We start from the raw sequence: 72,089 nt of genomic DNA, 5'->3' as shown, positions 1-72,089 counted from the left end.
TTTTGATAGAATACCAGCCTGGAAAATTGTATGTGAACAAAGCTTTTTTTCAAGGAAGAAAGAAGAGGCAGATAGTAGGAAAAACAAACATAGCTCCACCTCCCTCCCAAACAGGAAGAACAGGAGTGGGATATATAACAGAGTCCCCTTTGGTTCCCATAACAAAGAAGGAAGGGAAAAATGGTGGGGGGAGGCCTATAAGAAAGTGGTATATGGGAAGAGCCACAGTGGTAACGTGTAGAAGTGCCCCAGCAGCTTAGCTCCTGCATGAGAAGGTCAGCCCCCAGATCCAGATGTTATGAGAAGGCCTAGAGAAAGGTCAGAATGGAAAGAAACTGGATTAAGATGAAGTAGGCTGGGAGGAAGGTTGCGGTAGTAAAAGCTTTTTCAAAGGACCAAAAAGAGCCAAAGGGAAGACCCATGCTGAGAAGGGCACAGCAGACACCAGGTGGAGTGGAGTGGTTTGGAATGAGCCCAAAGAAGATTGATAGCAAGCCTAGGGGCAGGCTAGCTGTCAGGAAGCCATGGGAGGCTGCATACAAGGAGACCCAGAAGAGAACCAGCTGTGAGAGGTACTGCCACCTCTGAGCAAGCCTCCTCTCCCAGTGACCTACACACTGAATTAACACCAACGCATGGCAGATGGGTCAAGTAGAGAAGCTGAGAGAGACAAAGAGAGACCTGGTTTGTGAGGGGACCAGAAGGATTATGCCTCACCTGAAAAATGGGGCATCAGTGCACTCTCAGAATCTCCGTCTTGTACTTCGTCTCATTTGTCTTTCCTCTGGGGCCCTCTCCAAATCTTGGTACAGCCTTCGTAGCAGTCCTCTCCGCTTTCTGCTATCTTCTGTGCCTTCCTGCTGTAATAAGCCCAGGCCCAGCTGGGGAGGTGTCAGCCACAGGCTCCATCTAGATTGCTGACTCCTCAGGGTTATAGGTAAGGGCCCAGCACAAACAGAAAGACAAGGTTCATTGGGTAAATCTGATATCTTTTATTAGACCAACTCAAATAGTTGTAAAAATTCTTCTTTGCAAGCTTTTAGGTATAAATACTTTTTGTCAGGCTGAGGAAGGATCTGCAGTTGGTGTGTGCTCTTCCTGGATGGAATGAATAGTAAAGAAGCCAGAGGCTGATATACATGCACGAAAGGCAGTCAGTGAAGATGTAAATGTAAAACTGACTAGCTTTCTTGCATGCACACCAGCCTCTGGCTTCTTTACTATTCTTTTAATCCAGGAAGAGTGCACACCAACTGCAGATGCTTCCTCAGTCTGATGAAGGGTAACTGTCAAGGTGGAGTATATCTACTTGGCCTGCACTTGCAGGGAGGCAGTCAGAAAAGCCAAAGCAGAAATGGAACTTAGACTGGCAACAAAAATTAAAAACAACAAAAAGTCTGGGTATACAGGGAGCAAAAAGAAGGTATGAGGTAGCATAGGACCCCCACAAAACAAACTAGGGCAATTAGTGACAGACAGGGGGAAAAAGCTGAGCTCTTCAATGAGTTTCTTGCCTCTGTATTCCTGAACTCAGATCAGGACAAATCTCCCAATCGGATGATAGACCAGTATAAAGGGGAAACCAGCCCACCAACTGTTAGCACCAACTTAGTGAAGAGACACTTGGAGGGGCTGGATGTGTTTAAGTCAGCAGGCCAGGATGATCTTCATGCAAGGATGCTGAAGGAGCTGGGCAATGTCCTAGCAGAACCACTGGCATCATTGTTTAAGCATGCATGGTGCTCAGGTCAGGTCCCAGAGGACTGGGAAAGGGCCAATGTGGTCTCTATTTTCAAGAAGGGGAGGAAGGAGGATCCAGGTAACTATAAACCAGTTAGCCTCACCTCTATCTTTGGGAAAACCTTTGAAAAATTAGTAAGGATCACATTTGTTGGAGTCCACCAGGGAAAGCAATGCTAAAGGGCAACCAGCACTGATTCATAGCAGGTAGATCCTGCCCAACTAAACTTGTTTCTTTTTATGACCAGGTCACAAAATGCTTAGACACAGGAATCAAGGTGGATGTCATCTACTTGGATTTCAAGAAGGTCTTTGATACGGTATCTGATTATATTCTCATAGATAAATTGAGTGACTGTGACAAAGATGATTACACAGTCAGGTGGGTGGTAAATTGGCTTGGGGTCGCACGCAGAGAGTTGTGGTGGATGTGGGCAGTGGAGTCCCATAAGGCTCGGTCTTTGGACCGGTGCTATTCAATGTCTTCATCAGTGACTTGGATGAGGGTGTGGAGAGCACTCTGTCCAAATTTGCAGATGATACCAAGTTATGGGGTGAAGATAACACACCAGAGGGTAGAGAACAAATCCAAGTGGATCTGGACAGGTTGGAAAAGTGGGCAGAACAGAATAGGATGCAATTCAATGAGGACAAATGCAAGGTGCTGCACCTAGGGAGAAGGAATCACCAGCTCGCTTACAGGCTGGGGGAGGACCTTCTCAGCAGCACAGCAGTGGAAAGGGATCTTGGAGTCACTGTTGACTCCAAGATGAACATGAGTCGTCAATGTGATGACGTAATCAATAAAGCTAACTGCACTTTATCACGCATTAGCAGGTGCTTGACAAACAGGTCCAGGGAGGTGATACTTCCCCTCCATATGGCACTGGTCAGGTGTAGTTGCAGTATTGCATCCAGTTTTGGATGCCACACTTCAAGAGGGATTTGGACAACCTTGAGAGGTTTCAGAGGAGGGCCATTCATATGGTTAGGGGTCTGCACTACAAGGAGAGATTGAGGGCCCTGGATCTCTTCAGCCTCCTTAAGAGAAGGCTGAGACGTGATCTTGTGGTCACCTACAAATTCATTGTGGGGGACAGCAAGGAATAGAAGATGCTTTGTTTACCAGGGCACACCCTGGAGTAACAGGAACAACAGCCACAAGCTGACGGAGAGCAGATTTAGATTAAACATCATGAAGAACTTCTTTACGGTAAGGGTTACCAAAATCTGGAATGGGTTCCAAGGGAGGTGGTGCTCTCCCCTAGCTTGGAGGTCTTTAAGAGGAGGCTAGACATGCACCTGGATGTGGTTGTCTGACCCCAGCACTCTTTCCTGCCCAGAGCAGGGGGTCAGACTTGATGATCTGCTAAAGTCCCTTCTGATCCAAACATCTATGAATCTATACCTGGAAGCTTACAAAGAAGAATTTTTCCAGCTATTTGAGTTGGTCTAATAAAACATATCAGAGTTACCCAAAGAAACTTGTCTGCTTATGTCCTTAGACCAACACGGCTACAACCTATGCCCCAGTGCACACAGGCCTTTAGAAGCCCGCAGCAGGCAGCAGCAAGCTGTGTGGGCAACAGATTGCTGTGCTCTGCTTCTGGCTTCCTTGGAACCATTCGCCAACCCCTGGTGACAGCTCTGCAACGCTGACTTCAGCTTTGGAACTTGGCTTCTGACTTTGGCTTCTTTGATCCTTGTCCCAGCCTCTGGACCCTCCCTAATTAGGCAGGTGACCTAACCTGTTTGTCCATGTCCTGGTCCTTTATACCTGCTCGCCTCCAGGCTAGTTTCATTTCCCTTCCCTTTTGTTCCAGCTCCCTCCAACCTTTCTCTAATTACCCTTCTCTAAGAAGATCACTTGGATTACAACATTTTTCTCCCCTCAATCTTTTCTCCATTTTGAGTTCCCTACACCAGGCACTCTCCCAGGTACTTGCCTTTCTCATAGTCCTAACTTTCCCAGTTGTTTTAACCCTCCTGTCTAGTCAACCCCTACCCCGTTTCTCATTTGCCCTCCTATAATGTCTGTTCCTTTGAAATCCACTCCAATATCTTTCCCTAAGTAGATTCTTATCTGCTGTACTGCCCTCCCCCCCGCCCCGCCTTCTTTTCCCTTCATTTTGATGCCTGCCTATCTGACTCCTAATTCAATGAGCACCATGTGGTCTTTTTTAGTGTCTCTTATTTTCCAATCTCCTACCATTACTTTTGCGATCTTCAAATTACTAACCTCTTTGTCTTCTCTCCTGGCTTCCTTCTGGCTTCCCTCTCCCCTGTTCCTTTTTTCAACACTCTTTTCAGCTATGCTTGGCTGATCCTCTCTGCTTCATATGTGTGGTTAATCTGATCTGATGGCCACCTATAAGTTTATCAGGGGTGACCACCAGGATCTGGGGGAACGTTTGTTCACCAGAGCGCCCCGAGGGATGACTAGGTTGAACGGTCACAAACTCCTGCAAGACCGTTTCAGGCTGGACATAAGGAAGAATTTCTTTACTGTCCGAGCCCCCAAGGTCTGGAACAGCCTGCTATCAGAGGTGGTTCAAGCACCTACATTGAACACCTTCAAGAGTAAATTGGATGCTTATCTTGCTGGGATCCTATGACTCGATGATCTCCCGAGGTCCCTTCCAGCCCTGATGTCTATGAAATCTATGAAATCTGTGCTATAGTCAACAAGCTAGCTCCTAAAACAGGAAACAGGTAGGAAAGCCACATTACTGTTGAGTTGTATTTATTAAGAAATATAGAAAGGGATAATCCTTTAAATCCCACCAAGTAAAGGAACATGATCTACTTATCGCTCTGACCTGTGTTAAATGGAATCCCATATTGCAGAATGGGAAAGTAAAAGGAACAAAGTGAAAAAAGGAAATAAGACTTGTCATTAAAATTCTACTAGTCAATACATTGTCTGGACACATGAGACCATTTCATAAAAAGCACAACAAAGTTTGCATGCTGGATAGGCAAAAGATATCTCTAAGATGCATCTCATGAATTATCTAGAGCATGATTTACAAAGAGAGAAAGCAAAAAGAACGCCATGCTTTTTGATGCAGCAATTTTGTTATATTCACAGAGTATTTTACAAAGAGCGAGGCTGACTTTCAGAGAGCTTCTAAGAGGGAGAACATAATGAAGTAAAATTGAGGGAGAGAAAGCATCAATAACAGGCCTGACCCTGCTTTACAAAAGTCAATGGCAAAACTTCCTTTGAAGTTAAAAGCAAAATTTGTATTGAGCTCAAGAGTTAGTAATAATTGGGATTTGTCTCTGTGGGCCCAGGGCATAAGAATTACCTCTTCTTTGACTTGCAGGTCATATGGAACATTGTAGATCCTATTCTTCCTTCACTTATATGGGCATCACTTGCATTGACTGCAGGGAGAATTATAGCCATGTAAGTGTGAGTGATATCCTTATCTTAGGATATCACAACATGTCTTGAAAACTACCATTTATTACAGTATTTTAGATAAGAGTTTAAATGTGATGCTGTATTATTTGAGGTATTACCACCATAGTATTTTGATAAGGGAATGTTCATTGAAGAAGTAATGTAGATTTTGTTGATAATATGTTTTACAAAAATTAAGTCACCACTGCTAAGCACTTGCCACAGCTATGTCTATGTACTTTTATAGTGGTGTCTATTTTATGGCCTCCATGTTGTCCAGTTCTTTTAACTCTTCAGGTAAATCTCAGTGTATCAGCTGTGATAGCTTGAACTAAAGAATCAAGTATTCATACCAGGAAGCTGCAGCCACTCATATCATCTGCAGATCAGGCACAGAAGGGAATCTGTAGCACACCTTCACCACTGGGAGACATATATATGTGGGATATGTATAAAAGATATATGCATATATAAATAGACATAAATATAGACATTTGGCTGGAAGGGACTCTGGAGGATCATCGAGTCCACCCCCCACCCCAGGAGCAGGAAGTCAGCTGGGATCATAGGATCCCAGCAAGATAAGCATCCAAATGTGTTTTGAAGGCGTTCAAAGTGGGCACTTGGACCGCCTCAGGTGGCAGTCTGTTCCAAACCTTGGGGGTTCAGACAGTGAAGTAGTTCTTTCTTATGTCTAGCCTGAACTGGTCACAGTGGAGTTTGTGACCATTCAACCTTGTCATCCCTTGGGGCGCTCTGGTGAATAGTCGTATCCCCAGATCCTGATGAGCACCCCTGATAAACTTACAGGTGGTCACCAGATCACCCCTGAGCCTGCGCTTTTCCAGGCTGAATAGCCTCATTACTCTCAGCTTGTCATCATAAGGTCTGTTTTCCTGACCTCTGATCATGCGCATGGCTCTCCTCTGCACCCTCTCAAGCTTCTCCACATCCTTTTTGAATTGCGGAGCCCAAAACTGGACGAAGTCCTCCAGCTTCATCCTTACCAAGGCCTAGTACAAGGGGAGAATGACATCCTGGGATCTGCTTGAAAAGCATCTATGGATACAAGCCAGCATTTTGCTCACTTTACTAGCCACAGCACCACACTGAAGGCTCATGTTCATCTTGTGGTCAACATGACCCCCAAGTTTCTTTCATCTGTAGAGCTAACCAGCATAGCACTACCGAGACTATATGCATGGTGCAGGTTTTTCCTCCTAAGGTGGAGAACCTTGCATTTTTCGGTGTTGAACACCATCAGGTTCTTGTCCACCCATTTCATGAGTCTGTCAAGATCCACCTGGATCACCTCCTGTCCTCAGGTGTGGATGCTTTACCCTAGAGTTTGGTGTCGTCGGCCAACTTGGCCAGTCCACTTTTGACACCAATGTCCCCATCATTGGTGTAGATGTTAAACAGTATAGGCCCAAGGACAGAGCCTTGTGGGACTCCACTGGTCACAACATACCAAGACAATTGGCTCCCGTTGACCACTACCCTCTGGGTCCTACCATGGAGCCAGTTCCCAGCCAGCAGATCATGGTGACATCAAGGCCGCAGTTAGCCGGTTTAACCAAGAGGTGATCGTGGGATACCAGATTGAAAGCTTTTTTAAATTTGAGGTATATGACATCAATCTGGTCATAAAAGGAAATCAGGTTGGTCAAGCGAGACCTATCCACAACAAACCCATGCTGGGTATCCCTCAGGATATTGCCTTCAGCTAGTCTGTTAAGGATGGCCTCCTTGATAATCTTTTCCAAGGCCTTCCCCAGGATAGAGGTCAGGCTGATGGGCTTGTAGTTTGCCGGATCTACTTTCTTCCCTTTCTTGAAGATAGGAACCACATTGGCCCTCTTCTAATCTTCAGGCACTTCACCAGAGCGCCATGAACTCTCAAAGATCCATGCCAGGGGCTGAGTTATGATACTTGCCAGCTCCCTGAGTACCCTTGGGTATAAACCTTCAGGGCTGGCTGACTTGAAGGTATCCAGCCTGTCGAGGTGTTCCTTCACGAAGTCAGCTTCGATGGAGGGCAAGGAATCTCCCTTACCTGGGCCTCCCTGGCCCATAGTGGGCAGGGCTGTCCCATGGGGCTGATGGAAAACTGAAGCAAAGTACCCAATTAGCAAGTTTGCTTTTTCCTGGGCATCAGTTGTTAGTTGCCCCATCTGGTTCAGCAGGGGTCCAACGTTGCCCTTGGTTTTCCTCGGCTCCCCACATATTTTAAAAGGACTTTTTATTTTCCTTGATATTTGTAGCTAGCTGGAGTTACATCACAGCCTTGGCTTTCCTGGTTTGCTCTCTGCAACTGCGGACTAAAGCAGAGTATTCTTCCTTGGTGGCGGTTCCAGTCCTCCATCCTTTGTAGGTCTTCCTTTTAAGATGCAGGAGGTCCTCCTGTTCCCTGGAGAGTCAAGGGGCCTGCTGTGCCCTCCTGCTGCCTTTCATCTGAGACAGGATGGACTTTGCTTGTGCATCCAGGATTGCTCCCTTGAGGAGCATCCACGCGTCCTGAACTCCCCTCTCCATTAGGTTGTGGCCGTTTAGGGCCTCACTGACAAGCTTCCCTGGTTGCCAGTATGAGGTTGAGCAGCGTTTTACTTGTTGTCGGCCTGTAGACTTCCTGCGTCACATAGAGGTCATCCACACATGAGAGAAAGCTGTGCGACCACTCAAATTTGGCCAAGCACTCCTCCCATGAGATGTCTGGGTAGTTAAAGTCTCCCATGACAACCATACACCAGGATTGTCTGGCCTCAGCCAGTTCCCTGGTGAACTCCTGGTCAAGGTCTTGACCCTGGGTAGGAGGTCTGTAGTAGACCCCTGCGCCACGTTCCACACGGATTTTAACCCAAAGGGTCTCAAGTCGTCCCTCATGGGTGCCAATGTCAGCTTGCAGGGATGCATACCTTTCCTTGACATAGAGAGCTACTCCCCCGCCCCTTTTGTCCACTCAATTCCTCGTGTACAGGGTATAGCCATCTATACCTGTGGTCCAGTCATGGGTGGAGTCCTACCAGTTCTCCGTTATCCCAATGACATCATAGTTATTTGCATTTAGGAGGAGAACAAGTTCCTCCTGTTTCTTCCCCAGGCTTCTGGCATTTATGGCCTTAGGGGCTCTTGCCTTGTCTACATTTTGTTCCAGGGCTGGGGTTGGGGTAGAATCCCTTACGTGCCTTCGTCTACTGGCTTTCAAGGGCCACTTGTTGGGCCAGCAGCAGCAGTAGCCCCCCATCCCCCAGCAGGCTTAGTTTAAAGCCCAGTGAAGCAGGCCAGCCAGTCTAGCTGAGAAGAGCCTCCTCCCCAATGGAGAGAGGTGGAGGCCATCCCTTCCCAACAGCTTGCTGGGAAAATATCAGAAAATTAGGTGCGCTGGGAATACTAAAATAACATTGTGTAAATGGCAAGTGTTTTAGGGATAATCTCTGTATGCATGCCGCTGAAATGCCTATATTCATTCTGTAGCTAAGGTCTGCATAAGAAATTTCCCTCCCAGATATTTATTGCCCATCTAGGTCCAGTTTGCTCTGTCTATGGGTTTGTCTGACCTCGGGCTATTTTGTAAAGTAGCAGGCACTTGGGCATGGAGAGTAGTCACTCAGTCTAGGTACTTTACAGCCAGTTTCTTTGTTCTGTTTGCCTCTTGCAGAATGCTCCTGTCTGGAGTGCATATGACCATTCAATGTCACCAGGCTTGGCCAAAGTTCAGGAAAAGCATGGGAAATGAAGGGGAAAATTAACAAAGCCATCAACAGCCATGTTTCTCTTTTATACAACGTCTCACTGATCAGACTACTTATTTCTTCTACTGTCTAAGAGGATCCAACAAATATGCCCTATTCCCCAGGCTACTGTTAACTGGAACAGATCAGTTCTTATGGCAGATCTGAGCTTTGGTCCCTGCCTCTTCCTGTCAGTAATACCCCATCTACTCCACCTCCTGCTTCTCATCTGCCATGACTTGATGGTAACTGGTATGTATTCAGAAGGAAGCTGTGTTTGAGATGGGGTAGTCCTTTGTTTGTCACCTCACCACTGGCTCGAGTGGGGGAGAGCTATCCAGGTGTCCCTACCTAGCTGAATAGGCTGCCTGGCTTCCTCTGCTTTGCAGCCTTTCCTAGCTCCTTAGCCTCTCCTGGTATCCAAGCTTGAGTCTCTTCTGAGCTGCCTGCCTCATCCCCTTTCCCCAACAAGTTCCCGAAGTTTGCCTTCCAGAAGTGGTCTGCTCCCCTCTTCTGTCCTTCTGTTGCACTCAGGTAACAGGATTTGGGTTTCCTATTGCATATCCCCTATCATTTTCTTCCTTGATGGGGGAGGGCATTTGCTTTTGCACTTCCTCTTCTTCATATTTCCTGGAAAGGTAATTTACTTCAGATTCTGTTTTCTGGGGCAATGCTCGACATTAAACAATACTGTTGTAAACTCAGGCACCACCTTGTGAATTGGGTATTATTCAATATCATTTGGTGGAGCCACCGAAGTGGAGCATGTTCAGTTATTAGCGTGAATCATGAGCCTATTGGGTCATACCATAGCATTTCTGTCACCTACTTGTGGCACACAGGTAACAGGGTTTAGGTTCCCTGTTACAGTGCTTTTAATTACTGCTGGTATTCTTCCACTGTGAAGAAATAACGAAACCTTTCCTGAAAAAGGATTGGAAACTAGCTGTCTTACTTGTTCAGTGAGTGGCTGAACCACCAAACTAGAGAGCCATTTTCACAGGCCTGTGTGATGCCTCTCTCTCTCTCTTTCTCAGTGACTGTTTAACTATTTTATCAAAAGTAAAATAGTGTCAACAGGAGGCAACAAGGATGACCCACTCTACAGCCTGATGCATGGGCAGATCCAGAATTTTGAACAGGAGGATGCAGATGGTGAGGTGCATCATTAAATATAAAACAACATATATTTTCTCCAGTTAAAAATAAACTAGAAACTTTACTAATATGCTAGGATCCTAGCTGCATTATTCAGTTTAAGATTGAAGCAAAAGCAGATATCACTTCACTAGAATAAGTTGAAAATAATCTGCAGGGCTATAAAATATGAGATTCAGGAGCAGCTAACAGATAGTGGTACTGCAATAAAGTATAGCCTTATTGGTGGACATCAAGGCCAGTAAAAAGAAGAGAGGATCATTAACACCTGTGGAATAAAGAGTTTAGAAGGGATCAGATAGATTATAATGAGCCATTAAATCAATTGGCTCCCTCAGCACTGCCTGTCTAGAACAGGTTCCTGCCACTGCCAGGCAGTTGGTTTTAAATTTTGGGTGGCACAGGAATCACAGGGAGGTGCAAGTGCACCAATGCACCCCCCTGGATCTGCCCCAGGCCCAAAAGCTAGGTCACACTCTTGAAACATGTGGGTTTACATCCATTGAGGCAGAGGAAACTGAACATAGTCCCCCACACTATAAATGAGCCTCAAGCTGTCTAGCTAAAAAGGGACGTGGACCACAATGACCAATGTAGTCCTGACATTTTTTCCAATGGAGACAATTTGACCCTCATTTGACCCTCATGAGCTTTGACCCTCATTTGCAAATACTGTAAAGATGACCAAAACTGAAGTTTGCTCATCCCCCCACAATTGCTAGCTTCAGGTGAAATTGCCCAAGCCTGACACCCTTACTGAGGCTACGGGATAGCGGAGGAAAATGACAGGGAAGCCACATGACTCTCAGGCTACTTCCTTCACCCATGGTTGTGCCTATTTCATAGATTTCATAGACATTAGGGCTGGAAGGGACCTCGGGAGATCATCGAGTCCAGCCTCCTGCCCAAAGGGCAGGAAGTCAGCTGGGGTCATAGGATCCCAGCAAGATAAGCATCCAATTTACTCTTCAAGGTGTTCAATGTAGGTGCTTGAACCACCTCCAATGGCAGACTGTTCCAGACCTTGGGGGCTCGGACAGTAAAGAAATTCTTCCTTATGTCCAGCCTGAAACGGTCTTGCAGGAGTTTGTGACCGTTCGACCTCGTCATCCCTTGGGGCGCTCTGGTGAACAGACGTTCCCCCAGATCCTGGTGGTCACCCCAATAAACTTATAGGTGGCCATCAGATCACCCCTGAGCCTGTGCTTTTCCAGGCTAAAGAGTCCCATGGTTCTCAGCCTGTCATCGTAAGATCTGTTTTCCTGACCTCTGATCATGCGCGTGGCTCTCCTCTGGACTCTCTCAAGCTTCTCCACATCCTTTTTGAATTGTGGAGCCCAAAACTGGATGCAGTACTCCAGCTGCGGCCTCATCAAGGCCGAGTACAAGGGGAGAATGACATCCCGGGATTTGCTCGAGAAGCATCTATGGATGCAAGCTAGCATTTTGGTCGCTTTACTAGCCGCAGCATCGCATTGCAGGCTCATGTTCATCTTGTGGTCAATGATGACCCCCAAGTCTTTTTCTTCTGTAGTGCTAACCAACGTAGCACTGCCGAGCCTGTAAGGGTGCTGCAGGTTTTTCCTCCCAAGGTGGAGAACCTTGCATTTTTCGGTGTTAAACATCATGAGGTTCTCGTCTGCCCATTTGCTGAGCTTGTCCAGGTCAGCCTGGATCACCCGCCTATCTTCTGGCGTGGATGCTTTGCCCCAAAGTTTGGTGTCATCGGCGAACTTGGCCAGTCCACTCCTAACTCCAATGTCCACATCATTAATGAAGATGTTGAACAGTATGGGTCCAAGGACAGAGCCTTGAGGGACCCCACTGGTTACAGGGCACCATGATGAGTGACTGCCATCAATCACAACCCTCTGGGTCCGACCACGAAGCCAATTTCCCAGCCAGCGGATCATGGTGGAGCCAAGGCCACAACTGGGCAGTTTGGCCAAGAGGTGATCATGGGATACCAGATCAAAAGCTTTTTTGAAGTCAAGATATATGACATCAATCTCTTCTCCCTTGTCCAGGTGATAGGTCACCTGGTCATAGAAGGAAATGAGATTGGTCAAACAAGACCTACCCGCAACAAACCCATGCTGGCTGTCCTTTAGAATGTTAGCCTGGGCCAGTCCCTCAAGGATGGCCTCCTTAATAAACTTTTCTAAGATCTTCCCCAGGATAGAAGTCAGGCTAATGGGCCTGTAGTTAGCCGGATCCACTCTCCTCCCTTTCTTGAAGATCGGCACCACATTGGCCTTCTTCCAGTCTTCGGGCACTACACCAGAGCGCCAGGAGTTTTCAAAGATCCGTGCCAGGGGCTGGGCTATGACGCTCGCCAGCTCCTTGAGTACCCTGGTGTGCAGGTTGTCAGGGCCAGCTGACTTGAAGGTATCCAGCTTCTCAAGGTGTTCCTTCACGAGGTCAGCATTGATGGAGGGTAGGGGATCCCCCTCACCCAGATTTCCCTGTCCCATAGCAGGCATGGGCATCCCATGTGACTGATGAAAGACTGACACAAAGTACCTATTTAATAGGTTGGCTTTTTCCTGGGCGTCAGTTGTCAGTTGCCCCATCTGGTTTAGCAAGGGTCCAACATTGCCCTTGCTTTTCCTCTGGCTCCCCACATACCTGAAAAAGGACTTTTTGTTGTCCTTGATGCCTGAAGCTAGTTGGAGTTCAGTTGCAGCCTTGGCTTTCCTGGTTTGGTCCCTGCAGGACCGGACCAGCGCAGAGTAATCCTCCTTGGAGGTGAATCCCGTCCTCCATCCTTTGTAGGCTTTCCTTTTTAGCCACAGTAGGTCCGCTAGGTCTCTGGAGAGCCAGGGGGGCTGCTGTGCCTTCTTGCTGCCTTTCCTCCATGTTGGAATAGATTTAGCTTGTGCACTGAGGATCGCTTCCTTGAGAAGCAACCACTCTTCTTGAACTCCCATCTCCCTGGGGTCATGGTCCCTGAGGGCCTGACCGACTAGCCTCTTGAGCTTGTCAAAGTCGGCTTTTCTGAAGTCAAGGACTTCTGTGTTGCTGACTGACTTGCCAGCTTTGCGGTGGATGGTGAAGGTGATCAGCTCGTGGTCGCTGTCACCCAACTTCCCATCAATCACTAGGTCGCCGATTAGGTCATCCCCTGTAGCCAGTACCAGGTCAAGCAGCGCTTTGCCTCTCGTTGGCCCATAGACTTCTTGGGTCAGGTAGAGGTCATCCACGCACGAGAGAAAGCTTTGCGCCCGCTCAGATTTAGCTGAGTGATCTTCCCACGAGATGTCCGGGTAATTGAAGTCACCCATGACAACCAAGGTCCTGGAGCAAGCGGCCTCAGTCAGTTCCCGGGCGAACTCCTGGTCAAGCTCGGGACTTTGAGTGGGAGGTCTGAGGTAGACTCCCACCATTGTGTCCCCTGTGCTGAATTCCCCACGAATTTTTACCCAGAGGGTCTCTAGCTGTCCATGCCGGTCGCCAACATCAGCTTGCAGGGACATGTAGCTTTCCTTCACATGGAGAGCTACACCCCCGCCCCTTTTGTCAACACGATCCCTCCTGTATAGGGTATAGCCCTCTATCCCCGTGGTCCAGTCATGGGTGGAGTCCCGCCAGGTCTCCGTTATCCCAATGACATCATATTTCTTTGCACTGAGCAGGAGGACGAGCTCATCCTGCTTGTTGCCCAGGCTCCTGGCATTAGTGTACAGGCAGGCAAGTGTGCCCTTGGGGGCTCTTGCCTTGCTCACAGATTGTGCCAGGGCTGGGGCAGGGGTGAGCTCCCTTAAGTGCCCCCTTAAGTGCCTTGGTCCACTGGCTTTGCAAGGGCCGTTCAGCAGGCCAGCAGGGGCAGTAGTCCCCCCATCCCCCAGCAGGCTTAGTTTAAAGCCCGGTGGAGCAGGTCAGCCAGCCTGGCTGAGAAGAGCCTCCTCCCCAGAGGAGAGAGGTGGAGGCCATCTCTTCCCAGCAGCTCGCTGCCTCTCTCTCCAAAGAGCGGGCTGTGGTCATGGAAGCCAAAGCCTTCCCGATAACACCAGCGCCACAGTCTTTGGTTCACTGCGTGGATCCTCCTCTCCCTCCTCAGCCCATAGCCCGAGACTGGGAGGATCGAGGAAAACACCACCTGAGCTCCCAGACCCCTAAAACACCACCTGAGCTCCCAGACTCCTATGTAATTCTTCACTTGGAAAATGATACTGGAGGGAAAGAAATGTTTGCTTTCTTTTACAGGGAGTGAAAGGGTAGCCCCATTTATTCCATGTAGCAAAACAAAAAAAGGTTTGCTTTTAAACAAATAGAGGCTTTGCTTTGAGAGAGGCAGACCCGTGTATTCTGCACTGATGAATCTTGCCACTCAAAATGGTTTCCATATGCACCTACTCCCTTTCTCTGTACAGAAGTTTATCTGCTTTGTGGAGCCATCTCCTGGTTCTAGTAACACATCTGGTTTGCAGCTTGTTGAACTCTTTTTAGCCAAAGAGTCTATTTTCAGTTTTAATATGTTCTGTGCCATACATGACAGCTGCCAAGCTGACAGGCAGGGGATCAGATGTGATGTCAGTTACAGAGGATGGAGCAGGAAGACAATGGGTGCAAGTTTAATACATATCTTCTGGCAAATCTTTGCTTTCTTTTCACTAATCTTCTAACCGCAAACACGAATTTAAGACAAACCCAGAATGTCTCATTAGGCATTCCATTTCAGATAAGGTATATTGCACTTTTTATTTTGCATGGTCTCTGCATCCAAAAATACTTCATTGATCGAAACAATGCAATTAGAGAGAAATGATAACATTGAGGGAGGAAAATTACAAGAGATTGAAGGCAAAGGGTGAAAGTGAAGGAATGAAGAGAGAAGAAATTCAAATAAAAGAGACAAGGTAAAGGAGGAAAGATGGAATGACTTCAGCTTAGGCTTGGATTAGCATGAAGAGCTAGCCAGGCAGAAAGATGCAAAAAATGGCTGTTCCAGATGGTAGGCACTGCAGAGCAAGCTTTTACACCCACTATACTGATTAGATGAAAGGACTCGGTGCTACCAGCGAATGCTGCTAATCCTAAATTATTTTAAAATTCCTGACATAGAAAAACATGGATTTTGGAGAGAGTGGCTTTTATGTCAAAGTTATTTGACCATAGGAGATCAAATAAGGACAAGGCTTGGGAGTTCTCTCTGAAAGGAGACCTGTATATAGAGTTAAAACAATCCTGGGCCTCCTTTAGATTATTTTAAAGTGTGAAAGGTTAGTTATTTATTTATGTTCTCCTTATTTGGTACCTTTAGGGTTTGAATTTCTATCTGTGGTGTTCCTGCAATAGTAATATTCTATCCAGGTGACTGTTTCTACTGTGCCTTACTTCTATAATAAGTATCTGATACTTTGCTGCAAACCATCTTTTGTCTTAAGGTGGAAGCACTACTTCCCAGAGCACCCTATTTAGCATGGGGCTCATAGGGCAGTACCCCAGGTGGGTGAACACCTTTGCTCTCTTGAATCAGACTTGCTCAAGTGTTTGTGATTATCTTGCACTCTAATGGCTGACCTGTTAAGACACTGCTACTGATGACTATATCCAAAGTCTCCTGTTCCAAAAGTGGCAGAGGTAATAGGTCCTTTTTTCCCCATATTAATGACTCACCTGTGTTTGTTTTGGCTGCCAATTTTGGCACCTATTGTTTGTGGGCAAGAACTTGATAGAAGCAAGGCAAAAAGCAGAAGCAGGAGTAGATCTGTGGTGCTGCTGATGAAAGAAAGTTGGGACAAACTACAGGACGTCAGAGCAGTTTATTTTTAAAAGTTATATAAGTGATAAGGTAGTTTTCACATCTAGCTATCAATTTCCAGGACCTTTATCATCTAAGTACCCTAATGCAGACGGCAATTGGCTGGCTCCATCTTGCTTGGATAACTGGCCCCATTACCATACAAGAGGCTGATCATCTGGGACCATCATCAGCATTAGGAGTTATTTGTGCTCTCTGCACAGATTTAATTGCAAAGCTGCCATGGGAGTTTATTTATTAGGCACACTGACACATCGACAGCTTAGGGGTATGAGGATAGCATGAAACTCTTATCCTCCCTTAGATCAGGTATGTCAAAGGTAGGGCCACATGCCAGCTGGTCTAAAACTGAGTCAAATGCTGTTGTGGACTGTGATTTCCAATATATTCATATGTTGATATCCTGCATAACACAGACTGGAAAATTCCATTCATATGTCACTTTTACACTTTGTGACCCTTGTAAAACAAGGATCACACAGCTGTCATAAGCAGGAGCCCTTCTGCATCTCTGTGCCTTTCCACACATACCAAAACCAAACTAGTCATGCATTTGTTTTATCCATAGCATGTTTTGCATTGCAATCATATTTCTGTGTCATGCTATTCCAAGAACCTGGCACAGTGAAGATTCATTTGTGACAATGGTGCCCTCACAGGTTGGATGAGGGGTGTGGGGTCGGACCACAGGCCACATCATGACCATGGAGCAACCCCATGTGCCAAATCAGACCATGGACTGACCCCCCCTACTCACATTGGACCCAACTGTGGACTGACTCCATGTGCCGGCCTGATCTCTGGCTCACAGAGCCACATCATCTGGCCTGCAGGGCTCCCCAGAAGCATAGAAGGGCCTCCATGCCCAAGGCAGTCATGACACATAGGGCAATGATGGCTGCAGCCATGCTAATGGCAGCAGTGTGATCAGTAAGCACTGCAGCAGTGAGTGTTTTTGTGCCCCTTCCCAACAAAGTCAGTGCCTGGGGCTGCTGCCCCAGCTGCACCCCCATCAGTTACAGTACTGGGGCTCCCCATGGGTCTGGAAATTTGGTGGCAGGGGGACAGAGGCAGTGTTAATTGCTGAAGCTCCCAGAGCCAAGGCAATTATTGCTTCCACCACTTTCCCACTGCTAAATTTCTGGACCCATGGGAAGCCCCACAAGCTGGATGAGACAGGACTATGGGCCAGATCCAACCTGTGGGCCACAGCTGAGCACCACTGATCTATGACAAAGTCTGAACCACTATTTGTGGTTGCGATACTATTCCTTGCTTGTGAGTAGGCTCACTGCCGCAGAGCACCCAAGTGCCCTGCACTTGAAAGCAGAAACAGCTCGAGAGAGAGCCCTAGTGGCGGGAAGGGGGAGGCTCAGCTGCCAGTCAGTAGGGCAGCACAGGTGCTGGTTGCTAGGGCAACCAGTGAAACCAGCTGACAGGAAGGGGCAGGGCTTGGCCCTTCTTAAACCCAGGCAAGAGGCCAGGAGGGCAGTTCCCTGCTGGCAGCCAAAGGGGTAGGAACTCTGCTGGAGCAAGAACAGAGAAGAGGCCAGAATGAATGAGCAGTTGTTATGGGTGAATGATGGAGCAATCTTGGAGGTGACTCAAATAATGTTGTGGCTGATTGGCAAAGATTTATGTTATAGCCTAGGGGCTTGAGTTTTCTATTGACTGTTTACTACCAGAGGACCAGGTGAAGCTATTAGGGGTTGGAGGAGGCCTCATAGGGGCTCCATGATAACATGGGGACCCTGGTGCCAGAGAGGGCACAACATTCAGGGGTGTATTGACCCCAGCCCCAGGGCAGTTGCAAGGAGCCCCAGTGCAGGCAGTTGTGAGGAGCCCCAAGGGGGAGACAAGCCAGAGCGTGCCCATGGGGAGCGGAAAGGGAAATTGACCAAACAACGTCCGGTACATCTGCGAGGCTTGGGACATGGTATGGGGTGGTTGGAGCCACGCATAGCCCATAAGGCTGGGGTGCACCAAGTCACCCAAAAGGGTGCTTTTAACACTGACTTGGCACCGTAGGGGGTGCTAGGGGAGATCATGGCCACCCCTAGGACCCTCACATTCTTTCTTCTTCTAATATTTCCCACACAAAAAGCATTTTGTTTCTAAAAATGCAGTCCACATTAGCGTGGCTTGTTTTGGTTGCCACATGCATTTAGAAGATGCTAGTCACTGTAATGTCTGCTCTTAGATCCTGCTGCTAGAAACCCCAGGGCAGATGTTAAAGCATAGCACTTACATTATGGCACAGGGATGTTTACCTCTTTAAATCTTGTTCCTAGTAACTTTAAAGTACTGGTAGTTCCACTTTCTGACTCACCATCAATGTGTGGATACCTTTAAGAGTGTCAGGTATAAGTTGTTTGTTCCATGAAAGGGGGGATAGCACAGCAGATCAGCAGGCTAAGAGGGACTCTCTAAATAAACAAGTTGTATCATTTGATAAGCTCTTTAGTCTTTGGAGAACAGCACATGGTACCAGGAGCAGGCTACAAAGAAAGATAGAAAAATGGAGCTTCTCAGAATTCCAGAGAAGTTAAAGCTGTCTAGTGATGCAGCAGAAAACTGGAAGAAATTTAAACAGAGCTTCACCATATATATGATGGCCAGTGGAACTACAAAGAAGGAAAATCCACTCAAGGTAGCTATTTTTAAAATATAGCAGGCCCAGAAGCTTTGTTTCTTTATAATAGCTAACAAATGGTCAGAAGCAGAGCAGAAAACCTGTGACAGTAATAAAAAAAAAAAAAAGTTTGAGGAATATTGTATATCTAAACAAAATGAAAGCTTTGAATGGTATAATTTCCACATGAGACAGCAGAAAAAAATGTAAGACAATACAGGAGTTTGTCAAAGACTTCAGACTGCTGAGCCAGACATGCAACTTTGGAGAACTAAAAGAGTCCATAATCAGAGACTAAATGTATTAGGTAGGTATAAGGGACACAAGCCTCAGACTGCTAGCAGCTAGAACTTAATTTGGAAAAAGCAGTTAGAATGTGTCAAGTGGCTGAGACAACAAATGCCAGGCTGCAGACGCTGGAGGAAAAAATCAGAACAAGCTGAACTAGATAGGATTACAAGACTGCAAAAAACCTAATGCAACACACAAACAATACAGAAACGAGGACCACACTATGAAGCGGGCAAGTAGAGGCCAAAAAGTATTGCTTGAAGAAACAATGGTCAGCTGCAGATGCTGTGGGGGTTTGCAACCAAGGGTGTTTGTGCACTGCATGTTAGGCACAAGAGTAAATATAGTAAAAGTTCAGTTTGTAACAGTCCCAGGAAAACTAGTGCCAATTATTGGGTTGTGAAAATGTAAAACTCTAGGTTTCATTAAGAGAATGGATGCCATTGAGGGGCTAGAAAGCAAGAACATAGAAGAGTTTTATGATGTTTCAAGATCTAGGGAAACTGTCAGCTGAGTACAAGACAGAATTAAGAGAACCAAATACTCCCACCATAGATGCTCCAAGAAATGCTTCCTTTGTGCTACCTGGGACTGCGCTGGGTGCAACCTGCACCCAGTGCCAGGGAAGACAGATGCTGCCACTGCCTCCCACCACTGGGCTGCTTCAAAACATTTTGAAACTTTCAAAACATTTCAAGTGCCCTTATTTTATTTCAAAGTTGTTTTGATGCTTTTTGTTTCATTTAAATTTTGCTGTTTTGAGCTTGAAATGTGTTGAAACAACTTTGACACAAAACACTTGGTGAAATTTTGCACAGCCTTAATACCTAGCCCCTGCTCTCAGTTCAAGGAAGAACTGTCAGTACTGGATGGCATTTTGTTCAAAGGCTCACAACTTCTTGTTTCAGCACTGCTAAAGAAAGACGTGTTAAATGGAACGTGAGGGGCATTTAGGCATTGAAAAATGCGAAAGGAGAGCAAGGGGTGCTCTATATTGGCCTAATATAAATAATGACATAGAAGATGCTGTAAAGCAGGGTTGGGTAAAATACGGTCCATGGACCACCTCATTGGATCCGGCCACCAATTAATTGTATCTGGCCTCACTGGCGACTACCCCTGCTATGCTCTGCATGGGGCTGAGTTCCACCCCTTCTTTCCTGGGGCAGCATCATCTGTGCTTCCAGCCTCCCCTGCCCAAGTGCACCAGACCCAGCCAGCAGCCACAGCTTCCAGGGAGGGCTGCTGCTGCCCGGGGTACTGCAGCCTCCACTGACTCCTCCTCCTGTCCCTGCTGCAGTGCTTGGGGCAGCAGGTAGAGAAAGGAAGCTGCAGCACTGAGGGAAGCGGGGCTCTGCCTGCAGCTCACTCTGGTCCTGCTTATGCATGGTGTATGGATGGAGGGGAGGGGTGTGAAGGAGCTTGGCTGCTCACAAAGCCCCACTGGGCAGGCATGGAACAGGCAGATGGGGTGTGAGCAGCAGCAGGAGCCAGCACGAACTTGGTGCAGCCCTGTCGAGCAGGTGTGGGACAGAGACCAAGGTGCCAGGCTCGGCTTCCTGTCCCTCCCATCCTCTCTCCTAAGGGTTTCTCTTGCTGCCCACTGGCGGCAGCTGTTTTCCTGCCCTTTGCAGTGCGCTGCAAGCCAAGCAGGCAGTGTTGATCCCTCTTCCTTTCCCCTTCTACCTGCCTGCAGAGGGGCTGGGTTCAGCCACCTCACAAAGAGCAGGCAGGGGGAGAACCGGGCAGGGAGATGAGAAGCCCCCCACATGCACACACCCAGCCCACCCAAACCACAATCACACCCCACACATGTACACCCCATCACTGCCCCCCACACTCCCTCACATACCCATGTATGCACCAAACACTGTCCCACACATCCTGCACCCCACCCATACCCCCCACCATATCCCCCCACATATATTCACACATACACCCCCAATACCCACACCCTACATGCACACCCCCCACTCTCCACCATACCCACACCCACCCCCAGACCTCAACCACACCCCCCACCCTGACCCATTCGCCCCACACTGACACACATCCACACACATACTCACACCCCCTTGTACATGTGCCCACACCCCCCACTCACCCCACCCCACCCCAGTGCCGTACCCCCACACACATCTAACACTGTCCCACACACCCCAGTCACACATCCCACACCCTGCACATTCCCCCCACACACAGCTTCTATACCCCCACACACTCCACCCACATGCCACCCCCCAATCACACATATACCTCAACCCCCACCACATATACCTCCTACCCCATCACACACAATATATAAGCAACTTCCAGACACCTCCAGTGGCAAAGATCAGGGGTTAGGGGGTGGGACTTATAGTCACAAATGATGACCAGGGGGCAGAGCACCTGTTAAGGGGCGGGGCTACCCTTGCAGCCCTTGACACCTCACCAAAACTCTTAAAGTGGTCCCCAGCTGCGATAATTTCCCACCCCTGCTGTAAAGGCAGGGATGTGCCTAAAGTACAGATCAACACAAAGAAAAGAGCCCATGATGGGCATGGAGGAGCCCGTAGCTCCGTGGTATTAAATGGGCATTGTCTTATTCATACATGCAACAAAAAATGATGTATTAGTGGATTATTATTCTCACTATCCTGAAATTGCCCTGCTCAAAAGCACAACAGCAAATCATGTCTTACTCATATCAAACTGATTTTTGCTAGACATGGGATTCCACAACCTGTAAGAACAGACAACAGCCCTCAGTTCAACTGTCTTGCTTTTAAAGTGTGCACACAAATATGGATTCCATCACAACACTTCAAGTCCTAAATACCCACAATCCAACGGACTGGAGGACAACGGAGTACAAATAGTGAGGAAATGGTTGAAAAAAGCTACAGATTCACACACTGATGTTTACCTGTCACTCTTATATTACAGGACAACACCCAGGAAACATGGATTGTCCCCAGTAGAAATGCTGTTTAACAGGAAACTCAAAACCAGGCTGCCAAACTGGTGGATGATACTCATCAGAATGAAAGGCAAAACATGAAACCATTTAAAAAAACTGACAAACTCAAACAAAAATGGTACTATGACAGGGATTCCAGGGAGTTATCACAACTGTACAGCAAAGATACGGTGCTGATTTCAGATGGACAAATGTGCAAACAAAAAGCACTAGTTTCCCATCAAGTAGCTCCCAGATCTTAGAAAGCAGTCACACCAGAAGGACAGGTGTTAAGGAACATGTGGCACTTGCAGCTCGCGAAGGGGAGAAAAGAAGCAGCATCATGAGATTCACCAAAGAAAAAAGTGCTAACAACAAACCAACAAGAAATGACAGAAGAGATTGAAAATGACACAGAAGTAGAGACATCTCGAACCAAACAAGAACTGAAACAATAAAGACTGAAAATGCAGAGAAACTGAGAAGATCACTTAAAGCTAAAAAGCCAACACAAAGAATAGACCTGTTAAAATGTGTTTCAACAATGGGTTAAATGAAACTTTCAGTGTTAGTATTACATGGGATGTGTTACAGGTAAAGGGGGAATATGTGTGAATACCTTTAAGAGTGTTAAGTATAAGGTGTTACATTGTCCAGGGAAAAGGGGAGAGCACAGTAAATCAGCAGGCTAAGAGGGCTCTCTGAATAAAAACAAGCTTTATCCTTCTGTAAGCTCATTGATCTTTTGAGAACAACACAATCATCACAATGCTTAATGTACTGGTTACAAACAATGCAGAAACACCTCTTGGTTCAGTAAAAGCACTCTTACTACTGGAATAAATTATTGTCCAAATAAGTCTATGCATAACAGATTGCGTATAATTGTTTTCATCAAATTTGACCTGACAGTGTCCTCTAAATTCAAAGGATTGGAGACATCTCCAGTCTAACATTTTTACGTTAGGAAAAGAAATAAGTGAAAGAGTCTTGCGTGTTTCTCTCATTTGAATAATCTTCAGCAATCAGAAGAGAGATATGAAGAGGGCCATTATCTCTAAAAATACATTTCTGCTTTTTTATTCTTAGAACATATACAAGAGCTGCACTGTAAACATCCTGCTTCTGATCGGATACTTTGGGAGTCTATATGGGAAGTATTACCACAGCAACCTCCTACTGTGTCTTTGCAGACATCTGTGCAAGTCAGACAGCTACAGTCTCTGTTTTTTTTTTTAAAGCAAGCTAGAAAATTGTACCTACAGCCTGTGCTCTGATTGTACTTGTGCTTGCACACACACACACACACACACACACACACACACACACACACATACCTAGTAATGGATGCACCAGTATGTGGTTAGATATACCCCACGGCTGCTGAGGGTCAGGTAACTCCAATAGCACTCCAGTAGACAAGGCATACATCAGCCTTGTCATGCATCCTGTGGGCCTGCTGCAGGGTCACACATGCAGCAAGGCAGCATGCATGCAGCAGCGGTTGCCTTGAAGCTTAGTCTCCCAAATGCAATACCTGCAATGGTAGGGCGGTAAATGGATCCCTTTCCCACCTTGATTGCTTTCCTGCTAGATCACAGCCAGCGTGGAAAGTTCAGCATCCAAGAGGAGAAAGCTAAGTGGAGGAGGACTTGAGTGCTACTGGTTCAGGGCCTGCCAATGGTGAAAGAAGTGAAAGGAGAGATGCCTTGTTGGACCTGGTGCTGGCCATGGGCGACAACCTGGTGAGGGGGCTGCGGGTGCTGGACCCCCTGGGCGACAGCGATCGTCGCCTGCTGGAATTCATCATCCAGCGCAAGGTGGCAAAGGCCTGCAGCAAGGCAGCAGCCCTAGATTTCAGGAGGGCAAACTTCAATGAGCTGAGGAGAATAGTCAGGGAAGCACTGAGGTCCCGGAGGGGAGGGGAGCCAGGTGTCCAAGAAGAGTGGCCGCTCCTTAAGGAGACGATCCTCCAAGCCCAAAGGGAGGTAATCCCAATACGGATCAAAGGGAGCAGGAGGGTGCAAAAGCCCCCATGGCTCACCAAAAGCATCTGGGAATGTCTTTTAGCTAAAAGGGAGGCGTACACCCAATGGAAGGGGGGGCCATCACTAGGGAGGATTATACTGCGGTTGCTCGGGGATGCGGGGGGCGGTCAGGAAGGCCAAAGCAGAGGTGGAACTGGGACTAGCTACTTGGATCAAGGACAACAAGAAATCCTTTTTTAAATACATAGGGGGCAAAAAGAAGGTACCAGGTAACGTGGGGCCCCTGCAAGACACGCTAGGAAATTTGGTCGTTACACTAGAGGACAAAGCTAACCTGTTTAACAACTTCTTTGCCTCCACTTTCCTGAGCAGGGACCAGATCAGGCCCCAGGGGAGGCACACCTAGGCCAAGGGTCAGTGAGGATCTAGTCAGGGAACTTCTGGAGGGATTGGATGTATTCAAATCAGCTGGTCCGGACGATCTCCACCCCAGAGTGCTGAGGGAATTAGCTGAGGTGATTGCGGGACCCCTGGCCTGGCTTTACAAGCACTCGTGGTGCTCTGGTGTGGTGCCAGGGGACTGGAAGACGGCCAATGTGGTTCCCATCTTCAAAAAAGGGAGGAAGGAGGACCTGGGAATCTGTAGGCCAGTTAGTCTTACCTCAATCCTGGGTAAGCTTTTTGAGAGAATTATCCTGGCACATGTCCACAAGGGGCCAGCAGTGGACATTATGTTTAGGGGCAACCAACATGGGTTCATTAGAGGCAGGTCCTGTCAGACCAACCTGGTGGCCTTCTAAGACCAGGTCTCCAAATCCTTAGATGCAGGGGTAGCAGTGGACATAGTCTTTCTGGACTTTAGGAAGACCTTTGACAACTGTCTCACCCTGTTCTCATTAAAAAACTGGGGGACTGTGGCATCAATACCTACACAGTCAAATGGGTCACTAGTTGGCTGGAGGGCCGCACCCAAAGAGTGGTGGTGGACGGATCATTTTTGACCTGGAGGGATGTGGGCAGTGGGGTCCCCCAGGGCTCATTCCTCAGGCCCGCACTGTTCAACATCTTCATCAGTGACTTGGACAAGGGGGTGAAGAGCACCCTGTTCAAATTTGCTGATGTCACTAAGATGTGGGGGGATGTGGGCATGCTAGAAGGGAGGAATAGGCTGCAATCGGACCTGGACAGGTTACAGGGGTGGGCGGATGAGAACAGGATGGGTTTCAACACTGACAAGTGCAAGGTTATGCACCTCGGGAGGAAGAACCAGCAGCAGACCTACAGGCTGGGGAACTCCCTTCTTGTCAGGGCAGAGGCAAAAAAGGATCTTGGAGTCATCACTGATGCCAAGATGAACATGGGCCGACAGTGTAGGGAAGGAAGGCCAACCACACCTTGTCATGCGTCCAGAGATGCATCTCAAGCAGGTCCAAGGAGGTGATCCTCCCCCTCTATGTGACATAGGTCAGGCTGCAGCTGGAGTACTGCGTCCACTTCTGGGCACCGCACTTCAGGAGGGACATGGATAACATGTCCAGGTCCAGAGGAGGGCCACTCGCATGATCGGGGGCAGCAGGGCAGGCCCTACGAGGAGAGGCTATGGGACCTGAACCTGTTCAGCCTCCACAAGAGAAGGCTATGGGGGGATCTAGTAGCCTGTTACAAACTAGTCATTGGAGACCAACAGGCACTGGGGGAGTCCCTGTTCCCCTGAGCACTCCCAGGAGTGACTAGAAATAACAGTCACAAGCTGGCACAGGGTAAATTCAGATTAGACATCAGGAGGCGCTACTTCACTGTCAGGGCGGCTAGGATCTGGAACCAACTTCCAAGAGAAGTGGTGCTGGCTCCTACCCTGGGGGTCTTTAAGAGGAAGCTAGATGAACATCTTGCTGGGGTCATTTGACCCCAGTACTCTTTCCTGCCATGGCAGGGGTTCGGACTTGATGAACTGCTCAGGTCCCTTCCGACCCTAGAAACTATGAAACTAGGAATGGGAGTGGAATTACAGTAGGGCGTAGAGCAGTGTGAGGAGGACAGAAAGGGCAATGTAACTTGGTGGGAAAATGAGAGGTACAGAAACAGGTAGAGGAGGGAAGAAACAGGCAAGCTCAGAAATGATGAAAAAATGGGAAGGCAGGTAGGGACTTGAAGGGGCACAGTACAGCAGGGGACAACAGCTAGAAGAGCAGGGAAGAAGGCTACAGGGCAAGTGCTGGGGGGGAGGGGAGGCAGAAAAATGGGTGACACTAATGAGGAGTGGGAGCAGAGATGAGCAGGCCAGCCCAGGCTTCCCCTTGAATGTTTTCTCTGTGCCCTGTCCCCAGGACTTAGCAGATGACAGCTGTGTCACTGTTGCCATGAGACCCAAGGGATAAGGCTCCCTGCCATGTGACAGGTACACCTGTGCAATTGGCAAACATGTGGACTCGTGGCAGGAGGTGAAGCTGAGTCTCTTGCCTCTGGTGCTATGTGTCACAAGGCTCAGACACTGTGGACTGGAGGGCAGCCCTGCAACTTGGCAGCCCGAGCAGGCAGATACTGACGCACAGGCTTGCCAAGTTTTGAGTGCCAAGCATGACGCTCACATTTACTCCCCCTGCATGCATATAGCACTATAGGAACTATACCCCCTCAGCAGGCCCTGGGTAGAACCCCTAGGGACAGAAGTTGCACATAAATTGGTTTAAGTAATCAGAAACTGGTTTAAGCCTGTAGCAGAACAGAAGTTCAGTGCACATAAACCACTTTCAAAGTGGCTGAAACTGGTTTAAGATAAATCTGGTTGAATGTAGTATCAGACTTACCTGATTTAGGTCAAACCGGCTTCTGAAACTTCTGTCCCAGACCAGGCTTCCTGGTTCAAGTTAAATAACACATCCCCCAGCATGCTTTCCTGCCCTGAGCTGTGCTGTGCTGTGCTGGGGGCAGCAGGAAGAGGAAACGAAAACACAGCCCATGCTGGCTCCATGCCAGAGAGCTATGCTATAGCACCCTTGGCTTCTGGCCTGAGCCACTGCAGGTATGTGGCTGCATTCCCTGAATCAAATGTGAATGTCTGTTCAGTTGCTTCTCAGTTTAATCTCCGCAGTTCAGACTAACCTGCAAAAACTGAATTTATTCAGCCTTGGGCTTTTTGACTGTCTATACTTAGCTGGGGGGGTATCTGCCAGACATGTAAAGCGTGGTTTGTTCATGTGAAGCTGCCAAATGACAGCCCCTACAGCCGCTGTACTAAGTATATGGTCTCGAATGAGGAACTAGCTTTAGCCTGATTTATGGTTGGAAATCCTTTTTGGGCCATCCGGAAGGGCCAAACCACACTTTGGGCTAGGCAAAACTCTAGCCAGGGTTGTCCAGAACAGCCCCCTGGTACCTAGCTAGATATCCGAGAGTCCCTCAGTGGCACAGAGACATGGTGTCAGGTGACCCAGAAAGTATTTCCACCCACAATCCCAAACCCCAAATCCTGTTTTTTTCAAGGCCATATACCTAGTGCAGTGGCTGGTGGGCTATAATTTGGCAGCCTGCAGGGCCAAACCATGTTTTGGACTGGGCAAGACACTGATCAGATATCCGGTGGCACAGATGCATGGTGTTGGATGGCCAAGAAAGGAGTTCCAGCTATAATCCCAAAGCCAGTTTCTTGTTTGAAGCCATATAGGGATGTACAGTGGCTAAGGGGAGTACAGTGGCTGTACAGTGGCTGAGGGGAGCTGTCAACTTGCAGCCTGGCAGGGCTAAATCAAGTATTGGGCTGGGCAAGCTATGGTCAGGGATGTCCGGGGGAGTTCCCTGGTGCCACAGTCATGGTGTAGGGTGGCCCAGAAAGGATTTCCATCTCAAATCCCAGCCCCAAAACCAGTTCCTTATTCGGGTCCATATACTTAATACAGTGGGAATGGGGGACTGTCACTTATCAGCCTGGCACAAACAACCATCTGTAATCCCAGCCCAAAAGCCAGTTCCTTATTCAGGTCCATATGCTTAGCATAGGGTGCATGGGCAGCTGTTAGTTGGCAGCCGCACTTTGGGCCGGGCACAGTCAAGCCACACTTTGGGCTGTGCAAGACTCTGGTCAGAGACGTCTGGGGGAGTCCCCTGGTGCCACAGAGGCATGTTGTGGGTGGCCCATGAAGGATTTCCAGCCATAATCTCAACCCAAATGCCTTATTTGATCCATTATACTTACTATAGCAGGTATGGGGGGATTCTCAGTTTGCAGCCTGGCACAGCCAACCTGTGCTATATACCAGGAGGAACCGTGCTCAGTGCTCTTTGGGACAGTTCCCTGGTGGCATGGACAGGAAACTTGGGATGGCCCAAGAAGTATTTTGCCCCATAATCCCATCCTAATTTCACCTTCATTTAGGGCTCTGTACTTAATGAAGGGTATTATTTTACATATTAATTAGTAAGTATGCATAGCTAATGAAATTCTCTCGCTTTAGCATACAGTTCATCAATAAGCTTTTATTAGATACAGGTAATAGCTGAAAGGAACCAGGAACAAACCTCAGCCTCCTTTGGGGACCCAGCAAGTTGTGAGAGCCTGATCCCGGCCCTCGCTGTGCTGGGGGCGGGGGGGGGGGCACTTACAGGAGAGGAAGGGGCTGTGGGCAGGGTCTGAGGAGATGGCTGCAGGTGCGGGGACAGAGGTTATAGCATGGGGAGGGCACCTGGGCCCTGCACCTCCTCTAGCCCCCCAGCCCCCACTCCGCCCTACAGCTCCCCCCGCCGGGTGCTGGCCAGGTCCTACACCGCTCGCCCCAACAGTCTGCCGCGCCCTGTTCCCACGCCGACGCCTGCTCCCCGCGGCCGCCACGAACGCAGCCCGGACCCGGGCTCCCAGCCCCGCCACCCGCACCTCCGCGCCGCTCAGGGACCGCAAGCGAACTGGGCTCCCTGCCAGGCCACGCCCCCTGGGCTGGAGGGGCGGGGCGAGGCAGTGGAGGGCGGCCGTTTCCTCTAGCCACGCAGGCGCCCATTGGGGAAGAGGAGCTGAGCTTGCAGCGGCAGATTGGCTGAGGCGGGCGCCTGTTAGGGCTGAGAGCCTTTACATACAGCCGGACACGTGTTCTCGCGCTCTGTTTCATTAATTGGGGGTGGGCGGTGGCTGTTCACGTGGCCGGGACTTAAAAACCAGGTGGGGCCGGCTGTATGGCTAAATTGCGCCGGCGACATGAGCACTGGATGGATAGGATATGTAACTAGGCCTCCAGAATTAGGATTTAGGAAGTGTTTGGCCAAAGAAGGACCTTGGGGGGGACCTTCCAGCCCTGCTTTGCTGTGGTGCAGAAGTTAGGCGGAGGACGCTTTTGCTAATCACCAGATAATGAGTTAGGTTGAACTGCAGTCAGAAAACGTAGGACGCTGCCAGACGCTTGCGCAAGGCGAGTGAAGTAAGATAGCTCTGTTAGACCCTGCTAGCTCTAGGTCCTGATTCCTGAGCTAAGCCTCTTAGATTATGGACCAGGGTGCACAGCACCCTGGGGTGCTGCTCTCAAGGGTGCTGCTAGGTGCCAGACAGCATTAGCACTGTTAGGTGTGCACACATGGTTCATGAGATTAAACCCTGCAGTTTCATGTAGGAATCCAGAGAGTTCAAATTCATCTGAGCTGTCTTGTTGCTTTCTCAGTTTTTTGCAGCAAGAAACATTTGATTTATTTTTGCTTTCCCTAGTCAAAAAGGAGCAACGTTAGCACTTTAAGATGGGTGACTTGAGTAACAAGGGGTGCCTTGCGTCTAGAAAGGTTGAGAACCACTGGTTTAGTTTGGTGCTGTGGAAATATCCTGTTCTAGGGTGTACAAGCGCAACAGAACTGCACAAGCTTAAAATGTGCCAAATTTTAAGGGCTGTTTAAAGGCTGGCTTCTCCCAAATTTCTGGCCTCACCTTCTTTAGGTTAGAGTTCATTGCCTAACCAGGTAACAAGTGAAGTACTGAAAAAAGCATAATCCAGAGCAAGTGCATCATGATATAAGAAGGCTGCGAAGCAACAGTTCTGTTGTATCAAAACCAAAATGTCAATCTAGGTACTAAAATATGCCTGTGCTGGAGCAGGTAGTAGGGAAAACAGATAATGTCATTTATAATCAAGTTATATTCAAGATTTGCTCTCAAATTTCATGATTTGAAATGAGAACTTGATAGCTCTTATCTCCTTACCCCAAAATCTGGGTGCCAATATACACCAGTGGTATAGGGACTGTTTTGCATATACGCTGCTCAAGGGAAAGCTGCATTTTAAGGGAAGGAACCATGGCTTCAGTGTACAGCCTCTAACACAAGACCTTATTTTTAATGAGGAATTTGAAGCCATACCATGAGACAAGTCATTGATAATATATTACACTCTTGAGAAGGTTGATTTTTTTTTTCTTGCATTTGTTTTCAAAATATGAATGGAAATTTTTACCTAAACAAGACGGGCCAACATTCCTGGCTTCCCATGCCTAGCTGTTAAGGATTAAAGAGCAACCAGGAGAAAATCAACATGGGGGGGGGGGAAATGGGCAATGGAGACTGGCATTCTTGATCATGCAAGGAACTGGTATGATAAGAAGACCTAAATGATAAATGCTTTAAAGATAAGGACTGCAACCTTGTATCAGGTGCAGTGGTGAAGGGAAAAGTAGTGTGAAGTCTCATAAGGAGAGAGAGAATAATATGGTCAGGGTTAACTGAATATTGGATTTGACTTTACCTGTCAGGAAGGCCAGATATTAGGAGGCTGTAGTAGGTATTGGGCGATGAAGACCTAGACTGCAGGTAACATGGGTATCAAAGAAAAAATAGCAATATTCTTAGCAATATTCCAGGGGAGAAGGTAGCAGGTTTTGCCATGATCTGATAAAATGGTCTAGAACTTGATTCTAGGGGCCACAGCACACGATTCACAAGAAAAAACTAGAGATTTCAAATGGGAATCTGTAGCATTTAAAAACAACTCCAATCTGTCTGTGGTGATTGATCTTTCTGAATATTTTTACTTAAATCAAAAAATGAGTGAAAACTAAGAGTTGGCATCTCCCATGGGGGACCTTGAGTCTAATGAGGGGTGCTGTGAGTGAAGATTGAAACCACTGGTTTGAAGAAAGGGGAGATGCCAGGATGATGCCTAGATTATAGCCTTGCATTATCAAATGCCAGTGTGGTGAAACACTGATTGGAAACAGAGTTTTGGAATAATTAACCCAAGCCCTTGCCCAATTAGATTGTGTTTGCAAGTATCCTTGCAAAAGCTTCTTGCTTGGTATGTGAGATATTCCCATCTCATTGTGATGGAGATTTCTTAGATGTAGAAGAGCTGGAAGCAATTATTTTGACTGGGAGGATAATGTTGCGCCGTTTCCGAAGTGTTATGGTGTGAATCATAAACCTTAGTAGACTTCAGACTTAAAGCAAATGGTTTGTTCTTCAAAGAAATGCATCAAAGCTAATTTAGCGATGCTGCTTCTTTGGGGAAGCTATGGCAGCTAGCAAGGGCATTTGCTGCAGTCTATCCTGAGACAGGTGAAGAAAAAGCTGAAACGTGTAATGCCATTTTCCTCTTCACATTTCTGCAGAAAAGGTCTATCCAATGACCAGCACAATTAGCAGCAAGAAAGGGGAGAACTACTCCGAGTCCAGAGAGGGAAAAGAACAATTTAGGGATTATTTTAGTAACCTTAGTGTTTTCAGATCAATAGGCCCTGATGAGATTCATCCTAGAGCACTCAAGGAATTAGCTGAATTAATTGTGGACTCATTGATCTGTTATGTTTGTGAGGTTGTTGAGGTCTCAGCTGCAAAATGACAAATACAGTAAAAAAGGGGAAAAGGAAGACCCAGTGAATTGCAAACCAGTCTAATTGTAGTACCTGGTATATAATCTATTTGTAATCATTTAAAAGATAAGTTAATACGTGACAGCCAGCATGGTTTTATCAAGAGCAAGTCAGGTCTAACCAATCTGATTGCCTTCTCTGACAAGGTAAATGAGCCTTGTGTGTGCAGAGTTGGTAGTGGGGAGCAGTGGATATTAGGTGGTACCTCTGTCTTTAGTATGGCTTTTGATACAGCCTCCTGTGCCATTGTCACAAGCAAGCTAAGACACTATCATGTAGGCGCGGCTATGGCAAAGTGGGAGCATTGAATGGATTGGATAATCATAGCTGAAGAGTAGTTGAACAGTAGGAAGAGGCATTGAGTGGAGTTCTTCAAGGATGTGTCCTGGCCCAGTAATGTTCATATACTAATAATTAATGAATGGAGTGCATGCTTAGTACATTTGCAGATGACCCCAAGCAGGACAGGAGTGAGATTCAAAATGACTTGGATAAAGCTGAAAAATAATTTTTTAAAAATAGGCTGGAATTCAGTGAGGGCAAGTGCAAAGTCCTGTAATGAGGAGGGAACAATCAGATGGCCAAATACAGACTAGGGACTGACCTAGTCTAGGGTAAAGTAATGTGGAGAAAGAGCTACAGTCAGAGTGAATTCCCAGCTGACGTGGGTAAACAATGTAATTTTGTATAAAAGCAGTGTTATCCTAGGTTAATAAAAGTGCATCGTGAAGTGATTCCTCCATTCAGTTCTAGGCTAGGCTCACCTACAATAGTTTGGGGTCTGGCACATTCTGCAATGAGAAATTGTTGCAGGGCAAGGAAAATTCCATTTTTGCCCGTATGTTGGATATATGTTGAAAAAAAATACAATAAAAATAATCCTGTTGGCACAAGTTCCCACGCTAAAAATAAAACATGTTGGAGGTGGTTTAATATACCATGATAAAAAATGACTAACATGATAAAACAAGGTCAAAATGTGTGTCTTCAGACACGAATAAACTAGTGAAATGGCGATTTTTGTCACATGGATGTAAGAAAGTGCTATGTGAACAAGCAACCCTGTATGACCAAATTGAAATAACTGCATCTTTCACAAAAATGTAATCACTGCCTGCATCACCCACTGGATGAGGGTTTGAGGTCAAGAGGCACATGGTGCTTCCCTGCGTACTCTGCAGAAGAGGCACTCCCTTGGTACAAAAGGGGGCCTGGGAGTTACTTCCCCACCCATTGACTCCAAGGCCAATCCACCCAGGCATTTCAGGATTGCTTGCTCCCGCTCCAGGATGAAAGTGTAAGTGATACAGGCTAGCATAACACTGCAGCACTTCTGCGGGGCAGCCACAGACAACACGGCCTTTAACAGAACCTCAAGCAGTTGCTGCCTTACATAAGGCGACGGGCCAAGTCCTTCGTGAAGATGCAGATGGTCTCAGGTTTGTAGGCCTGGCCGAGGAGCTGGGGCAGTTTCTGAGCGCCACTTCCCCCCCCCATCCTGCAGCACCAGGCAAGCCTGGAGAAGGCACCTGATATATTTGTCCCTTTGTTTGCCTCTGTAAAAGCTGATAGCACATGTTTAATTTTTAAAGATGTTCTGAGATCATTACATTGCTTTTCTGCAAAGCAGATGTCAGAGCTTTGCAGGTCAGTTTCCTATAGAAAGAAAAAATATCCTCTTTTCTAGACTAAATAATACCCATTCTTCCAGCCTTTCCTCTAATGTCACAGTGCTTTCTAGACTTTTAACCATTTTGGTTTAGTCTCTTTTGTATGGTCCCCAGCTTGCCCACGTCTTTCTGAATGGTGCTCTCAGGTGCTGCTTGGATTCTCTTGGAAATCCATGGAATTTCTGTTGCAGTGCAGCTACTACCAGGTGCGATTCTTGCAAATCTTTATTGGCCAGGCAGCTCAAGGTTCAGGTGAATAAAAAATACTATTTTTTTTGGATCCAAAAAAATTGTTCCTGGTGTTTGCATGCACTTCAAAAAAGCCTCGCCCAGTGCTCCATGTGTCTTGAAAGCAAAGGGTGGCTGATCCCGTGCCCCTGGAGCACACCCCTCCTTTCACGCCATAGCCAGGCCATGCATGTCCACCGTACCAGGGCTGGCTGGCCCTGCTGTGAATTTTGGGGCTCTCCCTTCACCTCCCCACCCCTGGGGCCAGCAATGCACCTTTTTCCAGTTGCCACTTCTCAGAGCTAGAAAGCCTTTCTCAGCATCCCAACTTTTCTCCTGCTCCTCTCATGCCCTGCTTCCCTGGAGCTGCACCAAAGGGTGGCTGACCCCACACCTGACCCCACACCCCTGCAGCACACCACTTCTTCCACACCACAGCTAGGCCGTGCATCCCCACAGTATTTCTCCTGCTCTTTGCATTTATTCATTTTGAGCACACAAAAAAATATTGTACAGAGCAAAAAATTTTAATAGCGTAATTTAACTTAAGAACTATAAATCAATATTTCAATCAATGAAAATGACAAATGAATAAACAAAAAAGACTTAAACAAGCAACCACACTCATCAAATACACCAGTAAACAGTAGTGCCTCTTGAAATTTGACACCCATCTCGTCACTCCTGTCAAAAGACAAATTTAAATCTTTACAATGTGTCATCAGTATTATTCTGCAGGTAGCAAATGTGACAGTAAGAAAGAAGCAAAGTACTTGGGCTTTCTTCTCACCCAACGTAATTTCACAACTTCTATTTTTAGAAGTGTTTCAATTTACATACCTGCATAATCAATCAGTATCCTGATTCATAGCCTTGCTCGTCTGTCTGGGTCATGGCATCTCTTGTGGCAGGGCGAGCAACAGCTGTCAGGGAACATGACACTGAGCAGTTGGCTCAGGGGGTAGGCCATGTTTTTGGCTGGAATACCAAAAAAACCACAATGCCCGGAGTGCCAGCATGCCAGAAAAACAAAACGAGGGTGGGGGAGGGGTACATGGCAGGATGCATACTGCATACTAGTATAGTAAACTATTGTTCTATGTAAAGTAAATAAGGTTTTTAAAATGCTTAAGCTTCATTTAAATTTAAATTAAAATGGAGATCTTACCAGGTTAGTGTGATCCTTGCCTGTGCTTTTCCTTGCTGAGTTTTCCAATGTCTGGCTCATATTTGGATACTTTAGGCTGCACAGAGGCTTCTGAGTGATACGTTCTTGACTGGCTCCAAGAGGGACAGAGGACTGACTTCATGTGTGAAAATACCTGTTCACACAGGTACAGGAAACCCCCGCTTAGCACTCTTAATTGGCTCCGGAAAAGCAGAGCGCTAAGTGAAATGGCACCAGTTCCCCACAGGATTTAATGTAAATAAATATAATTGGTTCTGCACAACTTGCCGGCCCAGACCCTACACAGCAGGGCTCTGGCTGGCATGTGGGAAGCAGTGGATCCACCCGCGAGGGCACTGTTCAGGGCACCCAACACTGGAACTGTCTGCTGCTGCTGGATTGCTGCAGGTTCAGGTCAATTTTCATGCCCTGCGGGTGAGTGTGTGATCAGAACAGGGCATGGGCTGCAGCCCAGGAACTGGGGGGCTGTAGCCCAGGGCAGGGGGGGCTCCACAGACTCGGCCCCGCTGCAACCTAAAGCAGGGGGCAACATGCACATGTCTTGCCACCCCAGGCCCCGTGCTCCCGCTGCCTCTGCAACCCAGGCCCCACGCTCACGCCCCCTGCCCATTCTTGCTGCTGCCACCATTGCTCCCCACCTGCCTGCCAGCTGTGGGCTGCTGCCACCCCACCCTGGGCCCTGCTGGTCCTGGCCCTGGCCCTGGGCACAAGCCCAGGCTCCATGGTCATACAACACCCCCACCTCCTCCACCCTGCTTTCTTTCCGCTGCTGCTTCTCCCCGCTGGCTCCTGCACTATGTGCAGGAGCAAATCCCGTTCTCCTGCTGCCTCACCCTGGGTCCCTGTCAGCTGTCAGTCACCTCTGAACTTGCAGCTGCCGCTCCTTCTAACCAGCAGCATGCTGAGTGTTACAATAAAATGCTCTGAGCGCTAAGTGAAACCTGGGTATGTATTTTAAATGAGCGCTATAGCGAAATTGTGGTAAGCCAAACCACATTAAGTGGGGGTTGCCTGTACGTAGATCCAAATACTGAAAGCGTTGCAAATGCAGTTTTTTTCAAATGGTTAAATTTCACTGGCAGGGACAGCCAGCAGGTCAGAATAGAGGCCCCATGATCTCTCATGGTAGCTTCAAGTGTACTCTGCAGATCTCTAAACTTTGATGTCCACAATTCTGAGCTTTTTAACTCAATGAGAGCTGCATTTTGAAAACTTCAACACCCATCCACTGAAATACAGATAACACCAAGTCGCTTTCATTGAAGTTTTCTGGTTTAATTAGAAAATAAAACATTGGGCCAAATCGCTGGAAATCTGTCACAAAATTCTGATTCCAGTTCTTGCATGTGCATTCCAATCTCATTGACACAGTGCAATTCGGCAATAGCTCTTTATATGTTGAAAGTAGCAGAAAGTCAAAGTTTGAATATCCTGAGAAAAAGCTGCTAGTTTTGCAAAAAATGCCTTCCAGACTTTATAAAGATCCACAGCCGTTTGCCCTGCACCCTTGTTAGAAATATTATTAGGAATGCATAATGAATAGAGTGTTGTTAGAACTGCACAGTTTGCATCTCGTGCCTGATAAGCAGTAACACTACCAAGGACCCTTTGTGCTAAAGTATCACTCCCTTTTCCCTCTTGGCCAGTTTACTATCTTTTTCCTATACTAAATCACACATACCTTCAACCTCCCTCTGCTTTTCTCATGTAGATTACAGAAGCTGTAATTCAATTGTCTGTGTCCTTGAAAGAGAGAAGGATTTCAACTTTTGGTGACCTAGAGAAGCTTTCTGAGCGTGTGTAATTAGCTGATGCATATATGCCTATCCGCCCCGCATACTTAAGTAGTTAATGAACATGCGACGTATGAAGTGACGTATGTATGAACCGGAAATGAGTTGTAAGAGTTCCTGTTTCTGCACACGTGTCCAGGAGAAGGAGATAAAAGCCAGCTGAGAGTTTTCCTCGGGGGCAGAGTGGTCCTTTGTCTCCACTCCAACCCTATTTGCAAATATACCTTTTGTGTTGCTAATAGTGCGTGCCTGAGGAATTATTATTCGCAAGCCTCCAAAAGAAACGAACCGTGATTTTAACATCACCCTGGAGACAGAGGCTGGGTTTGTTTAAGTGATGTCAGGAACATGAACTTACACAGCCATTTGTCATCATCAGGGATCCTGGTTTTCCATGATTAAAAAACATTGCAAATTCTCTGCTAAAAACTCCAAAATCCATTATTAAAATTAAAGGCCCCCCTGGTCCTGCTGGTGCCCCTCATTCCCCACCCCCACAGCCTCCCTATTCCTGCTTGTCCTGCTGGAGGGAGTCCCCAGCTGCCAGGGCTATGGGGCCAGGAACCCAGGTCTGCAGCTCCCTGCCCCCAACAGAAAACAGCAGCTCCTGCAGCAAAATGAGTACAGAGCTGACTTTCCCCACTGCTGCCTGCCTGGTGCAGGCTCGGGCAGGAGTAGGGCTGGCTCCCAGTGGCAACGTGCACTCCCAGGGGGCAAGGGGGACCTCTGTCCCCCAGATCTGTGTGGGGGCAGGGTGGGTACACACTGTGGGTGAATGCAGCTGGCCCTGCTGCCCTCCTCCAGGGCCTCCACAGTGCAACGTGTGTGAGGCCACGCAGGAAAGCTGCTTGCTTGCAGCAGCTCCTCCCATGCACCAGGATGCAGGTCCAACTGTGGCTGTAACCTCCACCTCTGCTTTGTGGAACTGAGTGAGGGGTGGGAAAAATACAGCCCATGGGCCGGATGCGGCACTCAAGGCCATTCTATCTGGCCCGTGAGGCCTCTAAAAAATTTAGAAAATTAATATTTATTTGCCTTTGGTTCCTGTAAAAAATGACAGGGACCACATGGCTGTCCTGTGCTGGAACCACAGGTAAGGGTGAAGGGTTGGGGGGAGGACCCCGGGCAGAGAAGGAGCCCAGGGAAAAGTGGCCTGGGAAAAAGCTGAGCTTGGGGGGGGGGGCAGGAAGCAACCCCTCACCCATGCTGTGCCCGACGCCCTGCACTACAGCCACTCAGCCTGCATGGGGCTGCCTGTGCCTGCTCTGGACAGCCCCATGTGCGCTGCGAGCACTGGCCACGGGGCAGACGAGAAGCCACTCCCTCCACCCCCTGCTCAGGTTTTCCCTGGGCTCCTTCCTGGCATGGAGGAAAGCGACCCCTGCCCTGCCCCATGGCCAGCGCCCTGCATTGCAGCTGCTCACAGCCCATGCGGGACTGTCCGGAGCAGGTACAGGCAGGCTGTGAGTGGCTGCAGCACGGGGCATCGGGCACAGGGTGGGCGAGGGGCCGCTTTTCCCCACCCGCGCTCAGCACCAGCTTGTAACCTGGCCTCACTGCTAGCCTGGGGCCCGTCGGGAATGCACTGCGGCAGCAGATGTGGCCCCCACCCCCACTTGCCATGCCGGGTGGTGTTTGCCACCACCGCCTGTGGGCTGCCCAGCGCGTGAGTTCCAGGCGGGCGGCAGCAGCCAACACTGCCCGGCGCAGCAGGGCTGTAGCTGCTGCTGTCCCCACATGCAGCCCCAACGGGTGAGCCCAGAGCCAGCACGGGGCCCAGGCTGGCCGCAGGGGTGAGTTACAAACTGGTGCTGAGCACAGAGAAAAGCTGCCCCTCGATCTCCCTGTGGCCAGTGCCCTGTGCTGTAGCCACTTGCAACCTGCGTGGGGCTGCCTGTGCCTGCTCCAGACAACCCTGCGTGGGCTGCGAGTGCCTGCAGCAGGGAGTGCTGGCCATGGGGCAGATGAGGGGCTGCTTTTCCCTGCACTCAGCACCAGCTTCTTCCCTGCTGGCGAGCAGGGGGTCGGGGCTGTGTGCTGCCTCCTGCCTGTACCACAGGGCTGGGGGACACTGGGAGTGAGCAGAAGTGGGAGAAAGTGGAAGCACAGGGCCGGCACCTGTCTCCTGGGGCCAGTGCAGGCAGGGCCCAGAGCAGGGTGGCAGAAGCACGGGATCCCAGCCAGGAGGGGCTCTATGGAGCCGGGCCAGCTCCCCCCTTTTTGCTGGAGCAGCTCAGCCCAGCTCCACAGACTCTTTGGGCCCCACTGGTTATGGCACTGGGACGTTGGTCCCAAGATGGTGACGAGGAGGTGGGGCACTTGTCAAGGGGTGGGGCTACCCATGCGGCCCTCAACAGCCTGCCAAAACTGGGTAAGCGGCCCTCCACCTGAAATAATTGCCTGCCCCTAATCTGAGCAGTGCCGACCCCTGCGGTTCTTCCTGCACCTGTTGACAGCAGTAAAGTCTGGGCTCAAGTTTGGGAGGTCTCAAGTTTAGCTTTGGCCAGAGTCCCCACCCAGAAACCTGGGACAACTAGATTTAAACTGAATGAACAAACTCCCTTTCAAGCAATGTATCAACAAAAGCCAGGTTTATGACAGGACAAAGGGGAAAGTTATTCAGTTACTTTGGGTTGTTAAAATGCAGTTACAGCATTCCTGCTGTATTTTCAGCTTCCAGACCTTGACGCTGAGCACAGAGAAAATCAACTGCTGGCCGGCCTGTTTACTTTCATGCTGTACTGTCTCAGTTTACCAGCAGTGCTCTGAGCAGCTGTGGATCCTTTTGCATTATCAGCTGCTAAGACAAGATGCTCCAACCACAAAATGAAAATGCAAGACAGGGGTGTACACTTTGTGCACTTGGCATTCCTGGGACTGTAAAGGTCCAGTGCTGTCATCAGGCGTTCACAGGTCTCTGCAACATACTTTATGTTATTGTGCCGGTCTGCTACTGCTAACAGGCTGGCTAGTTCCTGCAAAACAGATATATTCCCTTGTTCTGTTTGTTCATGTTTCACAAACCCATAATAGAGCCAGGAGTACCACGGGGGTCTAGTGCCACCTTAGCTAGCAACCAGTCAGCAACTGGGGGGGAGGGGTCCCTTGTGGCCAATCGCACTGATTGGGAAGTGTTGAAGAGCCACGAATGTGGCTCCTGGGTTCTTATTATACTTGGCCGGGAGGAAAGAACCAGTCACGAGTTCTGAGGGGGTTTTTTTATTGTTATTATTGCAATTGCTTTAACACACAGAGTGTCCACTGGGTCACAGGGTTCAGGTCAACTCCCTTGCTTTCAAAACCACTTGGCAGTAGTCTTGGGGCAGCTGAGTCGAACCTTAGTCCCAGACCTGGTCAGCGGCTCATTTTTGGGATTGATACATTCAACGTTAATATGACAGATATAACACTCTTGACGATAATTAATACAAAAATTAAAAAGCTTAAACTAACTATAAAACTTAATACATTACCAGACAAAGCCACACAACCAACATTTCCGGGAGACTATACGCAGAGGCCTCTAGGATGTCTTCTACAAGAGAAGGGGAGAGCGGCTGCTCGGGTGATCAGACGGACTGCCGTTGCTGCGCTTGTCGCTCGTGTTCTGTGTTCTCTCCAACGTGGCTTTTTCCACGTTGGTGTTTTATACTGTGCCTTGGCCAATTATATTTTGGTACTGTATTCACTCCTTATATGGTCACATGTGTGTTCTTTCCTGTTTCTGTGCATGCCTGCGAATGTCTGCTTTTTGCCCCCGGCTCCCCTGGGCCGCTAGCTGGTTCAGAAGCTGCCATGTGCTACACGTGTAGCGCATGATCAGCTAGCTTAGCACGGGCATGCTGGAGTGGCCTGGCCATTCATCCGGGTTTCGGATGCGACAGGAAATGGCTGCGGTGCTCCCAGAAGTGGCCGCGGCGCTTCGTCTGGTACTCCCATGCCCCAGCTGGCACCCACGGGGGGGGCACTGGCACTCCCGCCTGCCCACCCCCTGCCTATTACCTAAGCAGGGAACGTGGCCTGTCAGGGGGTGCACCAGCGCTCTCAGGGTGCGCATGCACCCCCTTGTACTCCCTATGCATCACCACTGAGGAGTACTGTGCATGGTACTTGACACAATTAAACCATGTGTTCCACCTGATCACAGCTGAGTCTGGTGGGGGCACAATTTATGGGCGGTCCTGGGGCAAGCCAAAAGGACTGCGCCCAACAGAAGGCAGGGGGTTTAGATATCACAGGACTGATTTACATGTCGCAGTATGAAAGCGACTTGTTCATGCCTGGAGAGATCCATTGTTCCATTTGCAATGATGGCAAACACTCCAGCTTCCTTCACGTCCTCTACTTTCAAATTCTAAACTTGTGAAGCCGTAATCTCAAGTCTATCATTTTGACAGGAGCTGTGTAGGTAGGTGAAGAACTTCTGGTTAATCATAAACTGTTGAATCACTTCGTTGTCTTCACTATGCAGTTTCATCAATTCCCGCAAGTTTCCTTCATTTGTGGAATCGGCTCCCCCATCATGTGTCCTCAAAGGTGTGCCTTGGCGAGCACAAAACAACCCAGTCTGTATTAGAGTTTGTGAGTGTGCTCTGTTTTCGTCCACTGTTTTCTTTGTCTGACTGTCAAGTTGTAATGCAACACTCTCCCCTTTCCTAGTCTGCAGCCGTACCATTTAGAAAGAGCTTCAAGTTGTGCTTCGGACCTTGAATGCTCATGAAAATTTTCATTGGTTTTCTTCCATGATTTAAAACATGCAATTTGGAATGCTTGGTCACCTGCTTGGGAACTGCCAAATACTCAGCAGAATTGGAAAGCTGTGTCCTGATGGACACTGTATTCAAACCATTTGTGATCACTGTACTATTCTTTTCTGAATTTTCCTATTTTATTGCCAGACGGAGTGCCTAGAAACACAATTATGGGCTGATATGGCCCTTTCTCAATATATTGCAAAACTGCATCTGGCCCAAAGCAAGGGTCTCTGCTACTGGAAGGTGTAGTAGCATCTGTATGAGTGCTTGTGCATGATGTGGCATCCAAGTCAGGAGTGTCACTCTCACTGGCTGGTACCATAATTCAGAACTGCACTGCTTGTGCTGGGGGCCAGTCTCAGGGGAGGGGGGGATTGTTGGCTGCCTTTGAGGTCTGGCAGGCAACATCCACCTGGACTATTCACCATGGTTCTGGAATGTGAATGTAAATTATAAGAAATCTGAAGGAAGTCTTTAGGAGGTAAGTAGAGTAGCACACTCCAAAATTCGATATTTGTAAACAGTGATGCCGCTGGCCTCTGTAGTTCTGAACACAGCGGTGGATGCTTTGGTCAGGGGGCACGGGTGGGGGGGGTATGCAGGTGTGGGGGGGTATCACATACACAACAGGTGGCAGCGGCGGAGGAAGGGGAAAATTAACGGGGCAGCATATCACATGCACACTAATGGGAATGGTTGGCTCCTCCATTTCTCTGATTATATTCATGGAACCCACACGCCACGCTGTACCCTGGATGCCTATGGTCAGCTGTGGAGTAGGAGAGGGAGTGAGGGGAAAAAAAACCACACACAGAAAATATAATCACAGCAGCAGCAACTGGCTAAAGGCTGGAACTACAGATATAGCACAGCGCCACCTGGTGGCGAAGGGAAGTAATTACAAGTATTTGAGTTGATTAGCGTTTGAACGACAGGAATACGCACCAAACAGACTTAGAGCGGCGGAAAATCCCAATTGTGCAAGCACAAACACAGTTGTGTCAGCATAAACAGGAAATCTTGTCTCATCTACAAACGCCCTATATGTGCATGGCAATGAATTATGTACACAGTTTGACCCCAGACCACAAAGCACATCGTTCCAAGCCTTCACGTGGCTCGCCTTATCTGTTACAAATGCAAATGCTCACTCAAGTGGGGCGGTGAATTCTATCAGACAAGAAATCAAGGCTTGTGCAATGGTAGCATGATTAACTTTCCTCAGGCCTGCTGTCTTTACCAGCTGTGGTGTGGGAATGTTAGCAGGCTTTGGAGGCTGTACCTTGAGCACCTGAAATAAAATGTTAAAAACCGGTCTATTTGGAAGTCGGTTGGTTTCTTGGCAATCATGGCAATGAAGTTTCCCTCAAACTCATTAAGAAGGCGTTGTTTTTCCTCTTCAAAAAAGAGCTGGTAGATAGGAATACAAGTGGTCTGACTTGGGAATGGCACCGCTTCCATTAACGTGCTTGGTCAAAAAATCCCTGACAATGGGTAAATCAATTTTATGCAGAAGAAAGCCTGCTTTTAAGCACATTTGAACAAAATCCAAAGTGATGGTGTCACAGTGGGTTTGGACAGCTGTAGAATGCTGTAACACTGCAGTCACAGTGCAGCGTTTCTTTGATGGCCCTGCTTTTTCAGTATCCTCTCTTTGTCTCTCTTCTTTCTGTTTATGCGTAGTACTTTTCATGTGTTCTGTACTCATCTGCCTTCGAACGTGATCGATAGCCTTGCTGAATGTAGTGCAGAACAGCACAGTGACGTCAGTGTAAAATTTATCGTTGCCAAACTGAGCAGCATGGTCTTTTGGTGTGAGTTTCACAGTCTTTGGTATCTTTTCTGGACTTGAATGCGATGTCTGGAGACCAAAGTAAAATTTGAGATGTGTCAACACACAAGCCCTTGTACATGGGAACCAACTCAATTCGCAGTTGCACTTTTTTCACAGAAAGCGTGAAATCAAGTATTTTCCATGGAAAAAAGCAAGTGAGCCCTGCTTTTTTGTTCGGGCTAGGGGGAAAAAAACAACTCCCTCATTCCAAGCAGAAAAGGTGGGAATCCTTTCCCCACTAGAGCAAATTGTGGCAAGCCCTAATGGAGCCTTGAAATGCAGGGGCGAGTGTCGGGGGGCAACACAGGACTGCCAGGTGCCAGCTGGCACTGCCTGTGGAGCTCGGCCCAGTGCAGCCACTCAGCAGCCCCTGTGAGATTTCAAGCAGAGGCCATGCCCCTGCCGCAGAGGAGAACAACCCGGCGGGCTTTAAACTAGGCTCATCGGGGGAAGGGGAAGATGAGGGCGGAGGAAACATCAGACTGCCAGACCAAACAGCACCCACAACTACAGCCCAGCCCAGACCAACGAGCGAAGCGAATAAACAGGTAAGAGATAGGGGCCAGGGTAACACTGGGACTAGGGGGTCAGTACACACACCCACAGGAGGCCTCAAATGCCTCTACACAAAAGCTCGTAGTATGGGCAACAAGCAGGAGGAACTCACCCTCCTGCTGGCTGACACCAGCCTGGACATAGTGGGGATTATGGAAACGTGGTGGGACTCAATGCATGATTGGGCGGTGAATGTCAAGGGCTATAGGCTGTGCAGGAGGGACAGGATAGGAAAGAGAGCTGGGGGCGTGGCACTCTATATTAAGGAGGAATACACATCCTCGTCAATTAGTAAGGAGTCAGGGGAGGGGCATTCTGAAGTGCTTTGGGTTAGAGTACAAGGCAGTCGCGGGGAAAGGGACAAAACGGTGGGGGTCTACTACAGACCTCCCAACCAGGGAGAAGAGCTTGACCACAAATTCTTGGGTCAGCTCACAGAGGTAGTGAAGGCTAAGGATGTGGTAGTCATGGGGGACCTGAACTTCCCGGACACCTGCTGGGAAGAACGGTCAGCCAGGTCTGAACGCTCACGTAGGTTCTTGGCCAGAGTGCAGGACCTCCATCTAACCCAGGAGGTGCACAGCCCCACCAGGGGGGACGCCTTGTTGGACCTAGTGCTGGCCACGGGTGATGACCTGGTGAGGGGGCTGCGGGTGCTCGACCACCTGGGCGACAGTGATCATCGCCTGCTGGAATTCATCATCCAGCGCAAGGTGGCAAAGGCCTGCAGCAAGGCAGTGGCCCTAGATTTTAGGAGGGCAAACTTCAGCAAGCTAAGGAGGATAGTTGGAGAAGTGCTGAGGTCCCAGAGGGGAGGGGAGCCAGGTGTCCAAGGAGAATGGTCGCTCCTTAAGGAGACAATCCTCCAAGCCCAAAGGAAGGTAATCCCAACGAAGATCAAAGGGAGCAGGAGAGCGCACAAGCCTCCATGGCTCACCGAAAGCATCCGGGAATGTCTCCTTGCTAAAAAAGCGGCTTACACCCAATGGAAAGAAGGGGTCATCACCAGGGAGGACTATTCTGTAGTTGCTCGGGGATGTAGGGGGGTAGTTAGGAAGGCCAAGGCAGAGATGGAACTGGGGCTAGCTTCCCAGATTAAGGACAATAAGAAGTCCTTTTTTAAATACATAGGGGGTAAAAAGAAGGTCCCGGGTAATGTGAGGCCCTTGCAGGACGCGTTGGGAAATTTGGTGTTCATACCAGACGGCAAAGCTAACATGTTTAACGATTTCTTTGCCTCCGTCTTCTTAAGTAGGGACCAGAACAGCCACCTCCCTGCTGGGCCCCCCTCGTGCCCCAGGGGAGGCACACCTGGGCCACGGCTTAGCGAGGATGTAGTTAGGGAGCTTCTGGAGGGGTTGGACGTATTCAAGTCAGCCGGCCCGGATGATCTCCACCCTAGAGTTCTAAAGGGACTGGCCGAGGTCATTGCAAGTCCCCTGGGATGGCTTTACGAGCACTCGTGGTGCTCTGGTGAGGTACCGGAGGGCTGGAAGAGGGCCAGTGTGGTCCCCATCTTCAAAAAAGGGAGGAAGGAGGACCCGGGAAACTATAGGCCGGTTAGTCTTACCTCGATCCTAGGCAAGCTGTTTGAGAAAATTATGCTGGCACACATCCGGGACTGCATGCTTAGGGGCAACCAACACGGGTTCATCAGTGGCAGGTCCTGTCAGACCAACCTGGTGGCCTTTTACGATCAGATCACCAGGTCATTGGATGCAGGGGTAGCAGTGGATATAATCTTCCTGGACTTCCGGAAGGCTTTTGACACTGTCTCTCACCCCGTTCTCATTAAGAAACTGGGGGGCTGTGGTGTAGACACCCACACAGTCAAATGGGTCGCCAACTGGCTGGAGGGCTGCACCCAGAGGGTGGTAGTGGATGAATCCTCAACCTGGAAGGACGTGGGCAGTGGGGTCCCGCAGGGCTCGGTCCTCAGGCCCGCACTGTTCAACATCTTCATCAGCGATTTGGACGAGGGGGTAAAAAGCACCCTGTTCAGATTTGCTGATGACACTAAGATGTGGGGGGACGTGGGCACACTGGAAGGATGCAACAGGCTGCAATCAGACCTAGACAGGTTACAAGGGTGGGAGGACGAGAATAGGATGGGTTTCAACACAGACAAGTGCAAGGTGATGCACCTGGGGAGGAACAACCGGCACCATACCTACAGGTTGGGGAACTCCCCTCTTGTCAGCACGGAGGCGGAAAAGGATCTGGGGGTCATCATTGACTCCAAGATGAACATGGGCCGGCAGTGTGGGGAGGCAGTCAGGAAGGCCAACCGCACCTTGTCATGCATCCACAGATGCATCTCGAGCAGGTCCAAGGAGGTGATCCTCCCCCTCTATGCGACACTGGTCAGGCCGCAGCTGGAGTACTGCGTCCAGTTCTGGGCACCGCACTTCAAGAGGGATGTCGACAGCATGGAGAGGGTCCAGAGGAGGGCCACTCACATGATCAGGGGACAACAGGGCAGGCCCTACGAGGAGAGGCTGCGGGACCTGAACCTGTTCAGCCTCAAAAGAGAAGGCTGAGGGGGGATCTTGTGGCCTGTTATAAACTAGTCAGGGGGGATCAGCAGGCATTGGGGGAGTCACTGTTCCTCCGAGCATTGCCAGGAGTGACCAGGAATAACGGTCACAAGCTGGCAGGGTAGATTTAGGCTAGATATCAGGAGGTGCTACTTCACTGTCAGGGCGGCTAGGGTCTGGACCCAGCTTCCAAGAGAAGTGGTGCAGGCTTCTACCCTGGGGGTGTTTAAGAGGAGGTTGGATGAACACCTTGCTGGGGTCGTTTGACCCCAGTATTCTTTCCTGCCATGGCAGGGGGTTGGACTAGATGATCTGCTCAGGCCCCTTCCGACCCTAGATACTATGAAACTATGAAACCCCCCACAGTCTGTACCAGTCTGACCAGGGGAAAATTCATTCCTGATCCCAATGCAGGTGCTTGTCCAGGTTGCACTTTTTCTGCGTCCATGCAACAAAAATTGCCATTAAACTCTCTAAATTGTGTTTACAGATGCACATTGTCTGTTTATTTTATTGTTTATTAGCTGAGGTTGGTTTTTTTTAAGCATGGTAACTTAAAACACCTCCAACATATTTTATTTTTAGCTCCTGAATTTCTTCCATAAGAGTATTTTTATCATATTAAATTTTCAGCATGTATCTGACTTGTGCCTGAAAATGGGATTTTCCCTGCTTTGCAACAATTTCACCACCAGATGCCACTTGTGTTCACTCAGACATCTATGGAATTTCTATTGCAATAGTGCAGCAAGACGCCAGGTGTTAATCTTGCAAATTTTTACTGGTTATTTCACATTAATGGGGAAAAAAAAAGTTCTCCATTTTCACATGCACTTTGCTTCTAGCTGGCTTTTTCCCAGCTGAGCATTCCAGCCAGCCCCTCAACTTTTTATCCTGCTCCTGCCAAGAATTTCAGGGACACCCCTCTGCTGCTTCGCCAAGCCGGCCAGCAGTGCAGCTTTCCTCCCCTGACGCTTATCAGAGCTGGCCAGCATCAGACTTTGCCATTCCAGCCAGCCCCTGCAACTTTTTATCCTGCTCCTGCCAAGATTTATGGGGACCTCCAACCCTATTTCCACCCCCCACCACTTTGCTGAGCCAGCCAGCAATGCCACTTTCCCCTCCTGCTTGCCAACCTCAGCCTCTGCCATTCCAGCCAGCCCCCCAAATTTCTATCCTGCTTCCACCAATCTCAAGCCTTTTCTATCCCCTGTCGCATTTTTTTCAGTTCTAGCAAGCACACAAAAGCCTGTATTGTAGAGATAAAAACAATTAATAACATAATCTAATTTTAACAAATGAATAATGAAAGAGGAAACAAACAAACAACCATCATGCTCTTCCACCAGTAAAGAGCAGTTCCTCCTTGATATGGCTCATTCGGACTCCTGCCAAAAAAAAAAATTGAAATGTTTACAATGTATCGTGAGTATATTTATTCTCCAGTTGGTAAATGTGAGAATCCATGTACTTGGACCTTCTTCTCATGACATAATTGTGTCTTAACAAGTCTTTCCATTACATACATACCTAATTAATGAATCACTATCCCCATTGATACCATTTCTCCACAGTCTGTGTTGCTCCATCTCTTGCGTTAGGCCTTTGGGCAGCTGTTAGGGGATATGACATAGAGCAGTTAGCCAATTAAAAAATTCAACTAAAAATCATTGTCTTTTTCCAAGGTATCCCACCATCAGCAAACTTGCTTCTATCGTCCTGCCACTCTCCTTTGTCTTCGAAGTACAGGTGTCCGCAACGTTCCCACTGGTGCCGTGCTGGCAAGGTGGCTGTGTTGCACTATGTACATAGTAGAGTTGTGTGAAACAGCACCGTTTCATTTCGACTTCTGTTTTGCCATTTCAAAGAGACAGTTTACGTTTTGACACTTTGTTTCATTTTGAAGCACTGTTCCATTTTGTTTTATCGAAGCTGGTTTGATACATTTTGACGTTTCGCCCATAAGCTGTAATGGGAAATCATGAAACTACCTATAACTTTGTCATTTCTTGCTTGATTTGAATGAAAACAGTAGGCGTGGTAGCCCCTTCTGAGGCTATGAAGTCTGCCAAGTCTAAAGGAGATAGGTGCAGGGGTTTCTGGGAAACTGCACCTTAAACTGCTGACAAGCAAAACTCGTGATGTGTGACTGTGTGTGTGTGTGTGTGTGTGTGTGTGTGTGTGTGTGTGTGTGTTAAGGCATGCCCTCACCTGCACTGGGGCCTCTACATGACACGGTAGTGTGCCCCGATTGAGGTCTCCTCCTCCCCTACAGTCTCAGTCTGGTCCACCACTTTAAATAACAACAGGTAAGTTAGCAGAGTAGCACTAGCATCTCAGGCAGCCAAACTGTCACAGAGCCTTTCTTTCCTTTCCTGCAGGAGCTTCTCCAGCAGCTGCAAGAGAAGTCTCCCTGCTAGTCCCAGCCATGGGGCTTAGATGTGCCCAGGGCCCTGCCTCCTTCCTGTTAGCTGACCAGGAACAGGTGCTGGGGTGTAGGTTGTAGCAGTGTTGGTCTATGGACATGGCAGACAAGGTTATTTGGGTTAATTTGATATCTTTTAGTAGACCAACTGAATAGTTGGAGAAATATATCTTAACAAGCTTTTGGGTTGAAAACTCTTCATCAGACTGAGGAAGCACCTGCAGTTTGTGTGTGTGTGTGCTCTTCCTGGATGGAAAGAATAGTAAAGCCAAAGGCTGGCATGCAATGCAGGCAAGAAAGTCAATCAGTAAAAATGGAAATGGAGGCGTCAGGGTGAGAGACAGGCTGGGAAAAGGGGATATAGCAGGTAGAAGTGGAGAGGTATCTGGGGAGTCAGATGTCCGGCAGGTTGTAGCATGTCACAATTCTAGTGTCTATTTTGAGTCCATGAGTTTCTGTACCTAGGAGGTTGATGACATGAAGTTCACAGGCCCTTGTAAATTCAAACAAGCACCGAACCTTGCTAACCTCATCACCAGAAGTCAACTTTCTAAAGCTCAAAACATAAAGCCTGTGAACATATCTCCAGTATCCCCACAAACTGCACACCCGAGTCTATCAAAGAAGAATATGTACCTGTGGGGGCACATTTCTCACAAAAAACCTCACTCTCTCCAATCTCTGAGGCCTGATCCTGAAAGGGAATTCACATGTTCTTCCCCTGCTGGCTGGTGATGCAGTGAGTGCTGCCTCCAACTCAGAGAGCGGGGCATTAACTGATTTTTATGGTTTTTATGGTTAATTTTAATTTTTATGGTTAAAAAAAATAAAATGGAAATAGGTGTGGACAGAGCGAGGACCCCGTCTGCAGGTTGGACTTGGGGTACCCAAGCAGTGGGAGGTTCACCTTGAGGAACACCAGCTGCTCCACCAAACCAGGATCCAAAGAGGTGCAGTGGGGTGTCACAATAGCCCTAGTTATGCTGAACACCCTCTTGCCCAGAACACTGGTCGGTGCAGAGGACAGGTGTTCCCAGGCAACCATGGCCAGATCCTGCTGCATCTGGCTGTGGGTTGCCCAATAGGCCAAGGGGTCGCAGTCCAGCGGCTCCATGTTCTCAGTGGGATAGGTAGCCATCAAAGCCTCGGCACTACCTGCCTGAGGCTGGGGTCTGGTGTGTCTGGACCCCAATACAGAAGCCATGCCCTTGGCCCACACTGGCAGTGGCTGGCATGAAGGAAACTCACTGGTGCTGGTGCTGGAAGTGCTGGCATGGGACAGTGGATCCCTATCTTCCATGTCCCCTCGCCTCTGCCCTTCTACCTCCCTGACTTTTCACCAGCACCTCAGTCCAGTGATTGAGGATTTATGTGCCCTTCACTCTCAGGTCACACATGTCTGTCAGCATGTGGACTGGACTGGACTGCAACAGATCCAGCCATTTCCTGATACCCCTCCTTCAGCTGCCTCACCAGTGCCTGCACATCTGGTGACAGTGGCCTGCCCCAGCCAGGAACATTGACCCCCTGGAAGCTTTCCATGTGGTTCTCAAGTTCCCTCACTACAGGGATCACCTGGCTGAGGAGGGCATCACCAGTGCTAAGGGTCTTGGTGGCCTTGAGGTAGGGCTTGAGGGCCACCAAGATCTGGGAGATGGTATCCCACTCGGCTCTGTTCAGGGGGCCACTGATTCTGATCTCCACAAGCAAGGCCATCTCATGGATAGCCTTCTGTTGCTCCACCAGTATTTTGAGCATCAGGTATGTGGAGTTCCACTGAGTCTCCACATCTTGCATGATTCTGTGCTGTGGGATGCTCAGCTCTGCCTGTTTCTCCCACAGCATCTTGCCCCGCTTGATGCTCTGGTGGAAGTAGCTGGCCACCTCCCTGCATTTTGAAAGCACTTGGCTTGTAACAGTAGACGTGGTGGCACCAACACCGGCAGTCCTGTTCCCCTCCAAGGCATCCCTGACTATGAGGTGCAGCCTGTGTGCCACACAGCAGATGCCAACAAAGTTGACATCATGGACAGCCTTGACCATAGTGGCCCTGTTGTCAGTGACCATGAACCCACTGGTGAGCTTGGCCTGCCCAACAAGCCACCCTGGCACCATGCAGTTCATGGCCCCATCATCTCCCTTGCCATGTGGGACTGACTCATCCAGCACCTTGGCTTGGAGGAGAGCCCTCCGATAGCCTGACTGATTGCACCAGTGCCCTGGTCAGGGAGAGGTAGGTGTGATTGCCACCCCAGCAGCTCCAGATGTTCAAGGTGAAGTGCAAGGCTACCTGCAGCCCTGCTTTGCACAGCTCCTCCCTCAAGCACTGACTTCATACATCATACAGGGAGGGCACCACTGTCCTGCTAAAGGTGCTGTGTGCGGGTACTTTGTAAGATGGGGCCACAAGTGCCATGAGTCACCTGAACTGCCAAAAAGACAGTTAAAAAGGCATGTATTTACTCTGCTGCTCATCCCATCCTAAAAAGAGACGTTTGTATCATTAAAAATTTACACAGGCCGCTTCATTTGTGTGTATTATGCAGGATAGGACATAGTGTATTACTGAAAATTTACTCATGTATATGGTGTACTCCCAAATACTGCCCCTTGGGGTTAACCAGCCAGCCTTGTCAAACACAGTGCTGGGGTTGTGTTGATGATGGTTGGCACTGAGTGCAGGTCTGGTGCTGCTGTTGGCAATGTCACTTCCCTTTAAAGATCTTGTTTGGCAGTGCCTTGGTATGCATGTTTTGATGTGTGTGCTGACCTGGGATAGCATGGTGCAACCACTGTGGTGGCTGACAAGCTGTGCCATGTATCACTTGGACACCTGTAGGGGTAACCAAGGTGAACCCTAGTAATTTTGACAGTCATGAGGGTGTTTCTAATGGGGGTGGCCATCCCTGTCATGGTGCAGCCCTCATTCTGCCTACCAGTGTCATCCAAGAATTGAGAAATTGTTGGGGTTGTCTAGGTGGCCAGGGTGGGAGAACACAGGAATTTCTGATGTTAGTGGATGGGGATTGGATTGCAACTGCAATTTGGTATTCTGGACCATAGTGGATTTAAAGTGGAATTTAAACTTTTCCTTCTATGGGGAAAAAAAACAGTACAAGACACTTTCCAAAGTCCTTTGGGGAACTTTATTCCTCTCACGGTTTTCAAAAAAATACTAAAGCAGTTAAACCAAAAAAAACAACAGAGAGACAGAGAGTGAACTTAACCTGGTTCACCGCCCCCCGCCCCCCTGCCTTTAATGTTAAAGAGAAATGTTAGAAAGAAGTACAAGCTGCTTTAAGAAAATTGGGGTGACAGCAGATGAGGGAACATTGTCTAAGAAGCACACCACCACGGGGTAATAGAGCATCCCATCACCTCTCTTGTGACATAAAAGCCTATCTAATTGAAATTGAAAAAAAATTACATACGTTCAGTTAGAGCTTGATCACTAAGGACTACCTGTTGAATCGGAATTCTATTAGGACGTCACTCAGCTTTGCAAACTCGTGCTTTAGTCACGAGAACTTGGTACCCCACGAGATGCCCCCATCTTGGACCCTCCCTGGGGTGCTCAGTATCTTCCTGCCCCTCATCCCTGAACTGTCTTGTGGCTAGAGGAGGTATGGCTCTCTTTTGGAAGAGATTGAACCTGTGGTGGGAGAGAACTTGACAGCTGTGGGGCAGCTGAGAGGAATCGAGGAGGGCCATGCCCCGCATCCCGGTTCCACTCAGTGCGTGAGATAGGGGAAGGAGGGGCACTTACCTTCCCCCTTCTCCAGGGGGTTAGAGGTTCCCTAGCCCCTAGAGCAGCGCAGCACTGGCAGTGGGCCCTACTGAGCATGCGCAGCATTTGAAAGGACCTGCCAATGACAAGAAGCTGCAGTTTGGGTCCAGTTCTGGTGTGAGATGCATGGGTGGAAGCCCGTTGTGCCCCCGTGAGTCCAGGACACCCAGCGACTCCCAACAGATATGATGGACCCCAACCTGGCCCCCAGCATAGCCGGGAGGTAAGCAGGGCCCACAGTGAGAGGGAATTAGACAGCTGCAGGGCAGCTGTGAGGAACCGAGGAGGGTTCCCCACCTCCCCCAGCTCCCACTTGGCCCAGCCGCCCAGGGAGCCATGCAAACAGAATGTGCAAACAGGCACACTTTTGGCCTGGTGCGGGAGTTTGTGCAGTAGTGCAAGCAGGAGGGGCATGAGGCCCTAGACAGTGAGCCTGAAGAGAAGAGTCTGCACAGCAGTATCCTAGACTACTACTGGTGCAGTGGGGAAGTGCAGCCATCCCAGAGGATAGGCTGGCAATCCAGGCTGACCTCAAGAGACTTACAAGGTGGGCAGATCAAAACCTGATGGCATACAACACCGAGAAATGCAAGGTGCTTCACCCTGGGAGAAAGAACCCATGCAACACTTACAGGCTTAGCAGTGCTATGTTAGCTAGCACTGCATCTGAAAAAGACTTGGGGGTCATGACTGACCACAAGATGAATATGAGCCACCAATGCAACACTGCAGCTGGCCAAGCAAACAAAACTCTGGCCTGCATCTTCTGATGCATCTCAAACAAGATCTGGGAAGTCATCCTCCCACTTTACTTGGTCTTGGTGAGACCATAGCTAGAATATTGTGTCCAGTTCTGGGCTCCATAATTCAGAAAGGATGTGGAGAAGCTCTAGAGAGTCCAGAGGAGAGCCACACAAATGATTAGAGGACAAGAGGGCAGGCCTTACGAGGAGAGGCTGAGAGACATGGTACTCTTCAGCCTGGAGAAGCGGAGGCTCAGGAGTGACTTGGCAGCAGCCTATAGTTATATAAGGGAATTGGGCTGTTCACCAGAACACCCCACAGGAAGACTAGGTCCAACAGTCACAAACTCTTAGAAGCCCATTTTAGGCTGGAAATAAGGAAAAACTTCTTTACTGTCTGAGTCCCTGGGGCCTGGAATAAACTCCCCCCAGATGTGGTGCAGGCACCTACTCTGGATTCCTTTAAGAAACACTTGGATGCCTATCCTGCTGGGATCATTTGACCCCAGCTGACTTCCTGCCCTTTGGGCGGGAGTGGACTCAATCTTCCAAGGTCCCTTCCCGCCCTAATGTCTATGAAATCTTGCGAGGTTCCTTCTAGCCCTAATGTCTATAAAAATCTATGAAATCTATGAACAGTAGGTTGGAGTGGTCTATTGTCAGTGCTGCTCTCAGTACTGTTGCAATTGTGAAGCTGTTAGAAACTCCTGTCTAAACCTTTGCTCTAGCCACAGACTACAATCAGTCTTTTTACTGAATTCCTTAAAACATTCTAACATTTCATTAGTCCTGCTTTCCATAAGATCGAAATTGGCTTCCTCCCTCCTCATTAATCTATTGAAGCTCTCCTGAATTTCAGATGTCATTCTGTCAGTGGATGTAGATATGTTTTGGGACACTTCTGCCAGTAGCTGAAGAATATTTTTCCTAAGTTGCTCTTTGATTTGTTCTTCAATTGCATTGACGAGTGTTAACAGCTGCAGTATAGTAGGGGTTGCTGTGTACAAGAGAAAAAGAAAGATGTTCAACTACTTTTAAACATATATATTTTTAAGAATAGTCAGTCATTATTTAAATATTTTAACAGGACGCTCTCCACAAGAATTACCAATGAAAGCCCGCTAGCACCCAACCGTGTTATTAAGCCTCCACCCCAAAAATATGCTGACCAGTCTCAAGGCATCCAGTCCCTCACCCACCTGTACCTGTTACCCCTCCGCCTGGAAAACCGCATACCATCATCCACCCAGCAGGGAGTAGTTTCGATTTTTTTTTAAGGGGACCAGTCTTCCCAACTCCAAGAGACTAAGGACAAGACCCACAGAAATATTTTTGGTCAATCGCTAATACCAGTGCTATAATTTAGAAGTCACTGTTCATACAGGCTCGTGGGGTCTCCAGTACAGGACTCACTTCGGAATCTGAAGACTCATTTGATACAGTATTGGTTGAGTCAGTTCTCATCTTCATCATGAACAGAAGAAATGTTTGTGATCCCCTGCTGCTGATCATCCTGGGTGTCTGGTATCAAAACGTGTGGGATAACCAGAATATAGGGCAAGCTCATTTCTGGCTGCATGACATAGAGGTCCCTTGATTCACATCACAGAAGTATGGTCATTGATGACATGTAGGGGGTGTGATGGGCCAGTAGGGGGTGCTCCTGTGTTGAGCGCCTGCCTTACTGTGCCTGACCACCTTCCAGGATCCAGGTGCCTCCCTGGGGGCACCTCACGTCTGGCCGACCCCCTTCCTGGAGCACACCTGCTAGGCTGGGGGTTCCACTGCCACTACCCAGGGCTCTGGACTGATTCGGGCTCTGCACACCCTGGGAAACACAGGCTTACTAGTCCTCAAGGGTACTTGATTCACTTCAAGAAGTTGGGATGCTTCCTTCAGTCAGAAGCTCAAGTAGTGGTCTCTCTTAGCGGAACCAAGGGGACCCCAAGGCATAATCTAGACCCAGTCCCAATAAGTCTCCCACACTAGGTACAAAGGAGAAATTTATTGGTTACAGAGGGTAGGATTAGAATAGGGTACAGGGTAGAGCAATGTCAGAGAAATCCCAGAGAACAAACTCCCATGGCTGGGTAGCCTGATCACGCATCTGAGTTACTGCAAGCTATAAAACTAGTTAGATCTCAGGTAGCTTACTCACAAGTATCATCCAGAGGCTGTTGGAGATTCCCCCTGGAGGCAGGCAGTTCCTTGAGCTTGAGTTTTGAGACAGAGAGCAAGTTTCAGATGGTCACGCTCTTCTCTGTCTCTGAGTCTCCCTCATGGCTGCTGCCTCCTCCTCCTGGGCAGTCCTTAACTTATATAGCCCTTGTGACCTCATATACCTGGTCCAATGGAGGCCAGCACCTGTTGGCTCTCAGCTAACCAATTTGAAATACACCACTAGTTGCAGGGCAGACTCTAGCCCACCAGGGAGCAAGCCCCTTGCCCAGGTATGTGATACCAGTCACGTAGCCAGAGGGAGCAGGTTTCCCACCTCCCTCAGGAATGTATCCAGCGCAGGTTACCCAAAGAGATAGGGTAAAGGTGTGTCTCCTCTGCTGGGCCCATCCTAATCAAATTGTCATAGAGTTTTTGGGGAGAAACAAAGGTGACCTTCTGCCTCACGGGGTGCATGCGCACCCACTGAGATTGTCCACAGGCGCTGCTGGCAGCCAGTCATTTCTCGCCCGACCCCAGTATCTGCAAGTCGTCGCCAATCACTGCTGGCTGCCACCAATGTTGTCAGTGGTGTCTGCAGGTAAACACATCCTGTTTGCAATAGGGCTTGGGTAGCACTGGGGGCAGCTTGTCTGCGCTGTCCACCCTTCCCAACTGCCTCTGTTGAAAGGCATGGCGTGAGTCTTTCATTCTGTGGCTTGGCTGGTCCGTGTTTGGTTCTGCTCTGCTACAGTGCTATTATCAGAGATCCTAGTTTTCTCTGATAAATCACAAATTCTCTGACAAAAAAATCACAAAGTCTGACAAAACCCCTAAAATCCATTATTAAAATTAACAGCCCCCTGCAGCACCCCCCAACCTTGCTGGTGCCCCTCACATCTCCTCAATGCCTCCCCCAGCCCTGCTGGTGCCCCTCACTGCCCCCAAAGCCCCCCCCGATACTGCTTGTGCCCCTCACTGCCCCCACAACAACCTACCTGCCCTACTCATACTTCTTGCCCCCCCCACAGCCCTTGCCCACCAGCCCTGCTGGAGGCAGCCCCAACTGCCAGAGCTATGGGGACAGAGACCCAAGTCTGCAGCTCCCTGCCCCCAACAACAGGCAGCTGTAGGAGAAACAGCATGAAGCCGGCTCCCTCACTGCTGCTGTCTGTTTGGGTGGGGGTAGGGCTGGCTGCTAGTTCCCCCCACAGCCCTGTTGATGCCCCCAGCCATGACCTGCAGCCCTCCAGCCCTGCCAGAGGGGCTCCCACCCCTCTACAATCCTTTGCAGGCTCTTGGAGAAGAGTGAGGCTGAGCTGAGCTGAGTGGAGCCGTGGCTGACTTAAAGACTCAGGCCCCGTCTTTCTCCTCCCTTTCCCCTTCCAGGCAGGACTGGGGGGTTCCCACCCTGTTTGCAAACAGTTTTTGCAGGCTGGAGCTCAGCCAGCCTGCAGAGCTGTTTGCAAAAGCAGGGAATCCATGGTTTTCTCTGCTAAAAGGAGAAATCCACGTTTTCTCTGATAAAAAGGGAAAATCCATGGTTTTCTAGTTTTCTGTGGGAAACGAAAAACCTGGATGCCTGGTTATTATCAATGCTTTATGCTACATTATCTAGGGTGTGTTCTACTGCCTTTGCAAAGGGCTAATGGCTGGTCATCAGGGACCATTAAAGCATTTTGAGGTAACAAGTAGGGCTGCATGAAACGAAAGTGTTCTGTTTCGATCAGTGTTTCGATGTTTTGACAGAATAGTGTTTTGTTTTGACTTCTGTTTTGAGTTGAAATGACTGTTCCGTTTCATTCCATCAAAATATTTTCCCATTTCAACCCTGTTTCAACATTTCACCCATAGGATATAACGGGGAAGGTCGAAACAGGCTATACCGTGGCATTTCTGGCCAGATTTGGATGAAACTTGCAGGATTGGTAGCCCCTTGTTTGGGCATGACATGTGCCAATTGTCAAGAAGGTGGGTGCAGGGGGTTCAGAGAAACGGCACCCCAAAGTCATGTCACTTGTATGTATGAAGCCACAGCGGGGTCAAAACTGCAGGTTTGCTAGCCCCTGCTGAGGCAATGAAGCCTGCCAAGTTTCAATGAGATAGGTGCAGCGGGACTTGGGATTTTGGGGCCCTGCACTTCTGGCTGTCGACAGGCAAAACTCGTGACATGGGTGCTTGTGACTGGGGTGCGGTAAAGAGGTGGTTGGAGCCACGCATAGCCCGTAAGTCTAGGGTGCCCCAAAACACCCATTGCAGAATGGGACCCACAAGGAATCCAGGAGCCCAAGGGGTCAGAGTACAGCAAAACCGTGTCCAAGAAGATGTAAAGGAAACCTCCCTAATATATTTACCGGCAAAGACGTGGCAGGTGAGAATTGAGGGTGCCCTTTGGACCAACTTGGCACGGGAAGGGGGTCTTGAGAAGATCACGGCCATCCTGCAGGACTCCGCCGTGACAGATCATCAAGATCAGAATGGTGATCAGCATGCCAGCCAGGACCTGTAGATCCTGCTGGTTTTGTGTATTACTTCTTTGTGTTTCTTGCTTAATCTTGCCAAGCACCCCAGTGACATTAACCACAGATCGGCGGACTTGTCACACGATTTCCTTGATCCATTCTGTGTATTTATTCAGGCTCTTCATGATCTGATTGGTTCACACATTGGCAGCCCTGTTGGTCCTCCTAATTGTTCTTGGGGTAGGGGTAGCAATCAGAACTGTAACATGAAACACGTCATTGAACAATAATCCTTTTTTGAAAGGTAGAACTCTTTCTGAAACATAGCTTTTTCAACTTTGCCAAAGCTGCCTGCATCCCTCAAAGTTTGCAGTGCCAACTCAAAACCATGAGTGAGTGGAACCTCAAAAAAAGCACAGACTAAATAGCACCTGGTTTTGTTGTGCTCTGCATTTTGAAATATGACAGCACCAGGCTTTTTAACACCACAGCAAAATCACACTAGGAACCCGATGGCCTGACCTGAGCACACCAGTGCCCTGTGAGGGAGAGGTAGGCATGATGGCCACCCCAGTTGCTTCAGATGTCAGAGGTGAAGTGCAAGGCTACCTGCCTTGTGCAGCTCCTCCCTCAAGTACTCCTTGCATGCCTAATACAGGGAGGGCACCACTGTCCTGCTAAAGGTGGTGTATGCGGGCACTTCTTAAGATGGGGCCAGAAGTGCTATAAACTGCCTGAACCCTGGCCACTCAACTAGGGAGAAGGGCTAGCTATCCAGAGCAAGCGTCTCCCCGATGGTCTGGGTGATCTCGCTCGCATTTGCAACTCACCCCCCTCTGTCTACAGCTTTCCCTCACTGGTCCAGGGTGGCTTGCCTCTGCTTTGGGGGGAAGGGGCCTTTGGAGTGAGTGGGGGACTTCCCTTTCTGCATGCTTGCACTGGTGCCAGGCTGAGCAGCAAGAAGGACAAGGGGATGCTGCCTTCTCAGATGCAGCAGCATGACCGTGGTGGAAAAGTGTTTCATGTCCTTGCCCCAGCTAATATGCCTTTGGCAGTGCTGGCAGATAGCAAACCTGGGATCATCTGCCAACTCAAAATGCTCCCACACTACGCTACTTGCCTGTTTCTGGGTTGAGAGTAAGGATGCTGCCTTCTCCCACTCCTTAGCAGGCTGAGGCACAACAGCAGGATGAGCTGCCACAGCTGAGCCACTTGCCTGAGCCTCCACAACATCAACCTCCTCTGAGGTGCTGCTTTCCAGAGACCTGGGTGTAGGAGAAATTTGAGGGGCACGGAGCACAAACTCTGATTCCTTCTCGGTCCCTGGAATTGTTTGAGCCAGTGTGCTCAGCATCCCTGGTTCCAGCTCCAGCTCCTCCTCTGGCAGTAGGAGGCTTATGCTGGGAGATGAAATTGGGGTGGAGGAAACAGTGACTCTGCTGCTGGTGCCTATTTCTGGAGTTAGGGGAGGTGGTGCAGGTGCAGGGATGTCGTGCAGACACTGCTCCCACCTCCTGGCTTCCACTGGCAGCACAAGTGTCATGGCTGCTTGGAAAGGGAATGTGTCTATGTTTGGGTGGGGGGGGGCGCAGAACGGGACTTGCAGCTGTAGCTCTCCCCCTACCCCCTCTCTCTCCCCTGCCAGAAGACCTGGCACCTGCCTTCCCAGCATGCTTCATATTAATCTTTCCTGTGCTGTAAAAGGTCTGTGTGTGTGTGTGACTCCTTTTGTGTTGTGTGTTTTATTCCTTCTGTGTTGTGTCTGTGCACTGGACTCTTCTTTGATTGTTTGATTCAGTAATAATAAGTGTTAAGAACTACGTAAAAAATGTATACTGTTTGTGTGTCTGTCTTCTTCTCCGCTGTGATGTATTTATGTAGTGTGAATTATGAATGTAAAGTATGACTGCTGTCTGTTTTATTCCCTCTGTGTTTATTCTCTCTGTGTTGCATGCATGCACTGGACTTTTCTGTGATTATTAATAACTATATGTGGTGTCTTTTTCTGTGATGTTTTATTAATGTGAATATGTGACTACTACTATACTTCTTGTTCTTCTTCTGTGTTGTAATGTGTACCTAAAATGATGTATCTCCTTCTTCTAAGACCCTGAGTTCTGTGTTAGTCTCAATCTGAATCTGACTTCTGTGTTGCCTTCAGTCTCTATGTAAACTAACTATAATAAGATTAATAACTGTTATATATAATCTGACTCTTCTTCTCCTATGAATATCTGATTTTTCTTCTTCTATGTGTGTATATTATAAGTGTGTGTGTGTGTGCGCGCGCACACGCACATGCAATCTGTGTGCCTCCCTGCACAGTGATGGATCATGCTGGCAGGGAAAACACAGAGCTTTCTTCTTTCAAAGTTTGCAAAAAAAAAAAAAAAGCAAATATAAATTGAAATTAATTAAATAGTATTAAGAGATGCTAAGATAAGCTAAGCTAAGGTAAATCCTACCCAGTCCTTTCTAACAACAAAAAGGAGAAGGCAAGTAGCAACTCCTGACTATAAAGCAAGCCAGGCAGTGCACAGTACCTTTCTCACGCTGTTCCCCAGACAGAACCAGCTTACAAACGGCACAGCAAGCCTGCACACAGAGGCTTTTATGCTGTTTCTATGCCCCACCCCCCAGACTCTGTAATTGGAAAGGCAGTTAGAAATCTTGTTCACTGGCTACCTAGACATGTCAGTCTTCCCCCACCCTGCTCCCCCTCCTGCTCCCCCTCCCTCTTCTAAGTTTGTGTTTCCCCATACAGACAGCCCTCCAAATTGCCAAATCTTTTCCAACTTCCAAATTGAACTGGAAAGCCTAAAGCAGCCAGTGATTCGACTTGGAACTGCTGATTCAGCTTCCGAATCTTTTCCGACTCTGAAGCGTGGTCCAAAGCTTCACACAGCCCTAGCAGCGACCAACAAATTGAGGTGAGGAGTTACGAAGAAAAAATTCTTAGTGTCTATTAAAAAGACTCATAACAGTATACCAACAAAAGAGGATACTGTAGCTTCTTATTTACCATGAGCGACTCTCATCTACCTTTTTCTGTTTTCCAAACAATATACAGTGTCCAGGTTAACAGTCTTTCCTAAGGCTAAATGAAGATTAATTCTTATCAGCTTGTCCAGATTATCAACTTCTAAACAATTTCTGGACTTTGCTTTTATTGTGTTCATGAGGCAAAACCCTCTCTCAAAATCTGCACTAGATGCCTGAAAACTGGCACAGATGTCAACAAGTAATGACAGTTCACTAAATTGGTCCTGTTGTAGAGTGTAGAGTGTAGGTGACCAAGTCTTTAGAGGTCCTTATTGCCCCAGTTTTCATTTTCTCACAGTTAATTTTAAGTCCACAGACATCTGCTGGGAAGTGCAGTCAGCCAGGTCTGACCGTTCACATAGGTTATTAGCCAAAATACAGGAGCTCCATCTAACCCAGGAGGTGCACAGCCCCACCAGGGGAGACGCTTTGTTGGACCTAGTGCTGGCCACGGGTGACAACCTGGTGAGGGGGCTGCGGGTGCTACTCTGATACTCTCATTTCCACAGTTTGTCCAAGCAGTATTTGTGAATTGAGTCATTGTCTTCAGCCACTTGTTCTGCACCGTGGGCCATCAGTAAAGTATAATTCTTCATCAAGACATTAACAGCAAAATGTTTAGAAAGCCATCTGACCTCATTCAGTGGCCTAAATGAAACTCAGCAGTCTTAGGTAGTTCTTCAAGCTTAGATTTTTTTACAGAAGACCTACTAAAAAGTGTGTATATGGTCTGTAGTAGAGTTTCAATGTCCTTCATCAAAGATACGTGTCTCCAGGCATCATCAATCCCCAAGTCTTCCCATTGTGCCACGCAGTGCTGCTCGAGCAGATATGGAATAGACTGGTGAAGTACTGCAGCCACACCATTGCTCTTTCCCAGCATTACTGAAGCACCATCAGAAGTGAACATTACTGTCTTTTACATATCTAAGTTTCTGTCAACATAAAATTGTCTAATTGCTGCTACAACAGAGTGAAATCATCCATTGTTGGCTACAAAGGACCAACTCGTAGGATCATCATAAAATTCTAGTTTATTAAATGGATGCAAAAGTCAGATCATAAACCTTCGGGCCGATCCCCTCTGTGGGGGGTTGGGGGTAAGTCACCCGATACTGAGTTCCCCAATTCCCCGAATGGCCCCTGGAGAGGAGGGGGTATGTGCTGGGCCGCCTGCGTCACCGCCAATCTCGCCTGCCACGACTTGATGGAAAAAGAAAGGTTCACCCGGGCGGTGCGCTGACGGTCCACGGAAAAGGGGTACCCGACTCCAAAGTCCAGGGGTCCTGAGGGCTCCTCCTCCCCTACACCCTCGCCCAAGCCTCCGGGATAGGGGCCCCGCTGGGGTGCCCCTGCTGACGGAATAGTCCGGCGGGGTACCCGCCCACTGACGAGCCCGCCCTGGAGTCCCACCAGCACCTAGTGTCCCTGATACTGGGGCTCCTCTAGTCCGGATTTTGTCCGGCACTAACGGGCCTGAGTCTCTAGACCGGGACTACAAAGTCTGCCGCCCTGCCCGCGGGTCTTCTTTCGTGACCAACCGGCCACCAGCCGCCGGAGAAGAGCCCCTCCGGCCGAGGTTCCCTCTCCGGGATCCTCCGTCGGAACCGCCGCCGGTCCCTGGGATACCTGTGGCTTGGCGGGATGCCTCGCTGCTCCCGGCTCCGCTGTGGTCCACTCTGCTGCAGCCGGGGTTCGCCGCGTGGCTTCCGATCCCGCTGCTGCACGCCTTGCTGGCGCCGGCTCCGCTGTCCCCGGTTCCGCACTTACCGGTTCTGCGCCTCCCGGCTTCGCTGCTCCCGGTACCGCCGCAGCCAGCTCCGCCGCTGACCGCGTCTCACGCACCACTCCCAGCTCCTCTGCTCCTGGAGCTGCCGCCGCTGGCTCTGCTGCAGACGACCTCTCTCGCGCCGCTCCCAGCTCCGCTGCTCCTGACGCTGCCGCCGCTGGCTCCGCTGCAGACGACCTCTCTCGCGCCGCTCCCAGCTCCGCTGCTCCTGAAGCTGGCTCCCGCCGGGGCCTCCCTCTCCCCCTGCACGGGGTAGGGGTGCTCCTTTTATTTCCCCGGGCCGGTCTCACGCCGGCCCGGTTTACGTTCCGGGAGACTTTAAAGTCCCGACCAGACTTCCGGGTCGGGTCCCGGAAGCTGGGCGGAAACCCGGGCTTCCTTCCTCAGGCCCGGTCCCCTGTGGTCCCGGCGCCCTCACACCCTCAAACACACACATGTTCATGCACACAGACACACTCACAGTAGCTAGCTATGAATACTAAGCACCAGTGTCAAGATATACCTATCTCCAAGTGCTGGAGTCCAGCATCGATGGCCAGTCAAGGCTTCTTCCAATGTGATGTTGCTTCAGAAGGGGGTCATTGGCTGGTTCTTCTGGCTGGACAGGCAGGATGCTGGTCAGGTCAAAAAGGGCACTATTGGGGGTCATTCTTTGCCGCCTTTTATCCCTCTCTGGCAGACTTCAGTGACTCCCCACTTCTCGGGCTTACCCAATCCAGGGGTCATTGACTTCGTGGGACATCCCCCTTGGTGGCTGCTGGATGGCAGCTGTCAGCCCCAGGGGTTATGTCCGCAAGTACATGCAGTTTTGGGAATCTCTGGTTGAATTTTCATTCATTCACTTCCATGATGAATAGGGCTCTGGGAGTGGTTGATGAATAGGGCTCTGGGGTGTATTTCAGCCCCAAGAGTCAGCCTCCAGCATTGATTAACTCAAATCCGGGCTTCTGTACTTCTAACAGTGAAGTTTCAGGGAATTCCCAGCTGCTACATTGGCTTCTATTGATTTCTTCTTTTTGTTGATTTGTGGTTTGGTAGGTGTTAATTGCCGCTCCTTAACTTATTATTGAAGCTAGCTGCCATGTTAGACATTCAGTTACTGATTCACTCACTCATTCAGGGTCCCACCTGATACAGGGAGGTGGCAGTTGGATTCCTGCCCTTGCTAACATTGTTACAGTGTATAACTTACTTCTAAAAACAGAACACATTCAGTTATAAGGTAAAGCATATAAAATATAAACTACAAGAGTATAATATAAAAAACAAGAGGTGCAAATGCCATGGATACAAAATGCACACATACAAAATGTAAAACACTATTCCTTATACCAAAATATCCAAATATCTTACAGTGAAAAAGGGAAAGAGGAAAGAAAAAAAAAGGAAGAAAGAAGAAAAGGTAGAAGAGAAGAGACATATCCAAAGAATGGAAAGGAGATGCAGGCAAGAGGCCTTTGCTACCTATGGCCATAGGGGAATATGTGATGGAAGAGGGGCTTCTTGTTACACTGGGGGAGGATAGGCAGAAAAGGGGGCTTTCTGCTACACCATAGTTTGGAATTTTACTTAATGAGGGAAGCTCCCCTCATCCACTCTGGGTCAGGGCACACCAAAGTGACGGTGGTGGACACCTCTTTTTCTATTCCAGCTATTGACATGGGAAACTTTATTTGGATAGCAACAAAGCCACTATAGGGGTATTGGTCTTGACTCAGCCCACAAAGCCCCAAACACATGAAAGGATGCAAGGGCAAGAATTTAAAATGCTTTTTATAAAAAGATTCAAACAGAATGGTAACTTGTGACCTGCCATCCAGAATGGCGTGACACCCATCCATTCACAGTCACCAGGACCTCGTCTCTAGGCCCTACTAGTCTCTCTGACAGGGAGTTCAGAGTTGAGGTTCAGGAGTCTGATGGGGCCCTGGGTGGAGCCGTCTCCCTTCCCTGTTTCCTGCCTCCCAATGGGTCTTTAACCTCTGGAAAGCCAGGTCTGTATTATTTGGCTGCATATACCCTCAGGCCAGGTGCCCATATTCCCTGCATCTATAACAGAGCCCTGTGTTTCTAGGGTGGGTTCTAGGTCTGGCTGGAGCACAGAGGCTTGGCCTGGGCTGCACCCCACTGGCCCTGGCCATGGTGGATGCTAGTACAGGGCGCAAGAGCTCCTCTTTGGCCACTGAAGAGGCCTCCTCTTGTGGAGCCACATCAGTACCCAGCTAATGGGTCCTCTTCAAGGTGGAGCATTCTCTAGGACCCACAGAGTTTCTCTTAAATGGAGGACCTTTTCTTTCCGAACTTCTTTGATGAGCTAGCTAAACCCTGGTGGGTTGTTTTTACACCCAGCCAAATTAAGATCCCTGATGAGGGTCAAACTATACTGTGCCCCAGTCTGAACCTGGTGAAGCCTCACATGGTTGGCTTTGGCTACACTGCCATTACTTGTGCCATTACTCGCTGCAACACCTGCTCCAGTCATAAGATATATGAGGAAGGAACCTCACCCTTAAGCTGGAAGGTGCTGAGCAATTCATAATAGGCACCTCCAGTTCTGGAGGGTTGTCCAAATATGTCCTGCAAAGTCTGGAGATACTGCTGGGTGGTGATGCTCGGATTTTGAAGCTTGGCTGTTCTTACGACTCCAAGTGCGAGCTCTCTCAGTATGTCCAGCAGATGACAATGCTTTTCTTCTTCTAGTATCTGCCAGGTTAGCAAAGTCTCTTGTATATGGGAAACCCAGGACTTGAATTCTTCTAGAAGGTTTCCAGAAAAGTTCCTTAGCCTCTTGTATGCAGCCCTGTCACTAAAGGAATTGGCCACCTTCCTGATGACCTGCTGCAGGGTCGTGACCCATTCTGGGGCATCACTGCGAGAGGCCATTGCCCTTGCCCCTTCTGGCTCAGGAAGTACCTGGCCATCATATCCTGGCAATACCCAAGGGCTACCAGACTCCTACATGTTCCTCTTGAATATTTCTCTATAGGGGTATATAGCACTCTACAATTGTTTAAAACACCTGCTAACAAAATCCCAGACCAGCCCCCAAAATGTAACCTGGGTAATACCCAATTATGTACTCCCCTCTCCAACTGAAGGGAATGTTAGTGGGGCAAGTGTGCTGTGGGGCAAAACTGCCTACTACACACAGTTTTGTCCTTCCCCTATAGAGTAAAGCCAGGACATGTCTTAAAACTTAACTTTATACAAATTTATTAATACATAAGAAAAGTTCAAAATGGACCATGTATATAAAAGATATGGGAACTATGTACAATATATATACAACTCTATGCAAATACTTTGATGCAGGGGAGGAATGTGGGTAGCAAAGGTCTCAGTAAACATCATGCAATCTTATACTGTAATGAAATGCAAATCTACAAAGCATGAGGTGCTGGGTTCACAAAATATGAGATGCAGGGCCAAGGGGGAAATAAATAAACTAGCAATGCCCCAGGAGAAGGAGTGGCCCTAGATGAGAGAAAGGGAGTGGGGAGCCTCGGATACCCCAGCTGCCCCTTTAACCAACTTAAATATCCCAACTGCTTATCATGGGGGCAAAGACTGTCCTCCCTTGTGGGAATTCCCTTCCCAGGGAACTCACAACTCCTCCAAGGGCCTGGTAAAACTGTCCACATCTTCCAGGGTGAGGTGTCTCTCCCCTCGGCAGAGGGGCCTCAGCTGCTTTGGGGCTCTCCCGTCCTCCAGCCCACTTGGGATCCTGCGCACCGTTGGCCCTGCCTTGTGCCAGAGGTTGACGACCCAAGCCACCTGGTGCAGCACCGGGTCTTGGTCCACTCCTGAACCCTCTGTGCACTGGCTATGCACCACTCACCCTGCCTCATGCAGGGGTTTGGAGACCCAAGTCACCTCATACAGCTCCTAGGGTCTCAGTCCCTCCCAGACCATCCATGCACCAACTGCCTGGCCTCATGCCAGGGGCTGGAGATCAGAGCCACCTTGTGCAACACCCAGGGTCTTGGTCCCTCTCAGACCCTCCATGCACCAGCTGTGCATCGCTCACCCTGCCTCATGCAGGGGGTTGGAGACCCAAGCCGCCCTTTGCAGCTTCCAGGGTCTTGGTCCCTCTCGAACCCTCTGGACCCTCCATGCACTGACGCTGCACTCCCTCATATCAGGGCTGGGGGACGCGGCTGCTTGCCACTCCCTGTCCAATAAGGAATCTTCAGGCTCTTCTGGGACAGCAGCTTCACCCTGCTGGCCATCTCTGCCAGCTCTCCCTTGCCCTCATCTCGATCCCTTGATGCAACTGCCCATGTACTGGGCATGCTGCTCTTTTATTCCCTTCAGGGGTTCCTCCCCCAGATTAGAAACATACCGGAGAGAGGGGGTGCATCAGCGCGGGGTCCTAGGGGTGGCCATGATCTCCCCTAGCGCCTCCTACCATGCCAATGTGGTACTAAAACACCCTCACATCTTGCCTGCCACGTCTTTGGTGTTAACAATGTAAAAGGAAGGCTGCCTTTTGTCCTCTCTGACACAGTGTTCTGATGTATCTCAGTCTCGATTCTGTTTTGGGTCACTCGGTGCACCCCAGCCTTATGGGCTATGTGTGGCTCCAACCACCCCTGTACCATGCCCCAAGCCTCGCAGATGTACAAGATGTTGTTCGGTCGATTTCCCTCTCCGTGCCCCACGGACGCTTTCTGGCTTGTCTTGCAGCCTGCACCCCCACTAGTGCGCTCTGGCTTGTCTCGCAGCCTGCACCCCCACTGGTGCGCTCTGGCTTGTTCCCCTTTTGGGGCTTCTCGCAACTGCCCGCACTGGGGCTCCGGTGGCCTCGGCCTTACCTGGCCCCCTCCCAATCCTCTGTTCCCCTTCTCAGGGCTGGGGTCAGTGCACCCCTGAATGTTGTGCCCCCTCTGGCACCGGGGTCCCCACGCTACCATGGAGTCCCTATGAGGCCTCCTCCAGCCTCTAATAGCCTCACCTGGTCCTCCAGTGTAACAACAACAACAAACAATAACACAAGCCCCTGGGCTATAACACAAAGCTAAACCTCCTGACTAAACGTTCTTCAAACCATCTCTCAGCCGTGTAACTAGCAGCTGGTACATTCAGGCCTTTTTCTCTTTCCTACATTCAGGGCTGATCTCTTTCTCTTAGTCAGGCAGTACTCCTCCTTCCTGGCTGGTAGCAGAGAGGCAGAGAGAGAAAGTACTCACAGCCTCCAGTCTGGGTCTTATAGTGATCAGCCCTGCCCCTTCCGGTCAGCTGACTCACCAGGTGTGGGCCCTTAGCTCCTCCTGGTCGCCCCTAGCAACCAACACCTGAGCCCATACTACTTTTCAAGTAGCAGGCACCTTAGTGCCCTGCTACAAGGGGGTGTTAGTCCCGCCGTGGGTGACTGGTGGGATGAAGTCTGGGAGGTGCTTAGGGCAGATGATGAATGGGAGACTCAAAGTGTGAACAACACCATAGAATTTAGGAAGCAGCTCATAGACTGCACAAACCAATTTCTTGAGCTGGCCATGCAGTGCCATGAAGATCTGGAGAAGACACACACATTGATTAAGGACCATGTCCTTCAGCGTGTGGACAAGCCCCTTTTTCATATGTAGCTCACCCCCCTCCCCCATCTCAAAAAAGTGCACGGGAGCTCCACTTGGTTTGCCTCTGTCCAGGAGATAGCCAGGAGTATTACAGATGAGCCTGTTCCCTTACCCACATTGCAGTCAACCGAGGGGCGCCTCAATGCCAGCATGGCCAGGAGAGCACCACTGTGGTTCAGGGAACAAGTGGCAGGTCAGACGGGATTGAGGGGTGCACAGGTGGGAAAGAAAGCCAATTAAAGGAGTGGGGCTCCTATTTGTTCCTATGTCTTCCTATTTGAGTAAGTTTTTGGTTCCTATTTGTTCCTCTGTGTCCCTTTAGTAAGTTCTTGGATGGAATAAAACTGTATTTCCCATCTTTGTCTGCCTTCTTTATTGGGAAGGGATGAAAATGGCTGGAGATCTGGGTGTTGGTGGATGAAAGTAAAGCCAAACATTTCCTGGCTTGCCTCAGATACAGAATGGTAATGAGACTGTATTCCACAAAAGTGGAATGGGTGGGGGTTGGGGGAGAAGACCAGTGATAAACTTTTAACAAACCCGTCTGTCAATTGCTTCTGTTGCTGCAGGAGGAGAACAAAGCCAGGGGGCTTGGCCTGAACATGTGATAATGGCCCTTTTTGAAATGTGAAGTGGCTGGGTAATATCCTGCATTGAAAAGGAAAGTAACTGCCCATAAAGGGTCAGTAAGTGGCATCCTTTGGGCAGATCAGTCATGAAGTCAGACCTAGAAACTTATATTTTAATATTTAAACATAATTTCTGTATTCAGCATGTGTGTAACCTTGAGGAGCTTGACTCTTCTGCATACAGATATTGATGCTGGTGTGTTAAGAGACAGATGCCCTTTGTAAAACTGCAACATTTCACAGATAAGATGCTCAGCAACTATTGCAGCCCCCTGCATTTCCTCAGATCATGACCTGGCTGTACACAGTGGTGTGTAGTGACAATGGGTCCAGATAATGTGCCCCACTGCTCCATGCTCAGGACACTCTGTGGCTCCTTTGTTAGCTGTGTTCTCCAAGATAAGTCAACTGGTCAGACACAGCAGCCAGGAAGCCGCTGCAGGCCCCTACTCCTCCCCCTCACCCCCTGCTATGTCCACTGTGGGCAGCGTCCCACCAGGTGATGGCCATGTTGTGTGGGGCTGCAGGACAACTGTTGTGACAGTCCTGCTGGGCAGCCATCACCCCTCCTGAGGATCTGTCCAGGGAAGCAACCCAGGGATGGCCACCCCCCACCACACCAATGGATACAGAGCATGCCACTGATGCATGTGCCCTGGGCCATGTGCAATGAGCTCTTTGTGCAGGCTGAAGATTGCACTAGCCAATATGCCAGGCTGATGATCCTGCTGGTGCCCCATGCACACCTTTGCTTGTGGTTCAGGACACTTAGCTATGACAGTGCAGAGGACAAGCCAGGTCTGCCACACAATCTCCACCAATGGCTGGACGGATACCTTTCACAGCACTACATGACCCTGACCTCCGATATCGAGGATGATATTGCTGCAAGAATTGATGCCTTCCTTGGCATGTGAGGGGTGTGCTGCACTGCTCCTGCCCAGTTCTGGGGCAGGGAAAGGGAATGACAAATAAAATTGTGTGTGAACCTTATCCTGGCTGTGTAGGTGCTGTGCCACTCTGTTCTGAGGTGGTAGGAATAAGGGGCCAGGGTGGTGTTGTTGTGCCACCATACTTACCCTATAGTAAAGGTCAGTGTGCATTCATGCATGTTGGGGAAAGAAATGATCCAATATTCATAAAATGGGCAGCCGTACTTAACAGTCCTGCAGGATCATGGAATGTCATTTGTTGGGTTTTCTGTAAGTCCAGCAAGTGAATTGGTTTGAGGGAGTGGGGTTTTGGAAATTCAGACACAGCACAACTAAAACGTATGGGGTTAGCATCAGTTCCTCAAGGCTACAAAATCTTGGGAGCACTGCCATGAGGAACTGACATCTGACATCTGAACCAACACTTGAGATTAGGCTGGGCTGTGATGTGAGGCGGGTTGGGGGATTGCAGTCAACTGATATGAGATTGGGGGGGGGAGTTAATTCAACTAACAACTAACTAACAGGTCAGGGTGGGTTGGATTGTAATGCAGAAAGGTGAAGGGCAACACAAAGCATGGAGTCTCTACTGGTGACTTGTTTGCAGTCATTCAGGGCCTGCAGTCCAACAACTTGGACAGGCAGGTAGCCATGCAGCCAGGCAGGCAAGCCCTTCTTGGTGGCTTTTCCAAAATGCTTCTTATCCGCTTGTCTGATTCTCAGAGCACAGAATAACCCCCAACATCCATTCTTTCCTTGGTTTTCAGCTCCACTTGGTATGCTGCTGCCACCACCAAACAAATACAGACCACATAAGAAGCCTGAGAACAATGCCTGGACAGATAGGATTGTCAAAGCCATCAGTACCTGTGCAGTGTGGTTGCAGGAGGTAGTAAGCCAGGCACGTCAAGTTGGTGGCCAAGCGTCAGCCAGGCAATGCAGAAGGAGGCATTCACAAAAAAGGGATAGAGAAGGGCAGTCCAGCTCAGAAACATAGAAAAACAGTATTGCTTATGTGCAGTGATAGTAGCTGAGTATTACTAATTATTGGTCATCACCTGTTTGTTGATTTAAGCATAAACAATGCCTATGGTTACTGTGTGCTTATACAAAGGGTCTTGTAATGAAATCGTTGCACATTACTTGAGGTTTAAAAAGTTGAAGAGTACTGCTTCTTGCTAATGGTTACCTTGAAAATTCTGTGACGGTTGGTTATTTACGTAAGTTACGCTTAATAAATCAGTAAAGGTTAATTATGTAAAGCGTTTTCTCTTCTTTTCTTTCAATGTGGGCAGCCATCAGGAGATCATCAGGCCAAGTTCCCAGACTTTGTTGTCATCACTGCCAAATGAACAGTTGTTTGCAACATTAGGGAGGGTTGTTTAACTTGTAAAACTGGAGAAAACTAGTAAATCTTGAAGAGGAAACAGCATAGTACACAGAGGGCAGGGTAATGTGGGTTGGGAGTGAGTGGCACTGCCAGGGCAGGGGGCGCCCAGGTCACAAGTTAGGGGCAGCAGGGTGGTTAAAGGTCCTGAGTCCTAGAGTGAGGGACAAAGAATTGGGCTGGACCAGGGCTTCTCATTTTTTAAAACAGAAATATGATAACACTAATGATGGTGACATAAGGGCTGGCTGGCTGCTGCTCTTGTGTGGGTCTGACTGTGGGGTGAAACTGCAATTGTGACTGGCACAGCAGCACAAGGGAGCATGGCGGCTATGGGCTAGCTGCACTCAGTGCTGTGAGTGGGTGGGCACCAGTTGCTCTAAGGACATCTTGCCTGCTGCCATGGGTCTGACATGGGTGGCCTTCATAGGCAGTGGAATGGGAGAGCTAACTGGGGTCAGCCCCCCTCCCATACACAAGCAGCAGTTAGGGACCCAGGGCAATCTGGCCACAGGCTGCTACGATGGACACACAAACACACCAACCCACCCACCCCTGTGCAGCCAGGATCACAGCAGATAAGTTTCTTTCTGTTTTCTTTACCTGGGCTTCAGGGGGGTAGATCGAGACCTCCACAGTGCAGGAGGCAGTGGGGTAGGGGCAGGGGTAAATCATTCACCCCTGCCCCACTCCCTGCTGCACTGTGAGGATTGCCTCATGACCTGGCCCAGCTGGGGCCCCATTCATGGGGCTAGGCCAGGTTGTGGGGCAATAGGAGCCCAGCGTCTCATCCAGGGGTGTGGGTAGGTGACTCCAGCTGGTGAATGGGGCCTCAGCTGGGCTGGGTCATGGGATAATCAGAGCTCAACGGCTCCTCCAGGGGCACGGCACTGGGCAGCTAAAGGGGACACGTGGCCCCCTGATTTTTGCATGGGGCACAGGTGGGCTACAGCTGCGAGCTGCACTCTGCCTGCTCCATGCCTTGCTGCTACCTTGGAAGTGACACAGCACGGTGCCATGTGCCTCGCTGTAAGTGGTGGGACATAGATTCATGTTGGGCTGGGTGGACCGCAGCATCTGGCATGCAACACCTGGTGTCTGAAAAAACACATTACA

General features: G+C 49.0%; 1 long non-coding RNA gene across 1 annotated transcript; it reads right to left on the bottom strand.

Moving 5' to 3' along the window:
• Positions 1-33,932: 33,932 nt before the first annotated feature.
• On the bottom strand, positions 33,933-34,748 carry LOC149873738 (uncharacterized). Its single transcript, XR_016439879.1, has 3 exons — positions 34,551-34,748; positions 34,223-34,360; positions 33,933-34,066 (listed from the first exon to the last, which is right to left on the bottom strand). It is a non-coding gene; the product is annotated as an uncharacterized LOC149873738 (long non-coding RNA).
• Between the last annotated feature and the right edge of the window lie 37,341 nt (positions 34,749-72,089).

Source organism: Crocodylus siamensis, chromosome 1 (genome assembly GCF_052110815.1).
Source record: "Crocodylus siamensis isolate JL-2025a chromosome 1, ASM5211081v1, whole genome shotgun sequence".
In the NCBI taxonomy this organism is placed as follows: Eukaryota; Metazoa; Chordata; order Crocodylia; family Crocodylidae; genus Crocodylus; species Crocodylus siamensis.
Note: the sequence above shows the minus strand (reverse complement) of the source record. Positions and strands in the feature narration are given on the sequence as shown.